This window comes from Scyliorhinus torazame, chromosome 5 (genome assembly GCF_047496885.1).
Source record: "Scyliorhinus torazame isolate Kashiwa2021f chromosome 5, sScyTor2.1, whole genome shotgun sequence".
Classification (NCBI taxonomy): domain Eukaryota; kingdom Metazoa; phylum Chordata; class Chondrichthyes; order Carcharhiniformes; family Scyliorhinidae; genus Scyliorhinus; species Scyliorhinus torazame.
The window spans coordinates 114,977,388-115,048,583 of record NC_092711.1 but is presented as its reverse complement, the minus strand read 5'-3'; the positions used below and the strand labels follow the sequence as shown (position 1 = coordinate 115,048,583).

Below are 71,196 nucleotides of genomic sequence, written 5' to 3'. Positions count from 1 at the left end.
GGTCTTATGGTCTAAGCCTGCAGCGATATAAAGACTGCAGTCTGCATTCCATTTTCATCATTACAGCTTCAACTTGATCTGTACCTAATTTCTGTGTATGTGTCAGTGAGTGTGAAAGAGACGGGAGACTGAGATGTTCAAACATGCAGGGAAATAGTGTGATGATAAACAACCTTCTATCCGTTAAAAATCACCAGTGAGCCTGCTGCTGAAATGTGTTTTAAAGAAAGAAAAATTAATCTGAGGGTAAGAAAATATCACACAAACATCCTGATAATGGCTGGAAAGTCCCCGAAATGTAATCAAACGCTTTTAATCCCCTTCAGGTAGCTATATAGAGGCTGCAGCATCTCACACTGAATGTAAACGTGACCCACAGACACCTCCAGGCTACAAACAGGAGGTTCAGCCTGGGCGTGGGTGAAACTTTTTTAAAACCTGTTGCAATTAATTGTTCAGGCGGGCACTAGGACCCGGCTGGGAACAGAAACCTGCAGGCCCCGCCCACTAGGTGTTGCATCGCCAAGATGCCAGCGCATGCGTCCTGCTTCCCCAAGATGGCGTCTGTGAATCAGGGCCTGGTCCCGGGAGAGAGCTGACCGGCGGTGATGTGACCTGAGGATCACCGCACCTCAGGCAAGGGGCCAGGTTGGGAAGGCGGTGCCTTCAGGAATAACTGGGAAGGTGATGTTTGGTCAGTTGCTGCAGTCTGTGTAGTGAAGGTGCTGTCACAGTGGTGTGAGGTGAGGAAGTACAGGATTATCGCCCAGCAATGATCAATTAAGGGGAATGTAAATCCAGCTCAGGCTGCTTTCAGATTGGAAAGGGAGCGAAGGTGTGTCCTTAGCGCTGGTGAATGTTGTGGCTTTGGCAGTTTCTCTATAAAGTCATTCCCTCCCTCCTTCTACCACCTCTATCTTTACAGTCATAGTGTCTTTCAGCACGGAAAGAGGCCCTTCGACCCATTCATGATCTTTATTATTAGTGTCACAAGTAGGCTTACATGAACACTGCAATGAAGTTACTATAAAAATCCCCTCGTCGCCAGACTGCGGCGCCTGTTCGAGTACACAGAGTGAGAATTCAGAATGTCCAATTCACCTAACAAGCTCGTCTTTCGGGACTTGTGGGAGGAAACCTGAGCACCCGGAGGAAACCCGCGCAGACACGGGGAGAACGTGCAGACTCTGCACAGACAGTGAACCAAGCTCGGAATCAAACCCATGTGCCTGGTGCTGTGAAGCAATAGTGCTAACCACTATGCTACCGTGCCGCCCATAAGATTATTAAATTACTAGCTCTGGATGAATTGAGTCCCAGGATGCTGTGGGAGAAGATTGCTGGGGCTCTGACCCAAAGGTTTAATCCCTCTCTGGCCACGGGGGTGTTGCCAGGGGACTTGAGAACAGCTAATGTGGTCCTACTATTTAAGAAAGATTGTAGAATGGGTGGCATGTGGTGCAGTCAATAGCACTGGGACTGTGGCGCTGAGGACCCAGGTTAGAATCCCGGCTCTGGGTCACTGTCTGTGGAGTTTGCACATTCTCCCCATGTCTGTGTGGGTTTCACCCCCACAACATAAAGATGTGCAGGTTAGGTGGATTGGCCATGCTAAATTGGCCGTTAATTGGAAAAAAATAATTGGGTACTCTAAATTTAAAAAAAAAAAAGAAAGGTTGTAGAGATAAGCCAGGGAACTGCAGACTAGTGAGTTTCATGTCAGTGGCAGGGAAACTATTGGAGAAAATTCTGATGCACTCTTATCTCCACTTGGAGAGGTTTGATCAGGAATAGTCAGCATGACACTATCAGAGGTCATGCCTAACAAATTTGATTGAATTTTTTGAGCATGTGACCAGGTGTGTGGATGTGGGCAGTGCAGTTGACGTAGTTTACATGGATTTCAATAAAGCATTTGACAAGATCCCACATGGGAGACTTGCGAATGACTCAAAGATTGGCCGGGTGGTTAACAGTGAGGTTGAGTGTCTTGGGTAACAGGAAGATATAGACGGTATGGTCAAATGGGCAGAAAAGTGGCAAAATGGATTTAGAATCATAGAATTTACAGTACAGAAGGAGGCCATTCGGCCCATCAAGTCTGCACCGGCTCTTGGAAAGAGCACCCTACCCAGGCCCACATCTCTACCCTATCCCCATAACCCAGTAACCCCACCCAACACTAAGGGTAATTTTGGACACTGAGGGCAATTTAGCATGGCCTATCCACCTAACCTGCACATCTTTGGATTGTGGGAGGAAACCGGAACACCCGAAGGAAACCCACGCGCACACGGGGAGAACGTGCAGACTCCGCACAGACAGTGACCCAAGCTGGGAATCGAACCTGGGACTCTCGCACTGTGAAGCAATTGTGCTAACCACTATGCTACCGTGCTGCCCCTATTTGAAACCTAAACAGTGAGGTGACACACTTTGGAAGGCGTAATGTGACACGGAAGTATTCAATGAACAGCATGGCACTGGGAAGTTCTGAGCAACAAAGGGACCTTGGCGTGTTTGTCCAGAGATCTCTGAACGTGGAAGGGCAGGTTAATAGGGTGGTGAAAAAGGCATATGGGACATTACTGTGAGCATTTCTGCTCGTCACATTATAGGAAGGATGTGATTGGAGACAGTGCAGAGGAGGTTGCATGGGATGGAACATTTAAATTATGAAGAGAGGTTGGATGAACAAACAAAGAGCACAGAAACATTCAGCACAGGAACAGGCTATTCGGCCTTCCCAAGGATGCACCGACCATGCTGCCCATCTAACCTAAAACCTTCTACTCTTCCGGGGTCCATATCCCTCTATTCCTAACCTATTCATGTATTTGTCAAGACGTCCCTTAAATGTCACTATCGTACCTGCTTCCACCAGCACCTCTGGCAAGTGAGTTCCAGGCATCCACTACCCTCTGTGTAAAAACAACTTCCCTCATGCATCTCCTCTGAACTTTGCCCCTCACACCTTAAACCTGTGTCTCCCAGTAATTGACTCTTCCACCCTGGAAAAATGTTTCTGACTACCTTCTCTGTCCATGCTCCTCATAATTTTGGAGACTTCTTTCAGGTCGCCCCTCAATCTCCGTCATTCCAGTAAGAACAAACCAAGTTTCTCCGACCTATCCTTGTAGCTAATGCGCTCCATACCAGGCAACATCCTTGGAAATCTTTTCTGTATCCTCTCCAAAGCCTCCACATCTTTCTGGTTGTGTGGCGACCAGAATTGAACACTATATTCCAAGTGTGGCCTAATAAAAGTTCTATAAATCTGCAACATGACTAGCCAATTTTGAAACTCAATTCCTCGGCCAAAGAAGGCAAGCATGCCGTATGTCTTCTTGACTACCTTCTCCACCTGCGATGCCACTTTCAGTGACCTGTGGACCTGTACACCTAGATCCCTCTGCCTGTCAATACTCTTAAGGGTTCTGCCATTTAGTGTATATTTCCCTCCTGTATTAGATCTTCCAAAATGCATTACCTCACATTTGGCTCCATGTGCCATCTCTCTGCCCAAGTCTCCAACTGATCTATATCCTTCAGAATCCTCTGACAGTCCACATCGCGACCCGCAATTCCACCAACTTTGTGTCATCTGCAATCTTACTAATCAAACCAATTACGTTTTCCTCCAAATCATTTATATATACTACAAAAAGCACAGGTCCCAGCACTGATCCCTACTGAACACCACTAGTCATAGCCATCCATTCAGAAAAGCACCCTTCTGCTGCTACCCTCTGTCTTCTATGACCGAGCCAATGCTATACCTATCTTATCAGCTCTTCTCAAATCCTGTGTGACTTCACCTTCTGTACTGCCAAGGGGCTTACTACCTTCGTCAATCATCTCTGTCACTTCCTCGAAAAACCCGATCAAGTTAGTGAGACACGACCTCCCCTTCACAAACCATGCTGCCTCTCGCTAATACGTCCACTTGCTTTGAAATGGGCGCAAATCCTGTCTTGAAGAATCCTCTCCAATAATTTCCCTACCACTGATGTAAAGTTCACCAGCTTGTAGTTTCCTGGATTATCCTGTATTTTCCTTTCAATTTTCTGAGTTATCCTATAGGCTTGGGTTTTTTCCATTGGAGCCGAGAAGACTGGTGGAGGAGGGGGGGGATGGGGGGGGGGGGATGGGGGGGGGGTGCTGATTGAGGTGTACAAGATTAATAGGATCTTGGACAGGATGGATAGGGAGCAGCTGTTCCCCTCAGTTGAAGGTGTCACAAGGGGATGCAAGCTCATGGTGAGGGGCAGGTGGTTTAAAGGGTCTTGAGGAAAAACCTTTTTACCCAGAGGATGGTGACGGTTTGGAACGCACTGCTTGGGAGGGTGGTAGAGGTGGGTTATAAAGTACCTGGGTTAACACTTGGCAGGTCATAACATTCAAGGCTATGGGCCAAGTGCTGGCAAATGGAATCAGGTCGGTCAGGTGTTTTGCGAGTGTCGGTGCAGACTCAATGGGAGGAAGGGCCTCTTTACTGTTGCTGATGATACAAAGTTAGATGGCATGATGGACAGCCTAGATGATGGCATAAAATTGCTAGGTGAATGGGCAAAATTGTGGCAAATGGAATTCCATGTAATCGAGTGTGAGGTTATCTGTTTTGAACCAAAAAAGAATAGAACAGAGGGCTTTCTAAATGGAAAGAGGTTAAGTTCAGTGGATGGCAAAGAGTCTGGAGGGTTCAGGTGCATAGATCCCTAAACTGCCAGGAACAAGTGCAGAAAATAATCAAAAAGGCGAATGGAATGCTGGCATTTACATAGAATCAGAGAATATACAGAGCAGAAGGAGGCCATTCGGACCATCGAGTCTGCACCGGCCCTTGGAAAGAGCACCCTGCCTCAGCCGACACCTCCATCCTATCCCCACCTAACCTTTTGGATACTAAGGGGTAATTTAGCATGGCCAATCCAGCTAACCTGCCCGTCTTTGGACAGTGGGAGGAAACCGGAGCACCCGGAGGAAACCCATGCAGACACTGGGAGAAAGACACAAGAGAGTCACCCGAGGCCGGAATTGAACCTGGGACCCTGGAGTTGTGAGGCAGCAGTGCTAACCACTGTGCAACCATGCCGCCCATCTGGAGGATTGGAATATAAAGACACCGAGGTTGTGCTGCAGCTATACAAGACCCCACTTGGACACCACACCTTAGGAAGGATATTTTGGCCTTGGAGAGAGTGCAACACAGGTTTACTAAGATGATATGCCAAGACACATGGAATACAGGGGTTAAATTTTGAGGAGAGATTACACAAATTTGGCCTGTTTTTGCTAGAATTGAGAAGATTAAGGTGTGATCTGATTGAAGTATTTAAGATATTAACAGGGAAAGACAGGGGCGATGAAGATAAACTATTTATACTGGTTGGAGATTCTAAAACTGGGATCATTGTCTAAAAATCAGGGCTCGACCGTTCAGGAGAGATGTTGGGAAGAACGTCTTCACACTCAGGGTGGGAGAGGTTTGGAACTCTCTCCCACAAACAGCAGGTGAAGCTGGATCAGTTGTTAAGTTTAAATCTGAGGTAGAGTTTTGTTAAGCAAAGATATTCAGGGATATGGAGTTGGGTCACAGACCACCCATGATCTCACTAAATGGCAGGACAGACTCGAGGGGCTGAATGGCCTACTCCTGTCCCTATGTGTATTTCTGTGATTCTGAAATTCAGACAACACCATGACAGGGTAAGAATCCGGATTAGAACCTGAGTTTGTCCGAGCTGCAAACCATCCCTCCAGATCCTGGCCCTTCATGGAATTAATGAAGGCCAAGGCAATAGTTGGATTATTGAACGACTTGACGGAGTTGTTGGATATCATTTTTCGGGTTGCAGGATAAAGCCTGAAGTAATTCACACCCCACAGGCTGGAGCTGTCTTTGAACTTCATCGAAGCCTCGTCGCTTCGTTTGTGTTGCTGCCGAAAAGGCCTGGAAGAAGTAAATCCTCACTCTTTCCTGGAGCCAGATGCCACCTCGCCGTTCCCTCTCCAGGACATTCTCACAAGTTGTGGAAGTGAATGATTACAGGCCTGGGATGAAAACTATCCCTCAGCCTCAAAGACCGATGCACCCTTTCTAATTTGGAACACTCAGGCTTCCCATCCAGCTTGAGAAAACGTGGCAGTCGATCCTCGCAGAACCTCACGGGAGCCTTACCCTCCACACTGAATGGACAGAAAAAAACATCATTTATGGGCAGCACGGTAGCACAGTGGTTAGCACAGTTGCTTCACAGCTCCAGGGTCCCAGGTTTGATTCCCGGCTTGGATCACTGTCTGTGCGGAGTCTGCACATTCTCCCCGTGTCAGCGTGGGTTTCCTCCGGTTTCCTCCCGCAGTCCAAAGATGTGCAGGTTAGGTATCCACCGAGGTGGCCACGATAAATTGCCCTTAGTGTACAAATGAAAGGTTAGGTGGGGTTACCGGGATGGGGGGGGGGGGGGGGGGGAGGTATGGGCCTGACTGGGGTGTTGTTTTTAAGGCGCAGACTCGATGGGCCGATTGGCCTCCTTCTGCACTCTAAATTCTATGATGACCATCTGACAGGCCAATGACTCAGATGTTCTTTCTCTGACCTTCAGTTCTCCAAGTTCTCCAGGACCTCCGCCAGCCACTCGGCTGGTTTTCAAAGGATTGAATTCTTGCCTCCGTCAAGGAGGCATCTTGCTGAATGTTCAGGATTCTCTCCTCCAGATCATCGAACCTCTTCATGGCGTTTTGCAGGTGGTCCTCATGAGCTCACAGATATTGAGTCAGCACACTCCGCCTCTGGTCAATAACACGGATAATGTCGACAGTTATAATTTTTGCCGCCTCCCAGAGAGCCCCTTAGAGAGTGTGGTCGAGAGTCCTCCTGAGGGTCAGGCCGCCATGTTGAAAAGGCGGCTCCATTCCCGCTGAATCCACCTGCGCTGTTTTATTCATGATTTCTTCACTTTTTCCAGCATAATCCTACCAGACCGAACCCTGAAGTCTTCCAGGGACATGATAACAAATATGAATTCAAGGATTAGGTAGATGAGTGCCAGGCAATCAGGATAAGTGTCAGATTATAAGTTAGTGGCACCAGAACCTGCGGAAAAGCAGCTACTCCCACACCCGTATCACATGCCTGACACCTCCCCACCCCCAGATAGATTTCTGATTGATGAGGATGGCGAGTGTTATGCGGAACTGGCAGGTAAATGGACAGAAAGCTGAGATGAAAAATGAAAATGAAAATCGCTTATTGTCACAAGTAGGCTTCAATGAAGTTACTGTGAAAAGCCCCTAGTCGCCACATTCCGGCGCCTGTTCGGGGAGGCTGGTACGGGAATCGAACCATGCTGCTGGCCTGCCTTGGTCTGCTTTAAAAGCCAGCGATTTAGCCCAGTGTGCTAAACCAGCCCCTTTACTCAACGATGTGGTGAAGATTTGGAATTCTCTCCCCCCAAGGATTCTGGAGCCTCAGTAATCCAAGTATTTTCAAGACACAGATTGAGAGGTTTCTGGATATTGTAGACGTCAAAGGATATGGGGGATAGTGTCGGAAAACGGTGCTGAGGTAGATCAGCCAACGATCCCATTGGATGGTTCAGGTTCGATGGGCCGAATGGCCGACTGCAGCTAAAACTGTTGTGATCTCCTGGACAGGAAGCTGTGAGCATGGATCTGTCAATCAGCCTGAATCAGCACCTTCAGGAGAATTAGGAGGGTCAATATGAGATACAGCAGAGTGAGAATGGAGGGAGTGTGTGGGATGGAGATTTACAGCTTTCGGGGAATAAGAGAGAGGAAAAAATGTGCCATAGAAACTAGAATTGTCTGTTCTGAGTTTCTATCCTGTACTGACAGTGACAAATTTTGTAAATTGTTTTTACAGGATATTAGACGAGGAAGAATTACAGACAGAAATCTCAAACGTCACATCTCGATCTGACAGTCACTCCCTTCCTTGGAACCTGGATATCATCGGCCTTTGAATCTAGGAGAAATGTTTCCCTGAACTGTCAGCTAAATATTTCAACCATCAGTGTGACTGGAAAAGCACCAAGACCCACACAACACACACCCGAGTGAGAGTGTTCCAGTGAACTGACTGTGGAAGGATCAGTGTGACTGGAAAAGCACCGAGACCCACACAACACACACTCGAGTGAGAGTGTTCCAGTGAACTGATTGTGGAAAGAGCTTTAACCAGTTACACAGCCTGAAAAACATCACAATATTCAGAGCGGGGAGGAACCGTACCTGTGTTGTGGACGAGGCTTCCACTGATTGTTCAGCCTGGAGAGATGTGAGGAGACCCAAAACATGGAGAAACCGTGGAAATGTGGGGACTGTGGGAAGGGATACAGATTCCCATCTGAGCTGGAGGTTCATCGACGCAATCACACTGGGGAGAGGCCGTTCACTTGCTCAAAGTGTGGGAAGGGATTTACTCAGTTATCCACCCTGCAGAAACACCAGCGAGTTCACACTGGGGAGAGGCCATTCACTTGCTCAAAGTGTGGGAAGGGATTTACTCAGTTATCCACCCTGCGGACACACCAGCGAGTTCACACTGGGGAGAGGCCATTCACTTGCTCAAAGTGTGGGAAGGGATTTACTCAGTTATCCACCCTGCGGACACACCAGCGAGTTCACACTGGGGAGAGACCATTCACCTGCTCTCAGTGTGGGAAAGGATTTGCACATTTATCCACCCTGCAGAAACACCAGCGAGTTCACACAGGGGAGCGGCCATTCACCTGCTCTCAGTGTGGGAAAGGATTTACTCAGTTATCCACCCTGGAGACACACCAGCGAGTTCACACTGGGGAGAGGCCATTCGCCTGCTCACAGTGTGGGAAAGGATTTACTCGGTTATCTACCCTGCGGACACACCAGCGAGTTCACACTGGCCAGAGGCCATTCACCTGCTCTCAGTGTGGGAAAGGATTTACTCGGTTACCTACCCTGCGGACACACCAGCAAGTTCACACTGGCCAGAGGCCATTCACCTGCTCTCAGTGTGGGAAAGGATTTGCACATTTATCCACCCTGCAGAATCACCAGCGAGTTCACACTGGGGAGAGGCCATTCACCTGCTCTCGGTGTGGGAAGGGATTCACTCAGTTATCCGCCCTGCGGACACACCAGCGAATTCACACTGGGGAGAGGCCATTCACCTGCTCTCGGTGTGGGAAGGGATTCACTCAGTTATCCACCCTGCGGACACACAAGCGAGTTCACACTGGAGAGAGGCCATTCACCTGCTCTCCGTGTGGGAAGGGATTTACTCAGTTATCTCACCTGCGGACACACCAGCGAGTTCACTCTGGGGAGAGGCCATTCACCTGCTCTCAGTGTGGGAAGGGATTCTCTTGGTTATCTCACCTGCAGACACACCAGCGAGTTCACATTGGGGAGAGGCCGTCCACCTCTCAGTGTGAGACGGGATTGCATGTTTAATCGCACCTGCAGTGACACCGACAATTTCACAATCGATTACAGGGGTTGGATTCTGCTGTTATTGTTTCTGCTCTACATCCAGGAGTGCATTTTGTTCATTCTGACAGGTGGTCAGTGAGGGTGGTCGGAGGGTGATGGAAACCAACTATTTTCTAACATACCTGATAGGTAAAAGAAGGCTATTTAGTATAAATATTAAGCCCCAGTTTTAATACCCATTTTAAAGTAAGGATTTCAGCACTCATAATCTCAGGTCATCTCAAAACACACAGCTTCAACTAACTTCAACAGAGACACAAAACAGCCTGACTTATGCATAATTTCATTGTAGATTAAAACAGCACTTTTACTGAGCTGAGAGGAGAAAGCCATTGTTCTAACAAATACATGTTCAAGACAGTGTGGCATTAAAACACAAGCTGTACCAGTTATCACTCCAAGGACAGGGCAGGCACCATAGCAACATTAAGGCGCTATTGTCCACAATGTGGATAATAGCGAAGTCAGCAGAAGTCCAGTTTGAACTGGACTTGATAATAACCATAGAATCGCATTCCATAACATACACAAATATTCAGACATGAAACATTTAGAACGAATGATGCACATTGAGGATTGACAGCTAACCGCCGAATCAAATACATTTGATTTTAATCCAAACCAATTAGAACTACATAGAGGTGTAGATAGATGGCTAAAGGCTGATATGATTTCCTATAACCGTGATGGTCCGTGCGGCCATCTTTATTCATGAATCACCTATACTTTGATCTAAACTATTCGCTGTCTCTATTTTTCATACTTTCACCTTTCCAGTCTAACTCTTGAAGTAAATGCAAGCTGGTTTGCCGTAAGCAAGAAACCATTTATGTATTATTTTGAAAGTTAAATTCTGTACAAGTTGCTTCTCTTTAAGTCCTTTTGCTAGCCGGACTTATCAGAGAATAAGATTTAAGTGACTCCTAATTGTAATCAAATAGAGGCAATAAAAGATTCTTATTTGCATCCGAGAGGTTTTAACTCAAATTTCTACTGAGTTTTAGTGTCGCAAGCTCCTCACTAAATCCTCATAGTAGATCTCTACAGAGGGTTTCTTTCTGCTGCACTGGCTGGTCTCACCACTTTGCCTGCAGTGGGCTGTTGATCTTTGAGCCTTGTTGCTAATACCTGGCATCAAATTGCACAAGGATCACACAGTGAAAGGATGTTTGGAAGTTTGAAGATATTTAGTTTCCATTTCTGTTTCAAACCCCCCAAAGCGTGCCACGTTGCCATGGAGATGGGCCCTGGTGGTTACATGGTTCCTTTGTTTAAGTTATCTGGATGTCCCTCACAAGGAAAGTATCAGAGTGTGAGGGGCAAGTTGTCTGAGGTGGACTGGGAAACTGATTGGTACAGGGAATACCTCATGTTTAAGGAATTATTACATCTTTATCAGAGGGTCGGTTAGCTCAGTTGGCAGGACGGCTGGTTCATGATGCAGAGCAAGGCCAGCAGTGAGGATTCAACTCTCATACTGGCTGAGTTTATTCATGAAGGCCCCGCCTTCTCAACCAGGCCCCTCGCCTGAGGTGTGCTGACCCTCAGGTTAAATCACCACCAGTCAGCTCTCTCTCTGTCAAAGGGGAGCAGCCTATGGTCCTCTACGATTTTTGTGACTTTTACTTTGCATATATACAACCAATATAGATTCCTTTAAGGAACAAAAATCCAACAGGAAAAGTGATGCAACCTCAGCTAACATGAAAAGTTAAAAGATTCCATTAGATCGATTGGAATTCAGCAAAGGAGGACCAAGAAACTGATGAGAGCAAACTGGGGAGAAACATAAAAACCAACTGGAAAAGCTTCTACAGGAATGTGAAAAGGAAAAGATTAGCAAAGACCAATGTGGGTCCATTCCAGGCAGAGACAGGAGAGTTTGTAATGGGGAGTAAGGAAATGGCAGAGAAACTAAACAATGTGTGTCTGTCTTCACAGAGGAAGGTACAGAAATTGTCCCCAAAACACCAGAGAACCAAGGGACTGGCAGAGATTAGTATTGGTGGAAAAGTCATACTGGAGAAATTAATGGGATTGAAAGTGAATAAATCCCCAAAAGCTGATGATCTACATCCCAGAGTGTTGAACGAGGTGGCTGCAGGGATCTCTATTCCTCATTCTAAATTCTCCTGACTCTATCTGTAATGGACAAACATTTGTCTGAGCTAAACGTTTCCTTTTTACGTAGCCACAGAAGCTTTTACAGTCCATTTTTATGTATTTTGCCAGTTCACATTCTATTCTATTCTCCCTTTTTTTCCTTGGTGTCTTGGTCGAAGAACGGAAGTAGATTCTCAGGAATGAATCATCATTTGGACAGGTTCTGAGACAATTAAGTTTCGACTTCCAAGACAGAGCAACTATACTCGTGGAGTGTGATTTTAGATTGCGTAAAAGGGCAAAGTTCTAGTTTATAGTTTAATGTGTAGGTTTCCGAGTTAAAGTAGCTTCTAGTTTGTTTGTTTGTTGTATTAAAAGTCATAAAACTTGGAAGTCCCGTCGTGTGATCCTTTAATTTATTGACTGGGAATTTGACTTTTTATATGAAGTTGCTGACCTTTATGTAGGTCCTAATCCACAAGTTTTATCTTCCTATTTGAGCCTCGGGCACCTTTCTGTCTCTATTGCTCATGTCAATGACAGCCAGGTGATGGAGCTGAGGGCTGAATTTAGCTGAGAATAACGGGGCCTGCACCCCAGTTGGGGAACTGCCATGGGCATCGCTAATCGAGACAGGAAGGTGCTGGAGGACTGAGTGGGAATTGGACATCCAACTAATCAGGTTTCCGGGGGCGGGGGGGGCGGGGGGGCGGGCGGTGACAGGGCTGATGATGATGTGACCTCCAGGGTTCAGTGACCCTGTGTCCAAAGGGGGGGGGGGGGTGGTCACGGGAACAGGGTACAGAGGAGCCGAAGGGAAATCATTTGGGACCAGAACATTGTGAACATCCTGTTACTCTGGTTGTCTTTGATCCTCAAGTAATTTTCTGTTAGTTTTTTTTTAACCATGTCCTGTTTCGTCAATAAACTTTTAACAGGAAAATATTTGAATTTGTTGGACTTTTCCTGATTAAATATGTTCACTTTCAGGAAAGTGGGTGAGAGAGGTTGACAGGCTCTTTAACAGAAAGTGAGTCCCTCTAAGGTAATTGGCAATGGAGCCAGAGGGGTAGAGGAGATTTGATTTTTCTTTTGATACAGTGTTTGAAAATGGCGTTCAGGGAATCAATCGTGATTGACTAATTTATCAAGATGCTTGAGGAAGTAACACGGGATGTCAATCAAGGGGTACCTGTAGATGTGCTTTATCTGGATTTCCAGAAGGGAATTCCAAAGGTGCCACATCAAAGGTTAATACACAAAATATGAACTCATGGTGTGGGATCAACATATCAGCATGGATAGAAGATTGGTTAGCGAACAGGAAGCAGCCAGTAGGTATAAATGGGTCATTTCTGGGTGGGTAAGATGTGACAAGTGGAATGTCACCACGATCAGTGCTCGGAACCATTTACAATCTATATGAATGTGTTGGATGATGGGATTGAATGTCTGGTGGCTAAATTTTCTGATGACTCAAAGACAGGTCGGACAGTAATTTGTGACGTGGAATTAAGGACTCTGCAAAGGACTACAAATAGGTTAAGTGAGTGGGCAAAAAACCTGACAGATGGAGCATAACTTGGGAAAATGTGAATTGTCTGCTTTGTCAGGAAGTATTAAATAAAACAATATTTATTTATTTATTTATTTTTTAACAATACAGCGCAGTACAGGCCCTTCGGCCCACGATGTTGCACCGAAACAAAAGCCATCTAACCTACACTGTGCCATTATCATCCATATGTTTATCCAATAAACTTTTAAATGCCCTCAATGTTGGCGAGTTCACTACTGTAGCAGGTAAGGCATTCCACGGCCTCACTACTCTTTGCGTAAAGAACCTACCTCTGACCTCTGTCCTATATCTATTACCCCTCAGTTTAAAGCTATGTCCCCTCGTGCCAGCCATATCCATCCGCGGGAGAAGGCTCTCACTGTCCACCCTATCCAACCCCCTGATCATTTTGTATGCCTCTATTAAGTCTCCTCTTAACCTTCTTCTCTCCAACAAAAACAACCTCAAGTCCATCAGCCTTTCCTCATCAGATTTCCCCTCCATACCAGGCAACATCCTGGTAAATCTCCTCTGCACCCTCTCCAAAGCCTCCACGTCCTTCCTATAATGCGGTGACCAGAACTGTACGCAATACTCCAAATGCGGCCGTACCAGACAGGTATCGACATTTAAATGGAGAGAGATTGCAGAACTTGAGTTCTGGGTTATGAAGTAAAAAAAAACCTCACCACTATTAGAATTCCCCCTGGACCAAAAAGGGTCAATCAGGCATTCTAAATGGTGAACAGGGATTCTCACTCCGACTCCTATGCAGACTTAGGTGGGTGTTATTCGGGTCAAACTAGTGTTTCAACTTATCCCCTGGTATAACCCATATCTTCATAGAAGATTTGATCTATTTCCCACTTAGTAGCTTCGATCCTGGGTCCCGCGTTGCTAAGTAAGTAAAGTAGACTTTGTAATAACCACTGTGGACTTCCGGTTGCGGCGATGCGGAGCTAAGCCGCACGTTTCGGCAGCTCCCACGACAATGGACTTTCGGGCTCTCCAGGGGAGCCCCAACGGAGCTTTCTTTTGAATCAATCCCGTGTGGGAAGGTGCAGTAAGGGCCCCCTTACAATATATGGCAGAGATCAGCGGTGGACGACGAGAAAAGAGGTCCTGGAGCAGAGACCAAAACGAGGGGAAAAAAGCAAGATGGTGGAGAGCGAGCAGCGTGGGGACCAGACCAGCAGGAGTTCCTCAAGCGATGTGTGGAGGAGCTGAAAAAGGAGGCGCTGGCGCCAATGCTGTTGGCGATCGAGGGGCTGAGGGAGACCCAGAAGACCCAGGCGGTAGAGCTTCGTGAGGTGAATGATGAAGTGAATACCAACGAGGACGAGATCCTGGGCCTGGCGGTAAAAATGGAGGTGCACGAGGCGGTGCACAGGAGGTGGGCCGAGAGAATTGAGGTCCTGGAGAACAGGTCGAGGAGGAAGAACCTCCGGATTCTGGGTCTTCCCGAAGGAGTGGAGGGAGCTGATGCCGGGGCATACGTGAGTATGATGCTCCATTCGCTGATGGGGGCGGAGGCCTCTCCGAGCCTCCTGGAGCTGGAAGGGGCCCACCGGGTCCTGGTGAGGAGACCCAAGGCTGATAAGCCGCCAAGGGCGATAGTGGCAATGTTCCATCGCTTCGCGGACAAAGAAAGTGTGCTGAGATGGGCCAAGAAGGGGCGGAGCAGTAGATGGGAGAACCCGGTGATCCGAGTTTACCAGGATTGGAGCGCGGAGGTGGCAAGGAGGAGAGCTGGCTTCAACCAGGCCATGGCGGTGCTGCATAAAAAAAGAGTCAGGTTCGGCCTGCGCGACTGTGGGTCACTTATCAGGACCGACACCATTATTTTGAAATGCCAGAAGAGCCTTGGACCTTTATTCAGACGGAAAAACTGGACTCGAACTGAGGGGATGTGGTTGCGGGGGGAGATGTCGGTTGTATATGGGGTTGTAAATATGCGCAAAGAATACTTCATGGGTGGGATGATGGATGGGGATGTGGCTGGAGTTCTGGTTAAAATTCCTTTTTTCTTTTCTGTAGACGAGATGATGATGATGGGGAATGTGGGCGTCAGTGCTGGAGGGAGGTGAGACTCGGGGATGAGGGAACTGGGATAAGGGCCGCAACAGGAGCGGAGCCACAGGGGGCAGGGATGATTCAGGAAAGCGCAGGCTTTTTTCCGCGCCAAAAGCGGGGGGGGGGGGATGGAGGAAGGTAAGGAGGAGGAGAGACTCGCACACAGGGGAGATCAACGGGAAGGCGGGGGAAGCCGGGGTCAGCAGAAGTCAGCTGACTCACGGATGTAATATGGGGGGAGCAAAAGAGCTAGATGTAGATCTAGTGGGGGGGGGGGGAGTGTTTTCTTTAGGGTTGCTGCTGCACTGTCCGAGGGGGAACTGAAAATGGAAGAGGTGGTCGGGACGGGGGTTCCCCGCCTGGGAGACTGGAGGGTGCGGGAGGCGCGAGCACGGGACTGGCCTAAGATAGGTGATGGCTAGTGGGGGGGGGGTTAACCCCCCAATCCGGCTGATCACGTGGAATGTGAGAGGCCTAAATGGGCCGGTTAAGTGGGCCCGAGTGTTCGCGCACCTAAAGGGACTGAAGGCAGACGTGGTCATGCTTCAGGAGACACATCTGAAGGTGGCAGATCAGGTCAGGTTAAGGAAGAGATGGGTAGGACAGGTGTTCCATTCGGGGCTGGATGAGAAAAATAGAGGGGTGGCAATACTGGTTGGAAAGCGGGTGTCGTTTGAGGCCAAGAACATAGTAGCGGACAAGGGAGGCCGATACGTGATGGTGAGTGGTAGGTTGCAGGGGACGGAGGTGGTACTGGTGAATGTATATGCCCCGAACTGGGACGATGCTGGATTCATGAAACGGATGTTGGGGCGTATTCCAGACCTGGAGGTAGGGAGCTTGATAATGGGGGGGGGGGGGGGGGGATTTTAATACGGTGCTGGAGCCAGCATTACATCGCTCTAGATCTAGGATGGGGTGCTTAGGGGGTTCATGGACCAGAAAGGGGGAGTAGATCCGTGGAGATTTGCCAGGCCTTTGGCCAGAGAATTTTCTTTTTTCTCCCACGTCCATAAGGCCTACTCCCGGATAGATTTTTTTGTTCTGGGCAGGGCATTGATCCCGAAAGTGGAGGGAACGGAGTATTCGGCCAGAGCCATTTCAGACCATGCTCCGCATTGGGTGGAGCTAGAGCTGGGGGAGGAGAGGGACCAACGCCCGCTGTGGAGGTTGGATGTGGGACTGCTGGCAGACGAGGGAGGGTGCGGGGGTGTATCGAAAGGTATCTGGAGGCCAACGACAATGGGGAGGTGTAGGTGGGAGTAGTATGGGAGGCGCTGAAGGCGGTGGTCAGGGGAGAGTTCATCTCCATCAGGGCTCACAGGGTGAAGAGAGAGGGCAGGGAAAGGGAGAGGTTAGTGGGGGAGATTTTAAGGGTGGACAGGAGCTATGCAGAGGCTCCAGATGAGGGACTGCTCAGGGAGAGACGAAGTCTCCAAACAGAGTTTGACCTGTTGACCACAGGGAAGGCAGAGGCAGAGTGGAGGAAGGCACAGGGGGCGATATATGAATATGGGGAGAAGGCGAGTCGGATGCTGGCACATCAGCTCCGTAAGAGGATGGCAGCGAGGGAAATAGGTGGAATCAAAGATGGCAGGGGAACTACGGTGCGGAGTGCGGGGAAAGTGAATGAGGCGTTTAAGGCCTTTTACGAGGAGCTGTATAGGTCCCAGCCCCAGGGGGAAAAGAGGGGATGCGGCGATTCTTGGACCAATTGAGGTTCCCAAGGGTGGAGGAGCAGGAGGTGGCTGGTTTGGGGGCGCCAATTGGGGTGGAGGAGCTGGTTAAAGGACTAGGGAGCATGCAGGCAGGGAAGGCCCTGGGGCCGGATGGGTTCCCGGTGGAGTTTTATAGGAAGTATGTAGACCTGTTAGCCCTGTTGCTGGTAAGGACCTTCAATGAAGCCAGGGAGGGGGGGACCCTGCCCCCGACAATGTCGGAGGCGACGATTTCTTTGATTTTGAAGCGGGATAAGGACCCACTGCAATGTGGGTCGTATAGACCGATCTCGCTCCTTAACGTACATGCTAAGTTGCTGGCAAAAAGGTTGGCCTTGAGGACTGTGTCCCAGGGGTGATTCACGAGGACCAGACAGGATTCGTAAAGGGTAGACAGTTAAACACTAATGTGCGAAGGCTCCTAAATGTGATAATGATGCCATCGGTGGAGGGAGAAGCGGAGATAGTGACAGCCATGGACGTGGAGAAGGCCTTTGATCGGGTAGAGTGGGAGTATCTCTGGGAAGTGTTGAGGAGGTTTGGGTTCGGGGGAGGATTTATTAGTTGGGTTAAGCTCCTGTATAAAGCCGCGGTGATGAGTGTGGTCACGAACCGGCGGAGGTCGGAGTATTTCCGGCTGTATCGACGGACGAGGCAGGGGTGCCCCCTGTCCCCTCTGCTGTTCACATTAGCAATTGAACCTTTGGCCATGGCGTCAAGGGAGTCGGGGAAATGGAAGGGGGTGGTTCGAGGGGGAGAGGAACATCGAGTGTCGCTGTATGCAGACGACCTGTTGCTGTATGTGACAGATCCAGTGGAGGGGATGGTTGAGGTAATGCAGATCCTACGGGAGTTTGGAGACTTTTCGGGCTATAAGCTCAATGTGGGAAAGAGTGAGCTCTTTGTGATCCATCCAGCGAACCAGGGAAGAGGGATAGACGACCTACCGTTGAGGAGGACGGAAAGGAGCTTTCGATACTTGGGGATTCAGGTAGCTAGGAGCTGGAGGGCACTGCACAAACTTAATTTGACGCGGTTGGTGGAACAGATGGAGGAGGATTTTAAAAGGTGGGACATGTAGCCACTCTCGCTGGTGGGTAGGGTACAGTCGGTTAAAATGGTGGTCCTCCCGAGGTTTCTTTTTGCATTCCAATGCCTCCCAATTGTGATTACTAAGGCCTTTTTTAAGAGGGTAAGCAGGAGCATTACGGGATTTGTGTGGGAGAGCAAGACCCCGCGGGTAAGGAGGGGGTTCTTGGAGCATAGCAGAGATAGAGGAGGGTTGGCGTTGCTCAACTTGGGTGGTTATTATTGGGCAGCCAACGTGGCAATGATCCGTAAGTGGGTGATGGAGGGAGAGGGGGCGGCGTGGAAGAGGTTGGAGATGGCGTCCTGCAAAGGAATGAGCCTGGGGGCGCTGGTGATGGCACCGCTGCTGATCTCGCCGACAAGGTACACCACGAGCCCGGTGGTGGCGGCAACGCTAAAGATCTGGGGGCAGTGGAGACGACACAGGGGTGCGACGGGAGCCTCGGTGTGGTCCCCGATCAGAGACAACCATCGGTTTGTCCCAGGAAGGATGGACGGGGGGTTTCAGAGCTGGCATCGGGCAGGGATTAGAAGAATGGGGGACCTGTTCATTGACGGGACATTTGCGAGCTTAGGGGCGCTGGAGGAGAAGTTTGGGTTACCCCCCGGGAAACGCTTTGAGGTAAATGCAAGTGAGGGCGTTTGTGAGGCGGCAGGTGAGGGAATTTCCCCTACTCCCGGCACAGGGGATTCAAGATAGGGTGATTTCGGGAGTATGGGTCGCAGAGGGCAAGGTGTCGGCGATATACCAGGAGATGAAAGAAGTGGGGGAGGCTTTGGTAGAGGAGCTGAAGGGTAAATGGGAGGAGGAGTTGGGGAGGGGCTATGGGCTGATGCCCTAAGTAGGGTTAATTCCTCTTCCTCGTGTGCCAGGCTTAGCCTGATACAATTTAAGGTAGTTCACAGAGCGCATATGACGGTGGCGAGGCTGAGTAGGTTCTTAGAGGTGGAGGACAGATGCCGGAGGTGCTCAGGAAGTCCGGTGAACCATGTCCATATGTTTTGGCCATGCCCGGCACTGGAGGGGTTCTGGAGGGGAGTTGCGGGAACAGTATCTCAGGTGGTGAAAGTCCGGGTCAAGCCAAGCTGGGGGCTAGCACTATTTGGAGTAGTGGACGAGTCAGGAGTGCAGGAGGCGAAAGAGGCCGGCATTCTGGCCTTTGCATCCCTAGTAGCCCGGCGAAGGATCTTGCGATTGTGGAAGGAGGCGAAGCCCTCCAGCGTAGAGGCCTGGATAAATGATATGGCTGGGTTTATCAAGTTGGAAAGGATAAAGTTTGCCTTGAGAGGGTCTGCGCAGGGTTTCTACAGGCGGTGGCAACCATTCCTAGACCATCTTGCGGATCTCTTTCTTTTCTTTGTTACGGGGGGGGGGGGGGGGGGGGCGGGGGGTGGGGGGTGGGTTTGTTTGTAAGGTGGAAAATATTGTTGAAAAATTCTTAATAAAAATATTTTTTTTTTTTTTTAAAGTAATAACCACTGTTTCAGGTTACAACTTTTGAGTTAGTTTATTATTATTTTTTCTTTTAAAAGATAAAATCACTTTTTACAGAAAGGTAAAAAAGATCTTTTCTTTGGATCCTCCGGGTCAGTTGTTAGACCTTCAGGTCTGCCTTGGCAATCTTTCTTCTTTAACTTTTGGTTTTCTCCTGATGGATTTGCTGTGCTGCTCGGTTTCTGTGTTCTATCCGTTCCATGTACCGAGGGCAGCTGTGAGAGCTGACTCTGCTGGCTGCTGAATTATTAGGGTTTATGTAGCCCTTTGCGCAGCCTTAGTTTCTATATGACCTTTATTGAAATGTAACTGTCCCTTGCCGACTGTAGCTAATGCGAGCTCCCAGTCTTTGAACCATCTTATTCTGCTTGACAGGTAATGCATTTGTTTTTTGTTTAAAAAAAAATATTTTATTAAGGTATTTGAAAATTGTTATAACAGGAACATAAACAATGACATTAACATGGTAAAATAAACAATTCCCCCCCCCCCCCCAGCCCAATCTTCACACACCTCAACCATACAACAACAATCCGTCAACCCCCCCCCACCCCCCCCCCCCTCACCCAGGAATACTGCATCTGCTGACATTTTAATTTTCCCCGAGAAAGTCGCTGAACGGCTGCCACTTCCGGGAGAACCCTAACATTGACCTTCTTAAGGAAAACTTTATTTTCTCGAGACTGAGAAACCCGTCCATGTCACTAACCCAGGTCTCTACACGCGGGAGCTTCGAGTCCCTCCACATTACAAGATCCGTCTCTGGGCTACCAGGGAAGCAAAGGCCAAGACGTTGGCCTCTTTTGCCCCCTGAACCCCCGGATCTTCCAACACTCCACAGATCGCTATCTCCAGAATGGGCACCACCCGTGTTTTTCGCACCGTGGACATTGCCTTCGCAAAATCCTGCCAAAACCCTCTAAGCTTCGGGCATGCCCAAAACATGTGGACATGATTTGCTGGGCTTCCCGCGCACCTCGCACACCTATCCGCTACCTCGAAAAACTTACTCATCATAACCGCTGTCATATGTGCGCGGTGGACTACCTTAAATTGTATCAGGCTAAGCCTGGCGCATGATGAGGAGGTATTAACCCTGCTTAGGGCATCCGCCCATAGTCCCACCTCCATCTCTCCTCCTAGCTCGCCCTTCCACTTTCCCTTAGCTCCTCCACCGGAGTTTCCTCCGCCTCCAAAAGCTCCTGGTAAATATCCGATACCTTCCCCTCTCCCACCCAGGTACTGGAAACTACTCTGTCCTGTATCCCCCGTGGCGATAACAGCGGAAAGGCCGGCACCTGTTTTCTCAGGAAGTCTCACACCTGCAAATACCTAAAACCATTCCCTGCTGGAAATTTAAATGTATCCTCCAAAGCTTTCAAGCTGGGAAAGCTCCCGTCTATAAATAGATCCCCCATCCTTCCAATTGCTGCCCTCTGCCAACTCCGGAACCCGCCATCAAGCCTAACCGGTACAAACCTGTGGTTATTACAAATCGGGGTCCAAATCGATGCTCCCTCCACTTTCTTATATCTCCTCCATTGCCCCCAGATCCTCAGAGCTGCCACTACACCGGACTTGTGGAGTATCGGGCCGGCGGGAATGGCAGAGGTACCGTTACCAATGCTCCCAAACTGGTGGCTTTGCATGACGCCGCATCCATCCGCACTCATGCCGACCCCTCCCCCACTACCCACTTCCTAATCATGGCAATATTAGCCGCCCAGTAGTAATTGCAGAAGTTCGGCAGCGCCAACCCACCCTCCCCCCGACTGTGTTCCAGCAACACTTTATTCACTCGCGGGTTTTACTCACCCACACAAAGCCCTAAATAACCTTATTTACCCGCTTGAAAAAGGCCTTAGGATGAAGGTGGAGAGGCACTGAAAGACAAACAGAAATCTGGGGAGGACCGTCAGTTTCATGGTCTGTACCCACCCCGCCAGGGATAGCGGGAGCATGTCCCATCTCTTAAAGTCCCCTTCCATTTGTTCTACCAACCGGATAGGTTTAATTTGTGCAGTGTCTCCCATTTCCGGGCCACCTGGATTCCCAGATATCGAAAGCTCTTCCTACCATTCTAAGCGGCAGCTCTCCCAGTCTCTTCTGTCCTCTTGCCTGGATCGCAAACAACTTGCTTTTCCCCATGTTCAATTTATACCCCCAAAAATTGCTAAATTCCCCTAAGATTTGCATTACTTTCCCCATCCCCTCCAACGGGTCCGAAATTTACAAGAGCAGGTCATCTGCGTAGAGCAAGACCCGGTGCCCCCCCCCCCCCCCCCCGCCCTCCCGCCCTCCCGAACCAACCCTTTCCAGTTCCTCGAGGCTCTTAACGCCATGGCCAATGGCTCTATGGCCAGAGCAAACAGTAACAAGGAGAGGGGGCACCCTTGCCTCGTCCCTTGGTGTAGTTCAAAATACCGCGACCTCAGCCGGTTCGTACGCACTCTCGCTACTGGTGCCTCATAGAGCAACCGCACCCAGTTAATAAAGCCCTCACCGAACCCAAACCTTCCCAGCGCCTCCCACAGGTAATTCCACTCCACCCGAGCAAAAGCCTTCTCCGCATTCATCGCTACCTCCACCTCCGCCTCCTCTCCTTCTGAGGGCATCATAACATTTAGAAGCCTGCGAACATTGGCTTTGGGTTGCCTGCCCTTAACAAATCTGGTTTCCCCCTATCACCCCCGAGACACAGTCCCCTATCCTTGTGGCCAGTATCTTAGCCAGCAGTTTGGCATCCACATTCAGTAGAGAAATCGGCCTGTATGGGCAGCACGGTAGCATTGTGGATAGCACAATTGCTTCACAGCTCCAGGGTCCTAGGTTCGATTCCGGCTTGGGTCGCTGTCTGTGCGGAGTCTGCACGTCCTCCCCATGTGTGCGTGGGTTTCCTCCGGGTGCTCCGGTTTCCTCCCACAGTCCAAAGATGTGCAGGTTAGGTGGATTAGCCATGATAAATTGCCCTCAGTGTCCAAAATTGCCCTTAGTGTTGGGTGGGGTTACTGGGTTATGGGGATAGGGTGGAAGTGTTGACCTTGGGTAGGGTGCTCTTTCAAAGAGCCGGTGCAGACTCGATGGGCTGAATGGCCTCCTTCTGCACTGTAAATTCTATGAAATTCTAAGACCCGCATTGGTCTGGATCTTTCTCCTGTTTCAGGATCAATGAAATTAGAACATAGAACATAGAACAATACAGCGCCGTACAGGCCCTTCGGCCCACGATGTTGCACCGAAACAAAAGCCATCTAACCTACACTATACCATTATCATCCATATGTTTATCCAATAAACTTTTAAATGCCCTCAATGTTGGCGAGTTCACTACTGTAGCAGGTAGGGCATTCCACGGCCTCACTACTCTTTGCGTAAAGAACCTACCCCTGACCTCTGTCCTATATCTATTACCCCTCAGTTTAAGGCTATGTCCCCTCGTGCTAGCCATTTCCATCCGCGGGAGAAGGCTCTCACTGTCCACCCTATCTATCCCTCTGATCATTATGCCTCTATTAAGTCTCCTCTTAACCTTCTTCTCTCTAACGAAAACAACCTCAAGTCCATCAGCCTTTCCTCATAAGATTTTCCCTCCATACCAGGCAACATCCTGGTAAATCTCCTCTGCACCCGTTCCAAAGCCTCCACGTCCTTCCTATAATGCGGTGACCAGAACTGTACGCAATACTCCAAATGCGGCCGTACCAGAGTTCTGTACAGCTGCAACATGACCTCCTGACTCCGGAACTCAATCCCTCTACCAATAAAGGCCAACACTCCATAGGCCTTCTTCACCACCCTATCAACTTGGGTGGCAACTTTCAGGGATCTATGTACATGGACACCTAGATCCCTCTGCTCATCCACACTTTCAAGAACTTTTCCATTAGCCAAATATTCCACATTCCTGTTTTTCCTTCCAAAGTGAATCACCTCACACTTCTCTACATTAAACTCCATTTGCCACCTCTCAGCCCAGCACTGCAGCTTATCTATATCCCTCTGTAACCTGCTACTTCCTTCCACACTATCGACAACACCACCGACTTTAGTATCGTCTGCAAATTTACTCACCCACCCTTCTGCGCCTTCCTCTAGGTCATTGATAAAAATGACAAACAGCAACGGCCCCAGAACAGATCCTTGTGGTACTCCACTTGTGACAGAACTCCATTCTGAACATTTCCCATCAACCACCACCCTCTGTCTTCTTTCAGCTAGCCAATTTCTGATCCACATCTCTAAATCACCCTCAATCCCCAGCCTCCGTATTTTCTGCAATAGCCTACCGTGGGGAACCTTATCAAACGCTTTGCTGAAATCCATATACACCACATCAACTGCTCTACCCTCGTCTACCTGTTCAGTCACCTTCTCAAAGAACTCGATAAGGTTTGTGAGGCATGACCTACCCTTCACAAAGCCATGCTGACTATCCCTGATCATATTATTCCTATCTAGATGATTATAAATCTTGTCTCTTATAATCCCCTCCAAGACTTTACCCACTACAGACGTGAGGCTCACCGGTCTATAGTTGCCGGAGTTGTCTCTGCTCCCCTTTTTGAACAAAGGGACCCCATTTGCTATCCTCCAGTCCTCTGGCACTATTCCTGTATCCAATGATGACATAAAAATCAAAGCCAATGGTCCAGCAATCTCTTCCCTGGCCTCCCAGAGAATCCTAGGATAAATCCCATCAGGTCCCGGGGACTTATCTATTTTCAGCCTGTCCAGAATTGCCAACACCTCTTCCCTACGTACCTCAATGCCATCTAATCTATTTACCTGGAGCTCAGCATTCTCCTCCACAACATTATCTTTTTCCTGAGTGAATACTGACGAAAAATATTCATTTAGTATCTCGCCTATCTCTTCAGACTCTACACACAACTTCCCATCCCTGTCCTTGACTGGTCCTACTCTGTCCCTAGTCATTCGCTTATTCCTGACATACCTATAGAAAGCTTTTGGGTTTTCCTTGATCCTTCCTGCCAAATACTTCTCATGTCCCCTCCTTGCTCGTCTTAGCTCTCTCTTTAGATCCTTCCTCGCTACCTTGTAACTATCCATCGCCTCAACTGAAACTTCACACCTCATCTTCACATAGGCCTCCTTCTTCCTCTTAACAAGAGATTCCACTTCTTTGGTAAACCACGGTTCCCTCGCTCGGCACCTTCCTCCCTGCCTGACCGGTACATACTTATCAATAACACGCAGTAGCTGATCCTTGAACAAGCTCCACTTATCCAGTGTGTCCAAAACTTGCAGCCTACTTCTCCACCTTATCCCCCCCAAGTCACGTCTAATGGCATCATAATTTCCCTTCCCCCAGCTATAACTCTTGCCCTGCGGTGTATACTTATCCCTTTCCATCCTTAACGTAAACGTCACCGAATTGTGGTCACTGTCCCCAAAGTGCTCACCTACCTCCAAATCCAACACCTGGCCTGGTTCATTACCCAAAACCAAATCCAATGTGGCCTCGCCTCTTGTTGGCCTGTCAACAAACTGTGTCAGGAAACCCTCCTGCACACACTGTACAAAAAACGACCCATCTAATGTACTCGAACTATATCTTTTCCAGTCAATATTTGGAAAGTTAAAGTCTCCCATAATAACTACCCTATTACTTTCGCTCTTATCCAGGATCATCCTCGCCATCCTTTCCTCTACATCCCTAGAACTATTTGGAGGCCTATAGAAAACTCCCAACAGGGTGACCTTTCCTGTTTCTAACCTCAGCCCATACTACCTCGGAAGATGAGTCCCCATCTAGCATCCTCTCTGCCACCGTAATACTGCTCTTGACTAGCAGCGCCACACCTCCCCCTCTTTTGCCTCCTTCTCTGAGCTTACTAAAACACCTAAACCCCGGAACCTGCAACATCCATTCCTGTCCCTGCTCTATCCATGTCTCCGAAATGGCCACAACATCGAAGTCCCAGGTACCAACCCATGCTGCCAGTTCCCCTACCTTATTTCGTATACTCCTGGCATTGAAGTAGACACACTTCAAACCACCTACCTGAACACTGGCCCCCTCCTGCGACGTCAAATCTGAGCTCCTGACCTCTATACTCTCATTCTCCCTTACCCTAAAACTACAATCCAGGTTCCCATGCCCCTGCTGCATTAGTTTAAACCCCCCCAAAGAGCACTAACAAATCTCCCCCCCAGGATATTTGTGCCCCGCAGGTTCAGATGTAGACCATCCTGTCTGTAGAGGTCCCACCTTCCCCAGAAAGAGCCCCAGTTATCCAGAAATCTGAATCCCTCCCGCCTGCACCATCCCTGTAGCCACGTGTTTAATTGCTCTCTCTCCCTATTCCTCATCTCACTATCACGTGGCACGGGCAACAACCCAGAGATAACAACTCTGTTTATTCTAGTTCTGAGCTTCCATCCTAGCTCCCTGAAAGCCTGCCTGACATCCTTATCCCCTTTCCTACCTATGTCGTTAGTGCCAATGTGGACCACGACTTGGGGCTGCTCCCCCTCCCCCTTAAGGACCCGGAAAACACGATCCGAGACATCACGTACCCTTGCACCTGGGAGGCAACATATCAAACGTGAGTCTCTCACGCTTCCACAAAATTTCCTATCTGTGCCCCTGACTATAGAGTCCCCAATTACTAATGCTCTGCTCCTCTCCCCCCTTCCCTTCTGAGCAACAGGGACAGACTCTGTGCCAGAGGTCCGTACCCCATGGCTTACCCCTGGTAAGTCGTCCCCCCCCAGAAGTATCCAAAGCGGTATACTTGTTTCTCAGGGGAACGACCGCAGGGGATCCCTGCACTGACTGTTTTTTCCCCGTCCCTCTTACAGTTACCCATCTATCTCCAATCTTTGGTGTAACTAATTCCCTGAAGCTGCTATCTATGACCCCCTCTGCCTCCCGAATGATCCGAAATTCTTCCAACTCCAGCTCCAGTTCCCTAACTCGGTCTTGGAGGAGCTGGAGATGGCAGCACTTCCTGCAGGTAAAATCAGCAGGGACACTAACGGCATCCCTCACCTCAAACATCCTGCAGGAGGAACATTGCACTCCCTTCCCTGCCATTCCTCTAACTTTCTACCAAGATCTGGCTAACAACTAAATTAAAAAAATTTTATATATAAAAAAAAAATATTATTAATAACAATAATAAAATATGGTACTTACCTCACACCAAAGGGTTTTATTATTAGGTTAGAGGAGGAGGGCGGGTGGGAGACACTACACGTGTAGTGTCTCGGGTTTCCTCTCCACCAGAATTTATTGGTGAGGGTCTTCCCAGAAGTCCGTGGGTCGACTTCCTGTTCCCACCTTAAACACTAGAATTTTTAAAAAAAATTATTTAAAGGAGAAACTTACCTCCCAGAAATCACTTCCGCACTGCCCCGCTGAAATGGACTAGCCTGCTCCGCTCCTGCTGAAATCGACTTGGCCTGCAAGGTAAGCTAGTTGTTAATCTGTACTCACCTCACCACAGACAGCGACCTTTTAAATGGTCCCCTTTGCCTCGCAGCCCCCGCGCTTTTTCAAAATTCCCGCGCTGATTCTAAGGTCCCAGCTCTCACTCCCGAACTCAACAGCTGACCTGCAAGGTAAGTAAGTTAATCTGTACTCACCTCACCACAGACAGCGACCTTTTAAATGGTCCCCTTTGCCTCGCAGCCCCCGCGCTTTTTCAAAATTCCCGCGCTGATTCTAAGGTCCCAGCTCTCACTCCCGAACTCAACAGCTGACCTGCAAGGTAAGTAAGTTAATCTGTACTCACCTCACCACAGACAGCGACCTTTTAAATGGTCCCCTCTGCCTCGCAGCCCCCGCGCTTTTTCAAAATTCCCGCGCTGATTCTAAGGTCCCAGCTCTCACTCCCGAACTCAACAGCTGACCTGCAAGGTAAGTAAGTTAATCTGTTGCAAGGTTAATTGATGCAACATTGTTGGGGGGAGGACTCCCTTCTCTCTTGCTTCATTAAATATCCTCACCAGCAGTAGGCTCAATATCTCTGAAAACATCTCATAGAATTCCACCGGGTAGCCGTCAGGCCCTGGGGCCTTGCCCGACTGCATGCCCTCCAGCCTCTTGATTATTTCCTCAATCTCAATTGGGGCTCCCAGCCCCTCCACCAGGTCCTCCTGCACCCTCGGGACCCTCAACTGATCCAGAAATTGCCTCATCCCCTCCACCCCAACCGGAGGTTCCGACTCATATAATTTACTGTAAAAGTCCTTAAACACCTCGTTCACCCCCGCTGGGTCTAGGACAGTATTACCATGTCTACTCTTTACTTTACGTATCTCCCTAGCCGCCTCTCTTTTCCTGAGCTGGTGTGCCAACATTCTGCTTGCCTTTTGCCCGTACTCATAGATCGCCCCCCTTGCCTTCCTGAACTGTTCCACTGCTTTCCCGATGGTCAACAACCGAAACTCCACCTGCAACCTCCGCCGCTCCTTCAGTAGCCCCGCGTCCGGGGCCTCCGAGTATCTCCTGTATACCTGGAGTATCTCCTCCACTAATCTATCCCTCTCAGCCCGTTCTGCCTTTTTACTGTGGGCCCGTATCGAGATTAATTCCCCTCTGACTACTGCCTTCAAAGCTTCCCAGACCGTCGCTGCAGAGACCTCCCCCTTATCATTTGTTTCCAGGTAGTTCTGGATGGACTTGTTAACCCGCCCACAGATCGCTTCGTCCGCTAGCAGCCCCACATCCAGTCTCCACAGTTTGCCCTCTCTCCACACTAACCCGTAGATCCACCCAGTGCGGGGCATGATCCGACACTGCAATTGCCGAATACTCAATATCCTTCGGTATTAGCGCCCTGCTCAGAACAAAAAAGTTGATGCGAGAGTATACCTTTTGGCCATGTGAAAAAAGGAAAACTCCTTCGTCCTCGGCCGTCCAAACCTCCATGGGTCTACTCCCCCCATTTGTTCCATAAAACCCTTTAATTCCTTTGCCGCAGCCGGCCTCCTCCCTGTCCTGGATTTTGACCGGTCCAATTCCGGATCAATGACTGATCCCATGATCAGGTTATGTGACACTAAGTCTGGGATCTTACCTAACACCCGCCTCATAACTTCCACGTCGTCCCATTCGGAGCATATATGTTCACAAGTACCACTCGCACCCCCTCCAGCTTCCCACTCACCATTATGTCCCTACCCCCCTTGTCTGACACGATTCTTCCTGCCTTGAATGCCACTCGTTTGCTGATCAAGATCGCTACCCCCCTGGTCATTGAGTCCAGTCCTGAGTGGAACACTTGGCATACCCACCCCTTCCTCAATCTCGTCTGGTCTGTAACCTTTAAGTGTGTTCCTTGTAGCATTGCCACGTCCGCCTTCAGTTCCCTCAAATGCGCAAACACGCGAGCCCTCTTGACCGGCCCATTCAGTCCTCTCACGTTCCATGTGATCAGCCTGGACGGGGGACTTCCAACCTCCTTTCCCCCCCCCCTCTCCGCACCCCCTAGCCATCACCCTTTTTAGGCTAGCCTCGAGCTCGCGCTCTCCACTTCCTCAAGTCCCCACTCGGGCTGTCGCGTTCCCGACCTCCCATTTATCCCCTAGTAACAGTTCCTCCCTGTTAGTAAAGCACCTCCCCTCTAGCAACAACACTAGAAACCCAATGCTCCAAGTCAAGCTCCTGCTTAACACCTGCTCACCCCCCACTGCGTTTCTAAGAGTCAGCTGACCCATGCTGACTCGATAGCTCCCGCCCCTGGCACCTAGCAGTCTGTCTCCCTATTGTACTCTCCTCTCTCTCTCTCCCCCCCTCACATGAATAAACATTTTAAAAGCATCACATTCCCCAGTAAACAAACAATAGAAAAAACAGTGAAGAAACGGTCACTGTAGAAAAATTGTCACCCAAAAAGCAGAACTAAATTCAAAGCCCATCCCCCCCTCTAACAAGGTCCCTGCAAGACAGATAACGTTTAACCATCCACACAGCCCATTATTTTACATAGAGATACTTACATTTATACAATCCAGCACCACAAATCACTGCCACAGTTCTTCTCCAAGGCTTAAGTGTCTTTTAATTCGCCTCCAGCTTAATTTCTTTAATAAAGGTTCATATTTCGTCTGGCGTTTCAAAGTAGAAGTCCCGTTCCTTATGTGTGACCCACAGACGGGCAGGGTACAGCATCCCTAACTTCACCCCCTTCTTAAAGAGGGTCGTTTTTGCACGATTAAACCCAGCTCGCCTCTTGGCCAAATCCGCTCCCAGGTTCTGATAGATGCGCAACTCACAGTTCTCCCACTTGCTGCTCCGTTCTTTCTTGGCCCATCGCAAAACGTGTTCCTTCTCCATGAAACGGTGAAAACGTACCACCATGGCCCTCAGCGGCTCGTTCGCTCTGGGCTTCCTCGCGAGGGCTCTGTGCGCTCTGTCCTATTCCAGGGTCCGAGGGAATGACCCAGCTCCCATCAACTTCTCCAACATGTCCGTCACATCTGATCCCTCACTGCCTTCAGGAAAGCCAACAATTCTGAGATTAAGCCTCCTGGACCTATTCTCCAGGTCCTCCAGCTTCTCCTGCATTCTTTTCTGCTGGTCGTTCATCATCCCCACCTTGCTTTCCAGCACGGTTATATACTCCTCGTGCTTGGACAACTTTTGTTCCACCTCCTGGATCGCTCTCCCGTGGGTTTCCTGATTCTGAACCACTTGATCAATCGAAGCATTAATCGGGTTCAGCGTGTCCTTCTTCAGCTTGGCGAAGCAATCCTCAAAAAACTTCACCAGCTGCTCCGTCGATCACTGTGCCGCCTCCCCGCGGCCCTTGCCCTCCACCATGCTGTCCCGTGTCACCAGCTCTTCTTGCGTCTCCCTTATAAGACTTTGTCGTCTCACGCGGCCACTTCTGGTCAATTCTCCACACACCGGAGGAGGATTTCTCCTTACTGTCTCACTTTTCACTGATTTATCCCATAAAATCAAAAGAAAAACAGGGGGAAAAGGTCCAAAAGTCTGTTACAGGCAGGAGCTATCAAATGTGCGACCTCCTCCTCCATGGCTGCCACTGGAAGTGTAATGCATTTCTTTGGCAGGTACTAAATTTGTTTGTTGCTTCGTCAGCAGCTTGTCTGATATCTGTCTCTAGTGATGTTTTTTCAGTCTCGATACTGGGTAAGAACTCGTGTTGATCGAGGCAGTTCGCCTCTGCACTTTTAAGGGTCAGCTGGTGTCAGCGGCAGGTCGCCCCCTGTAACTCTAACCTTATCCGGCTTGGTTATTTGCTAAAAAGGTTTTAACGTCAAAAATGTGAAAATTATGGTATAAACGTTCCACCTTGTGTGTTTCTTTATCTGGAAAGCAGTTGTTTCATTTTTAACTAGCGTCAGCAAGGTTTCATGCCTAACATTTATCCCCCAATTTAAACCTAAGATCCTGGCTGTTCCTTTTTTAACTGTTCAGTAAAATAATGCACTTCTAAGGAAGTGTGAAATACTGTTCCCTTTTATATAACTTAAGAATTTAAATTGATCGAATGTCTTTTTAACTTGAAAAACAGGATGAGTTGTCCCTAGCTGTGTTCTTTAATGCCTGTGAAGCTATCTGTATTTCAAACAAGCTGCTGCTGTTATCCCTTTGTGGGACTTATCCTTTACTTTTTAAAATCTCAAGTTTTTCTGGACTCCCATGGTTCAAATGACACATTTTCCCATTTTAATTTACAGGGTACTTTTTAAAGGATGTGACACAACCCGCCTCTCCCACCCTCCCAGGCAGTGCATTCCAGACCGTCACCACCCTCTGGGCAAAAAAGCTTTTCCTCAAATCCACCCTAAACCCCCTGCCCCTCGCTTTGAACTTGTGACCTCTCGTAACTGACCCTTCAACTAAGGAGAACAGCTATTCCCTATCCACTCTGTCCATGCCCCACATAATCTTGTGCACTCGATCAAGTTGCCTCTCAGTCTTCTCTGCTCCAGCGAAAACACCCCAAGCCTATCCAACCTCTCTTCCTAACTTAAATGTTCCATCCCAGGCAACATCTTGTGAATCACCTCTGCACCCTCTCCAGTGCAATCACATCCTTCCTATAATGTGGCGACCACAATTGCTCACAGTACTCCAGCTGTGGCCTCACCAAAGTTCTATACAACTCCAACACGACCTAATAATAATAATAATCGCTTATGGTCACGAGTAGGCTTCAATGAAATTACTGTGAAAAGCCCCTCTCTGACCTCTCTGCTTTTGTAATCTACGCCTCGACTGATAAAAGCAAGTGTCCCATATGCCATTATCACCAACCTGTTAACCTGCCCTTCAGCCTTCAGTCATCTCTAAACAAACACGTCAAAGTCTCTTTGTTTCTCGGAACTTCCCAGTGTCAGGCCATTCACTGAATACTTCCTTGTCATATTACTCCTTCCAATGTGTATCATCTCGAACTTTACCAGGTTAAATTCCATCTGCCAATTTTTACCATTTTTACCATCCCATCTATATCTTCCTATAACCCAACACACTCAACCTCACTAGTAACCACCCGGCTAATCTTTGTGTCATCCAAACGTACTGATCCTAAACCCCCCACCACATAGTCACCGATGTCATTTATATCCATGACAAACCCATCACAGGTTCCTGTGGTACGCCACTGGACTCCGGCCTCCAGTCACCAGGAAACCGTGTACAAGGAAGGCCCAAAATGGCCTGGGTGGATAATATCAGAATGTGGACTGACCTCTCGATGGGACAGGCAGTGAGAGTAGTGGAGAAATCAGTGGAGAAAGATTGATCAGATTGCCAACACTCGGAATGAGGATGTAAGACAAGACGCCTCTAGTCGTTGGAAAAACAATATTTACTATCCAGGTTAAAATTAATTTACTATTTCTGCTTTTGCAGATCATTTTAGTGGAGACATGCACTCCCAGGCTGAAAGAACATCGACTGGAAGCAAAATTGTAAAACCGGCCAGTCCAGCAGAAACAGCCCCTTGTCCACTTCACCAACAGTCAGAGTGAACATAGTTCAGCCCTGGATGTGATGGGTGGCATGCCAGCACAGTGGTTAGCACGTTGCTTCACAGTGGCAGGGACCAGGATTCGATTACCAGCTTGGGTCACTGTCTGTGGAGTTTGCATGTTCTCCCCGTGTCTACATGGGTTTCTTCCAGTTTCCTCCCACAAGTCCCGAAAGACATGTTTCTTAGGTGAATTGGACATTCTGAATTATCGCTCTGTGTACCCGAACAGGCGCCGGAGTGTGGCAACTTGGGGCTTTTCACAGTAACTTCATTGCAATGTTAATGTAAGCTTACTTGTGACAATAATAAAGATTATTATTAACAACAGCAGAATCCAGCCCCTGTAATCACTTGTGAACTCGCTGGTGTCTCAGCAGGTGGGAGGAATCAATGATTCCCCTCTCACACTGGGAGCAGCTGAACGGCTTCTGCCCAGAGTGAACTCGCTGGTGCTTCAGAAAATTTGAAAATCAAGTGAATCCCTTTCCACACACAGAACAGGTGAACGGTTTCTCCCCAGTGTGAACCCGCTGGTGTGTCAGCAGGGTGGATGAATGAGTGAATCTCTTCTCACACATGGAGCAGGTGAACGGCCTCTCCCCAGTGTGAACTCGCTGGTGTGTCAGCAGGGTGGATGAATGAGTAAATCTCTTCTGACACATGGAGCAGGCGAACGGCCTCTCCCCTGTGTGAACCCGCTGGTGTGTCAGCAGATGGAATGAATCACGGAATCGCTTCCCACACTCCGAGCAGGTGAAAGGCTTCAGTCCAGAACAAACTCGCTGGTGTTTCTGCAGATTCGAAGACTGAGTGAATCTCTTCCCACACACAGAGCAGCTGAATGGTCTCTCTCCGCTGTGAACTCGCTGGTGGGTGAGCAGGATGAATAAATCACGGAATCCCTTCTTACACCCTGAACAGGTGAACGGTTTCTCCCCAGTGTGAACTCACCGGTGTGTCAGCAAGGTGGAGGAATCTTTAAATCCCTTCCCACAGTCACAGCAAATGAACGGTCTCTCCCCAGTGTGAACTCACTGGTGTCTCAGCAGAGTGGATGAATTAGTGAATCCCTTCCCACATTGAGAACAGATGAACAGCCTCTCTCTGCTGTGAACCCGCTGGTGTGTCAGCAGAGTGGCTGACTGAGCAAATCCATTCCCACACTTGGAGCAGATGAACGGCCTCTCTCCTGTGTGACTGCGTCGATGTGTTTCCAGCTCAGATGGGGTTCTGAATCTCTTCCCACAGACCCCACATTTCCACGGTTTCTCCAAGGTGCCGGTGTCCTTATCTCTCCAGGCTGGACAATCAGTTGAAGCCTCATCCACACACAGAGCATGTGTGCGGTTTCTCCCCTTTGTGAATGGTGTTATAATTTTCATCCTGTGTAACTGGTTAAAGCTCTTTCCACAGTCAGTTCACTGGAACACTCTCACTCGGCTGTGTGTTGTGTGGGTCTCGGAGCTTTCCCAGTCACACTGATGTTAAAATGCCTGATGGTTTTCACGTCCAAATGAATCGAGTGACTGTCAGATCTTGATGTGACGTTTGTTCTGAGATTTCTGTCCCCAAATCCTCCCCTTCTCATATTCTATAAAAGGAGTTTACAAATGACATCACTGTAAATACAGAAGAGAAATTCAGAACAGACAATTCTAGGTTCTCTGGAACATTCTTTCCACTCTCATTCCCCAAAACTCCGTCTCCCACATTCTCACTTATCTACACCTCCCAATTCTCCTCAATGTGCTAATTCATGTTGATCAATAGATCAATACACACCGCTTCATGTCCTCGACACAGAGACCATAACATAGAAAATAAGAGCAGGCCATTCGGCCCATCAAGCCTGCTCTTCCATTCAATAAGGTCATAGTAGATCTGATTGTTTTGTTAGCTCCACTATCCTGCGTGTCACCCACACGGTAGCATTGTGGATAGTACAATTGCTTCACAGCTCCGGGGTCCCAGGTTTGATTCCTGGCTTGGGTCACTGTCTGTGCGGAGTCTGCACATCCTCCCCGTGTGTGCGTGGGTTTCCTCCGGGCGCTCCGGTTTCCTCCCACAGTCCAAAGATGTGCAGTTAAGGTGGATTGGCTATGATAAATTGCCCTTAGTGTCCAAAATTGGCCTTAGTGTTGGGTGGGGTTACTGGGTTATGGGGATAGGGTGGAGGTGTTGACCTTGGGTAGGGTGCTCTTTCCAAGAGCTGGTGCAGACTCGATGGGCCGAATGGCCTCCTTCTGCACTGTAAATTCTATGAAAACCCTCGACTCCCTTTTCGATCAAAACTCTAACTGGGCCTTGTATATATTTAATGATGCAGCCTCCACTGCTCTCTGGGGAAGAGAATTGCAAAGACTAACCACCCTCTGAGGGAAGACATTTCTCATCATCAATGGGGGACCATTTAATCTGACAATCTGCCCACTCCCTCTTGAATCCCCCATGAGGGGAAACATCCTCTCTTCATCTGTCAAGATAACACAGAATCTGACGAGCTTTCATCAAATAATTTTAGAGTACCCAATTTTTTTTTCCCAATTAAGGGGCATTTTGGCATGAGCAATCCACCTACCCTGCACATCTGTTGGGTTGTGGGGGCGAAACCCACGCAAACACGGGGAGAATGGACACTTATTTATTGAACAGATATCCGGAATATTAAACTCCGGCCCAGTTACAGGAGTTACTAACAGCAACAAAAACAAATGAAGGATGTGATTAACACCAGAATCTAACCTCCACAGTCACTTGTGAACTCGCTGTTGTGTCAGTAAGTGAGATAATCGAGCAAATCTCTTCCCACACACAGAGCAGGTGAACGGCCTCTCCACAGTGTGAACTTTCTGATGTGTTTGCAGGTTCGATGACTGAGTAAAGCCCTTCCCACACACAGAGCAGGTGAATATCTTCTCCCCTGTGAGAATCCGTTGGTGTGTCACCAGGTCAGACGATGAAATTAATCCCTTCCCACACACAGAGCAGATGTACGGCCTCTCCCCGCTGTGAACTCGCTGGTGTTGAATGAGGTGAGACGACCGTCTGAATCTCTTCTCACACTGAAAACACCCAAACGGTCTCTCGTCCGTGTGAACAAAGTGGTGTTTAATTAGATCTGGTGAAATTTTAAAGCATTTCTCACAGTTAGAACATTTAAAAGGTCTCTCATCAGTGTGAACGCGCAGGTGTAACTGAAGGCTGGACATCAGAGTGAATCCATTCCCACACACGGAGCAGGTGAATGGTCTCTCCCTGGTGTGACTGCGTCGATGAGCTTCCAGCTGGGATGGGCAAAGGAATCCCTTCCTACAGTCCCCACATTTCCACGGTTTCTTCGTTGTGCAGACGTCCTTGTGTCTCTTCAGGTTGGACATACAGTTCCTCGTTCACACACACAATACATGTATGGTTTCTCCTGAATGATGTGATTTTTTTCAGGCTGTGTAACTGGTTAAAGCTCTTTACAGTCAGTTCTCTGGATCAATCTCACTGGTGGGGGTGGGGGGGGGGGGGTCTCGCTGCTTTTCCAGTCATACTGATGTTTGAAATCTTTTCCCATAACAGAACAAAGATTTTGCCTCCCACATTCAAAGCGTGATGATATTCAGGTCCCAATGAATCGAGTGAGACCGACAGATGTTGATGTGATGTTTGGTTGGAGTTTCCACCTACAAAACATCTCCTAATATCCTGTAAACAGAGTTTACAAAAGCCATCACTGTCAGTACAGGATAGAAATTCAGAACAGACAATTCTAGTTTCTCTGGAACATTCTTCTCTTGATCCCCCAAACATGTTGTCCAATCAAACTAAAAGAGCCCGAAATAGGCAACACAGCTTTACCAAGAGCAAAGGAAATCTTCCTTGTGAAACCAGAGTGTTTTTACCAGTGTTTATGAGACACTCTGTACCCTGAGGTACCCACTGATGGTGGAGGTTATGAACCGTACTGGTGGACACGGCATGCTCCTTCCCCAGACCCACCCAGACACAGACATGACCATGGACGAGAGGCCGGCAGCCCTTATGAGGGAAGATAAGGAAGTGGCTCTGAGGCCACAATCAGTTCAGCCATGGTCTTATTCAATTGTGGAGCAGGCTCGATGAGCTGATTGGCCTACTTTGCTCTTATTTCTTATATTCAGCCGGTGTCACCCTCACCACCATGCGACTGACTCAACCAAGTCCAACAAATTGCTGTTTGAGTCAGGCCCCAAAGAAGATCCTCTGACTTACCTAGTCCCTTTCACACTGGGCAGCCAAAGATTAGGAGCATGCGGCTGAAGTGTAACCAAACATTGAGGAACAGACCCTTCAGGTAGCTATACCAGAGCTGCAACCTTTCACACTGAATATATAATTGGCCCATGGACTCGTTGAGGCCAAAGACATCACCTGCAGCCTGCTGAATAGACTGGGAGGGGGGGCTGCTCATGGAGCAGTGTCCCTGCCTCTGAGCCAGAAGCTCCGGATTCGGCTCCTACCCCAGGACTTGATGACCAAGGATGGTGTGTTCATAATCCGGTCAAATAGGTTGAGTGTGTCAACCTACAAATACTTCCAAACATGCCAATGTTTGGGTTAGGTGGACTGGCCATGCTCAATTGCCCTTTGTGTCCAAAACATGTTAAGTAGGGGTTACTGTGTTACGGGGATAGAGGAGATACATGGGCTTCAGTAGGGTGCTCTTTGTGATGGCCGGTGCAGACTCGATGGGCCGAATGGCCTCCTTCTGCACTGTAAATTCTATGATGATTCTGGAATGTCTGACGGTAAGAGTGGGAGAAACTCCTGGTCAGCCACGCTTGCTGTTATGTGGGGCACCACTCAAGGTATAAGCACGATATAACGAACTAGCAACCAGTTCCAGGAGTTATTAGCTGTGGAAACCGATGAAAGTCCGCCTTAGTGCACAACCGGGAGTGGGAAGACAATTGGAAGTTTGGCGGTTTAGGCACGAGGACCCAGGTGCGAACAAAGACGCTGAAGCTCCGCCCACCAAGAAACCAGCGCATGCGCTCTCGCCCCGGTGAATCAAGATGGCGGCCGGTCACCTTGCCCTTTTTCCGGGATAAGACCCAGAACTGCAAACGAGGGACCCGCAGATTCGTATTCGGGTCTTGAGGCCTTCAGCAGGTGTTTATATACCCTCCCCGTCCAGGCACCGGCTCCCTCCCCGTCCATCCACGGATCCAAAATTCCTCTGCGTTTCCGCTTCTTCACCAGTTTGGAGATCCGACTGACAAGAGACTCAGCATCGCCAGCAGTGCGCCTGCTCCAACACTGGGCGGTATTGCGCCTGCGCACTACGCTCCTGTGGTGTGAATAGAGGGCATTCCCCACCGCGGGGCATACTGGGCAAAGTACCCGCCATTGAAAGTTTAATTCAGTGACCAATGAATGTTTTTATTTTCATGGGGTGCGCTGCGGCAGAAATCAATGAAATTAGAAACAAATTATACAGACCACCTAGATAAAATTCTCATGATTGAGTGGATCCTGAACTGTGGAGGGATCTAAACAAGACACTGGGAATCTTAAAGTACGAAGGCACCAGAATTTGATTCCTATTAAAGACGAAGAATGTTATCTTAACTATTGTCAGGGCAGAAAAGTAAAACATTTTCCAAATAAATATCGAAAATAGATACAAAATGAGGAATTATTAAGCTCCACTTGTTTCTAAAAAAATGAAAGATCTAATAAAATATATATATTTTTAGATATCTTTCTATACCCTTTTCTCTCACGGATTCATCTGATTTCATTTTGAGATTATCTCTGTTTGCCCTCAGTGGTTTCCTGTTAGTTCCAGATTCTCACCAGTCTCTGAGTAAAGAAATATCAAGTGGAAACATTCTCTCCATATCTACCCCGTCCAATCCATTGATCATTTTAAAGATCTCCATCAGCTCACTGTTAACTCTTCCTTTTTCTAATGAAATAGACCCCAATATGTTCATTTAAAAAAATAAATGTAGAATACCCAATTCTTTTTTCCAATTAAGGGATAGTTTAGCATGGCCAATCCACCTAACCTGCACATCTTTGGGTTGTGCGGATGAGGTCCACACAGACAAGGGGAGAATGTGCAAACTCCACACAGACAGTGACCTGGGGTCATGATCGAATCTGGGTCCTCAGCCCTGGAGGCAGCAGTGCTAACCACTGTGCCAGCATACAGTCCCAATCTGTTCAATCTATCCCAGCAGCTGTAATTGTTTTAGTTTACAAAATTCCTCAGTCAGTCCAGGATAGAAATTCAGGAGGAGACAGCCATTTTTCTTGGTTTGTATTTGCTGTGTAAATCCTCCGCTTCTAACCCCCTGTAGAAGGAGTTTCCAAACTCCAACACTGTCAGTCCAGGAGAGAAATTCACAACATTCTCTCCTCCTGCTCTGGGTTTGGCACTGGGACATTTCCTCCCGAGAGCTCTTGGGGCAACTGGGAAAGTGGTAGCTTCCCATTCGGGGTTTGAAGTATACACAACATGTTTCCGGGGTCTCTCCGCTGGATCAATTGGTTCCTCTGCCCCACAATCCCCCTATTTACCCATTGTGGACTTGAGAGAGAAGCATATGTCTCTAGTCTTGACTGACACGGTACCGTACATGCTCAAAACACTGCTCAAAACATGCTCAAAAATCCACATGGTGGCCCGACCGGGCCTACTTCAAGATCCGACCCCAGGAGCGCCCAGTGTGGGAACAGACCATGGGACCCAGCCCAACCTGCCTCAGGAAACCCCTGCCCACGACCCAGGACCCCCCAAATGGCGGCGACCCCACGCAAGGGCCGGAACGTGCTGCAAGGTATTCCCGTGCCCGCAGAACGCCGGGACCCATCCAGATCACAAACATGCCCCCCTCGCAACCCCTCTACCTCAACCAGTGCCCGGGACCCTGCCAGATGTGACCCCAGATACGTAAACAGCGCCCTGATCCCCGCCAGCGCCCTGGACCCCGCCAGACGCAACCACCTACCTTCCACAAGGTCAGACTTCTCCCATCGGATCCCAGGATCATCCAGCAGCAGCCGCCGACCGAGAAAGCGAGGGAAACACGGCGGTCTGCAGGTTAGACTGAAGCAACGCGGTTTCAGGACCCCTCTCCCCAGCATACACCTGGCAAACGTCCAAGCGAACGAAAACAAGCTGGATGAACTTAACGCCAGACTTACCTCTCAGAGGGAAGTAAGAGACTGCTGTGAGCTCTGTTTCACAGAGACTTGGCTCACCCCCGCCTCACCAGACTGTGCCATACAACCTGAAGGCTTCTCAATTCACCAGGCGGACCGCACGGCATCATCAGGCAAAGCGAAGGTTGGGAGGGTTTGCCTCCTCATCAACTCCTCCTGGTGCTTGGATGTGGCGACTCTGGTGACCTACTGCTCCCCAGACCTGGAATACCTGACCGTGAAGTGCCGCCCATATTATCTTCCACGTGAGTTCACTTCAGCCATTATCACAGCTGTCTACATCCCACCCCAGGCAGAAGTGAGGAAGGCACTGGACGAACTATACACAGTAATAAACAACTACGAAACAGAACACCCGGAGGCCTTGTTCATCTTGGCCGGAGACTTCAACAAGGCCAACCTCAAGAGTGTACTGCCAAAATTCCACCAGCACATCTCCTGTCCCACCAGGGGCGACAACACTATTGACTACTGCTACTCAAAAATCAAGGGCGCCTACCATTCCATCCCCCGACCGCACTTTGGGAAATCAGACCATAAGACGGTGCTCCTTCTCCCGGCATACAAGCAGAAACTCAAGCGGGAGAATCCAGCTAAGAAGGTTGTGCAGTGCTGGTCCGAGGAGACAGAAGAGCTCTTACGTGACTGCTTAGAGACAGTGGACTGGTCCATATTTAAGAACTCAGAGACCAACTTAAATGAACATGCCACCACCATCACAGACTTCATCAGCAAATGTGTGGATGACTGCGTGCCAAAGAAAGCAGTACATGCGTTCCCCAACCGGAAACCATGGCTCAATCGCGAGATTGACTCCCTACCGAAGGACAGATCTGAGGTGTTCAAGGCAGCCGACCCTGACCTATACAAGAAATCCAGGTACGAGCTCCGCAAAGCCATCCGAAATGCCAAGAGAGAATATCAAACCAAGCTAGAGTCACAGACAGATTCTCGGCGGTTGTGCCAAGGACTAAGCAACATAACGGGCTACAAAGCGAAGCCGAACAGTATCTCTGGCAGCAGTGCACCCCTCCCCGATGAACTCAATGTATTCTATGCTCGGTTCGAGCAGGTAACCAACAATCCACTGGCGAATGCCCCACCAGCCCATAATTCACCCATACCCACCATCACAGCTTCCGAAGTCAGATTGGCCTTCCTGAAAGTGAACCCTCGGAAGGCGACAGGCCCGGACGGGATCCCTGGTCGTGCACTCAGAGCCTGCGCGGCCCAGCTGGCAGAGGTATTCGCGGACATCTTTAACCTGTCCCTACTCCACTCAGAGGTCCCCACCTGCTTCAAGAAGACCACCATCATACCGGTACCAAAGAAGAACCAGGCAACGTGCCTCAATGACTACCGACCAGTGGCCCTGACGTCAGTCGTAATGAAGTGCTTCGAGAGGTTGATCATGAAGCGCATCACCTCTATACTCCCAGAACGCCTTGATCCACTGCAATTCGCATACCACTCCAACCGGTCCACATCAGACACCATTTCCCTGCCCCAACACTCATCCCTAGAGCATCTCGAAAACAAGGACTCCTACATTAGATTCCTATTTATTGACTACAGCACTGCCTTCAACACCATAATCCCAGCCAAGCTCATACCAAAGCTCCAAAACCTAGGACTTAGCTCCCCACTCTGCAACTGGATCCTCAATTTTCTGACCAACAGACCACAATCAGTAAAAATGAACAACACCTCCTCCACAATAGTCCTCAACACCGGCGCCCCGCAAGGCTGCATACTTAGCCCCCTACTCTACTCCCTGTACACACACGACTGCGTGGCAAAACTTGGTTCCAACTCCATCTACAAGTTTGCTGGCGATACGACCATAGTGGGCTGGATCTCGAATAACGACGAGTCCGAATGCAGGAGGGAGATAGAGAATCTAGTGGAGTGGTGTAGCGACAACAATCGCTCCCTCAATGCCAGCAAAACTAAAGAGCTGGTAATTGACTTCAGGAAGCAAAGTACTGTACACACCCCTGTCAGCATCAACGGGGCCGAGGTGGAGATGGTTAGCAGTTTCAAATTCCTAGGGGTGCACATCTCCAAAAATCTGTCCTGGTCCACCCACGTCGACGCTACCACCAAGAAAGCACAACAGCGCCTATACTTCCTCAGTAAACTAAGGAAATTCGGCCTGTCCCCATTAACTCTTCCCAACTTTTACAGATGCACCATAGAAAGCATCCTATCGGGCTGCATCACAGCCTGGTATGGCAACTGCTCGGCCCAGGACTGCAAGAAACTTCAGAGAGTCGTGAACACCGCCCAGTCCATCACACGAACCTGCCTCCCATCCATTGACTCCATCTACACCTCCCGCTGCCTGGGGAAAGCGGGCAGCATAATCAAAGATCCGTTCCACCCGGCTTACTCACTCTTCCAACTTCTTCCATCGGGCAGGAGATACAGAAGTCTGAGAACATGCACGAACAGACTCAAAAACAGCTTCTTCCCCACTGTCACCAGACTCCTAAATGACCCTCTTATGGACTGACCTCATTTACACTACACCCTGTGTGCTTCATCCGATGCCAGTGCTTATGCAGTTACATTGTATATGTTGTGTTGCCCTATTATGTATTTTCTTTTTTTCCTTTTTCTCTCATGTACTTAATGATCTGTTGAGCTGCTCGCAGAAAACTACTTTTCACTGTACCTCGGTACACGTGACAATAAACAAATCCAATCCAGTCCAATCCACTGGGTGGAAGCACGTCTGCACACTGCTCTGCTATGGTATGGATGGGGGACACTTCCCACCAGGGCAGGTTCAATTCAGGCATTCAAGAAGGAATTCGATGATCATTTGAAAATAAACATTGTGCAGTCATGTGGAGAAGGCAGGAGAAATGGCACTAATTGAAATGCTATTTCCAAGAGTCAGACATGACTGGCTGAATGCCCTCCTTCTCTGCTCTGATAATTTTGTGATTCTGGGTAGTTTTTTGTGTTATTTCAACTAATCCCAGAACAGCACTCTGGCAGAAATCCAATAGACTGGGGTTCGACAATTGATTGCTGATTTTATATCTGGGGCCTTAGGCTGCAATTCCACACGGATCTCAAAACATCATTTACCATGCAGTAATATTGACATTTAATGGCGGTGCTATCACCCATCATTCCCCGCGGCCCAGACTGCTCCCGATTTTCACTACTGGAAACACTGCGCAGCCGCGTTATTGGAGCATGCGCAGTGTAGTTAAATATGGTCGCCCGCGATGATGTCGGAGCAACATCAGGTAAGAAAGGAGTGGAGCCGGAAGGTGGACGTGGAAGAATAGAGTCTGTTGTGGGCGGGAAGAGTCGTATCTCCAAACTGGTGAAGAATCCTGTACAGGCCGCATAATAACCCAGTGACTGCACATTTACACAGAACGGGCAACAGATGCAAAGCTGAGGCTGATGAAAGGCCGGAGGTAACGGCCGCCATCTTGAGTAAAGGCAGCGGGTAGCAGTGCGCATGCGCGGTGCTCCCTGTCCTGTCGGCAGGAGGAGAGAATGTTGTGAATTTCTCTCCTGGACTGACGGATGGATTCTGGAAACTGCTTTTAAAATGAAAATCGCTTATTTTCACAAGTAGGCTTCAAATGAAGTTACTGTGCAAAGCCCCTAGTCGCCACATTCTGGCGCCTGTTCGGGGAGGCTGGTGCGGGGGTTTACAGGGTTTAGAAGGGGAGGATTTTCTCACAACAAACTCAAACCAAGAGAAAACGTTTTTTCTTCTAAATTCTATTCTGGACCGACAGTGATGATTTTGCATATTGAATCTCTGCACCCCATCACCACCACCACCACCAATCTCGAATGGAATGCCAAGACATTAATGACCTGTCTGAAATTCATTCTGTAAATGGTACATTACTTACCTAGAACATTCCATAAAGCTCCCTATCCACGATTCTAGGCGGCCAGTGTGTCGGTGCAGAATCAGCCTCTGCTGCGAGCATCTGGTGCTGCTGACAAAGTGAACACTGGGGAAGGGAGGTTGGAAAGTGCTGGTGAACAGAAGGGGGGGGCCTGGAAACTGTGGGAAAACGTGTGGGGTGGGCTGGAAACCATGGGTGAACACAAGGTTGGAAGGCGGCCTGGAAACGGGGTGAACATAGGTGGGGGGAAGGAGCTGGTAACTGGATGGATTGGATTTTGTCTATTGTCACGTGTACCGAGGTACAGTGAAAAGTATTTTTCTGCGAGCAGCTCAACAGATCATTAAGTACATGGGAAAAAAAAGAAACTACATAATAGGGCAACACAAGGTACACAATGTAACTACATAAACACTGGCATCGGGTGAAGCATACAGGGGTGTAGTGTTAATCAGGTCAGTCAATAAGAGGGTCGTTTAGGAGTCTGGTAACTGCAGGTGAATGCAAGCCTGGGGAGCCTGGAAACTGCAGGTTACCATTGTGTGTGTGTGTATGTGGTGGTGTGGGGGGGGGAAGTGGAGAGGGGGGGGGGAAGTGGAGAGTGGGGGGGGTTGGGGGGGGGGAAGTGGAGAGGGGGGGTTGGGGGGGGGAAGTGGAGAGGGGGAAGTGGAGAGGGGGGGGTTGGGGGGGGGGCAAGTGGAGAGGTGGGAAGACATTTAAAAACAAAATGAAATACAGAGGGTTCAGAAAACTGGGTGAACATGAGAGGCAGGTTGCTGAAACCAGGCGTGGAGAGTGGGAAGTCTGGAAACTGCTGTCAAATGAAGTGGGGGCCAAGGGAAACCTCAGGTTTCCCCCAGCCCACCCTCTAGGATCTTGTTCAGGCTCTGGGTAAAACAATTTCTTCCTCAAATCCTCCCCCATTTCTTATCAAACCATAAATCTGTTCTCCAAGCCCTCGACCCATCAGCTAATGTAAACTGCTTTTCTTTTGTCACCTAAACCTGTCATCAATTTGTACAGCTCCATGAACCCACTCCTCAACCTCCTTTACACCAAGGAGAACAACCCCAACTTCTACAAGTTGTCGCTAAATTCCCTCATCCCTGCAACTATTCTGGTAAATTTCTTCGGCACCTCATCCTTCTTCATGTCCCCCTCCCCGTGTCTCAAATCAGACAATACAATCCTGTACTATACACATTTTTAATCTACAATATACACATCCATAGTCTAGCAGCTTGCATGAAGCTTGTCAGGTCTCTATATCCTGGATAGGAAGTGGTGAGTATGGACCTGTTGATCAGCATGAATTGGCATCTTTGGAGAATTTGGAGGGTGTATTTTCCACAGAGCGAGAGGGAAATGAAATGAAATGAAAATCGCTCATTGTCACAAGTAGGCTTCAAATGAAGTTACTGTGAAAAGCCCCTAGTCGCCGGATTCCGGCGCCTGTTTGGGGAGGCTGGTACAGGAATTGGACCGTGCTGCTAGCCTGCCTTCAAAGCCAACGATTTAGCCCAGTGTGCTAAACAGCAGAGTGAGTGAGATGGAGATTTACAGCTTTGAGGAAAAAGTGATTAAAGAATGTTCCGTAGAATCCTGAATTGTCTGTTTTGAATTTCTGTCTTGCACTGACATTGCTGACTTTTGTGAATTCCTTTTTCAGAATATCTGAAAGTGAGAATAACCAGACAGAAATCTCAAACCAAACATCACGTCAAGATCTGGTAGAGTCGCTCAATTCATCAGGACCTGAATCTCATTGGCCTCAGGCTCTAGAAGGGGTAACGTTTTTTTGTTCTGTCTTTTTTGAAATATTTTGTGACTGAAAAAGCCCTGCGACACACCGGAGAGAGTGTTTCAGTAAACTGTCTGTGGAAAGAGCTTTAACCAGGAATACAGCCTGAGAAATGTCACACCATTCGCAGTAAGGAAAGACTATACACTGGTTCTGTGTGTGGACGAGGCTTCAACTGATCATTCAACCTGGAGAGACACGAGGACACCGGCACCATGGAGAAACCGTGGAAATGTGGGGACTGTGGAAAGGAATGCCGTTCCCCATCTGAGCTGGAGATTCATCGGCGTATTCACACTGGGGAGAGGCCATTCACCTGTGAGTGTGGGAAGGGATTCACTCATTTAAACAACTTGCGGACACACCAGCGAGTTCACAGTGGAGAGAAGGCATTCACCTGCTTTGTCTGTCAGAAGGGGTTCACTCACTCATGGAATCTGTTGACACATCAGCGACTTCACACTGGAGAGAGGCCATTCACCTGCTCTGAGTGTGGGAAGGGATTCAGTCGGACATGCAGTCTGCAGACACACCAGCGAGTTCACACTGGGGAGAGACCATTCATTTGCTCTGAGTGTGACAAGAGATTCACTCAGTTACCTCACCTGCTGACACACCAGCGAGTTCACACTGGGGAGAGGCCATTCACCTGCTCAGTGTGTGGGAAGGGATTCATTGAATCATTCACCCTGCAGATGCACCAGCGAGTTCACACCGGGGAGAGGCCATTCATCTGCACTGAGTGTGGGAAGGGATTCACTCAGTCATCTAACCTGCTGACACATCAACGGGTTCACACCGGGGAGAGGCCATTCATCTGCTCCTTGTGTGGGAAAGGATTCACTCAGTTATCCCATCTGCAGACACACCAGCGAGTTCACAAGTGATTACAGAGAATGGATTGGGCAATTATTGCTGCTGTCAATCACATAAATTACTCAATCACAAAAGGATATTTGGGAGGGAAAAGGTATTTGGCTTGCATTTCTGTTTGGAACACCAAGTTGCCTTAGAGATGGACTGTGGTGGTTAGAAAGATTGTTTGTTTAATTTAGCTGGGTGTTTCTACAAAGTTTTGAGGGGAAAGTTGGTTGAGGTAGATTGGGAAGCTACATTAAAAGCTATGACAGAAGACAAGCAATACCTAGCATTTAAGGGATTAATACATAATTTACAACAAGTGTACATTCCTTTAAAGAACAAAAATCCAACAGGAATAGAGATGTAACCGTGACTAACCAGAGAAGTGAAAGTTTGCATTAATCAAAGGAAGAGGCTCAGGAGGGGCTGTTTAGCACAGGGCTAAATCGCTGGCTTTGAAAGCAGACCAAGGCAGGCCAGCAGCACGGTTCAATTCCCGTACCAGCCTCCCCGAACAGGCGCCGGAATGTGGCGACTAGGGGCTTTTCACAGTAACTTCATTTGAAGCCTACTTGTGACAATAAGCGATTTTCATTTCATTTCATTTTCATAAAGCAACCAAAAAAGCAGCAAGACCGAGGATTAGTATTTAGCAAAAGAGAACCAAGATACTGATGAAGAAAGAGGAAACCGAAATGAGAAAAAACTAGTGAGAAACATAAAATCTGAGTGTAAAAGGTTTGATCGATATGTGAAAAAGAGAAACATGTGTGTTCATTCCAGACAGAATTAATAATGGTGAATGAGGCAGCAAAAATAAACAATCATTTCTGTAGAAAAGCCATATGTGACTCAAAATGTTTACTGTGTTCCTCTTTCCACATATACTGTCTGACCTGCTGAATTTATCGAACATTTCCTGTTTTTATTTAGTGTTAAACAAATGTGTGTCTGTCTTAACCCAGGAATTTACAGAAATCATCCCAATGATACTCGAGAACCAAGTGCATGAGGAACATAAAGAGATTAGTATTAGGAAACAGTAGTACGAGAAACATTAATGGGATTGAACATTGATAAATGCCCTGGCCCTGAGGATCTACATCCCAGAGTGTTGAAAGAGGCGGCTGTAGAGATGGTGCATCCATTGGTCATCAACTTCCAAAATTCTATGGATTCTGGAATAGTTCCTCCAGTTGGAAGGTGGAAAATGTTCACTCACTATTGAAGGACGGAAGGAGAGAGAAAATGGGGAACTGCAGACCTGTTAGCCTGATGTCAGTCTATTCGAAAGGATGTGAAAACGGCACACTTGGAAAATAGCAGAGTCAGTGTGGATTTATCAAAGGGAAGCTGTCTATATCAGTGATTTGGATGTTGTGACATGGTACCACAGTGGTTAGCACTGTTGCTTCACAGCGACAGAGCCCCAGGTTTGATTCCCTCCTTGGGTCACTGTCTGTGTGAAGTCTGCACGTTCTCCCCGTGTCTGTGTGGGATTTCTCCGGGTGCGCAGGTTTCCTCCCATAAGTCCCGAAAGGCATGCTGTTAGGTAATGTGGATATTCTAAATTCTCCCGCTGTGTACCCGAACAGGCTTCGGAATGTGGCAATGAGGGGATTTTCACAGTAACTTCATTGCAGTGTTAATGTAAGTCTACTTGTGACAATAATAAAGATTATTATTGAGGATCAGTTGTAATGTTTCCAAGTTTGCTGCTGACCTAAAACTCTGGAATTGTGTGTTGTGAGGAGGGTCAGATTTTTAGATACTAAAAGCATCGAGGTGATGTGGAGACAGTGCAGGAAAATAACCTGGAGGTAGATCAGCCATGATCTAGTTGAATGGCAGAGCAGGCTCAAAGAATCATACAATCCCTACATTGCAGAAGGAGGCCATTCAGCCCATTGAGTCTGCACCAACCCTCCAAAACAACACCCTATCGAGGCCCAAGCTCCAGCCCAATACCCGCAACCCTACCAAAACATTTGGACTCTCCCAGAGGCAATGTAACACAGCCAATCCACCTTACCGGCACACCTTTGGACTCGAGCGGGCAAAAGGTCTGCTCCTACCCTCCTGTTTCCTCTGCTACTCAAAGGCAGTTTTTAAAAAGTTCATTTACGGGATGTGGGCATTGCTGGTTAGGCCAGCATTTATTGCCTGTCCCTAGTTGCCCTTCAGAAGGTGCTGATGAGTTGTCTTCTTGAACAGCTGCAGTACTTGACGTTAGGTACACCCACTGTGCTGTCAGGGAGGGAGTTCCAGGATGTTGTGACAGTGAAAGAATGGCGATATATTTCCATATCAGGGTGCTGAGTGACTTGGAGGGGAACCTCCAGATGGTGGAGTACCTGGTTTCTGCTGCTTTTGTCTTTCCAGATGGTAGTGGTTGTGGGTTTGGAAGGTGTTGCCTAAGGAATCTTGGTGAGTTACTGCAGTGCATCTTGTAGATGGTTGAAGGAAATCAGCTATTTCCGATAGGTAAAAGACCACTTTAATGCAAATATTGAAGCTCAGATTTAATACCCATTTTAAAATAAGGATTTCAGTATTCATAACCTTCGGTCATGACAAAACACAGAACTTAAACAGAGGTACAAAGCCTGACACATCCACAAACTAATTGAAGATAAAAGCAACATTTTTACTGACAATATGAACTGACTATTGTTCGAATGAACAAATTTCAAAGTAAGTTTCATATTAAGAAATGAGCTGTACCAGTAATTAAGATCAAGGTCGAAATAAGCAATATGAATCCACCATTGTTCAGAATATGGATAAAATGAAAGTCAGCATGTAGCCACTTGAATTGGCCAACTCCCGATTTAAAATGGCGAACGGTAAAGGCTGAAGGGAAATCCAGCCAACACAGACAGAAACCAGCAGGTGCAGGCTTACTGTGTATTTAACTCTGCAAAAGCCCAGACAGCATCGATACCAGCGACCATCAGCATAATAATGTAGCAGCCATCTACATACTAATGAGCAATCCCCGGGAACAATAGCAACATTTGGGACACACAAAACTAAGCCAGACTCCCCGGCGCCAGCAGGAGCCAACACAAAAGATGTTAACGAACACCGCAAGACCGCCCATCGATTAGGGAACCGCTCCAGTATTGGAGAAATTGAACCAAGCCATTGGAACAAAGTCCAATCACCTAGAACCAGGTACAGGGTCTGCTCCGAAAGGCAGGAAGCCCCTGGGGACTATAAAGTTAAGCCCCCAAGTTCAACTCGCTCTCTTCCTGCCCGGGTCACCCAGCAACGCGAACCAACCTTGACCGTGACCGGTGCAGTGACCGCCGAAAGACCGTAAGTCTTAATTCAACGCTCACTATGAGATAGGCTTTCCTAGCTACCAATCCGTACCAACTTCGAATCCCGCAGACTCAGAACCCGAACGAAAGGCCATTTGTTCCCCTGACCTGGTGGGCCAGTCCGAAGTTAAGTATAGGCCTGTTAGTTGTAGAAGTAGCTTAGACGTAGAATTTGTGCATGAATAGCGATTACTGTGTATAATAAATGTGCTTTGATTTGAATCTTACTAATCGGTGTATTGAGTTATTGATCATTACTTGGCCTTGAACCTCTTGGCGGTATTATAAAGATACCTGGCGACTCGAGAGCAAAGGTAATAAAACAGCAATTGAACCAACCGAAAAGTTAGCAACAAGCAAAAAACCAGTAAGAACCAGACTCGATTACTGCACAAAATCACATTCCATAGCACACACAAATATTCAAACATGAAACAATTAAAACTTATGTTGCACATTGAGGATTGTCAGTTAACTATACAATCCAATGTATTTGAAACTCACCCAAATCAATTCGGACGATATCGAGATATGGACAGATGGCCTCAGACTGATAACATTTTCCTTAAACATGAGAGTTCAGACAGCCATTTTCTACCCAGGATCACTCTGTACTTTGATCTAACTACTTGCTATCCTTATTTTCGTACTTTCACTTTTCCACTCCAACTCTTGAAGTTCACGCAAGCTGTTTTGCTTTAAGCAAGAAACCATTTCTGTATTATTTATGAACGTTAAAATTGTTTTATCAATTACTTCTCTTTAAGTCTTTTCCTGGCAAGGCTTTATTGAGAACAGATTTAAGTTTCTCAACTGTAATCAGTAGAGGCAATAAAAGATTCTTACTTGCATCCGAGAAGTGTAATTCAAATTTCTACCGAGTTTTAAAGTGTATGCGAGACTGCACTTGAACCGCATGGTAGATCTCTACAATGGTACACAAGGCTGCCACTGTTCATCGATGATGGAGGGATTGAATGTTTGTGGAAGGAGGAGGAATCAAGCGGGCTGCTTTGTCCTGGATTGAGTTGAGCTTCTGGAGTATGTATTGGAGCTTCATTCATCCAGGCAAGTGGAGAGAATACTATTACACACTTGACTTGTGCCTTGTGGATGATTGATAAGCTTTGGGGGGGGGGGGGGGGGGTCAGGAAGTGAGTTACTCGCCGTAGGATTCCTAGCCTTTGACCTGCCCTGGTAGCTGCAGTATTGATGTGACTAGTCCAGTTCAGTTTCTGATCAATGGCACCTCCCAGGATGTTGATTGTGGGGGATTCAGCAATTGTAATGCCATTGAATGTCATTACAATTGAAGGGTCGACTTCTGGGTGCGGCGATGACCAGCTAAGTCGCACGTTTCGGCAGCTTCCGGTGGAACGGGCTTTTGGGCTCTTAATAGGAGCCCCATCGGCAATTTTAACGGCAAATAACACTGTGCGGTAATCCAGAAGGGAATCCCCCCTGGACACGGATGGAAAAAAGAGAGGAAAGTAGCCGGATTGCGGTGGATCCTCAAGAGCAGCGGCCAGGAAGGCAGGCACAAAGCAAGATGGCGTCGGAAGGAGGCAGTTTAATATGGGGCCCTGAACAACAAGAGTTCCTGCGGCGTTGTGTAGATGAACTCAAAAAGGAGATGAAGAAGGAGCTGTTGGCCCCGATATTACAAGCGATTGAGGGGCTAAAGGAGGAGCAAAAGACCCAGGAACAGGAGCTTCGGGTCGTGAAGGCAAAGGCTGCTGAGAATGAGGACGACATACAGGGCCTGGTGGTGAAAACGGAGATCCACGAGGCACAACACAAAAGATGTGTGGAAAGGCTGGAGGTGCTGGAGAACAATGCGAGGAGGAAGAACTTAAGGATTCTTGGTCTTCCCGAAGGTGCAGAAGGGGCGGACGTCGGGGCATATGTGAGCACGATGCTGCATTCGTTAATGGGATCGGAGGCCCCGACGGGTCCGCTGGAGGTGGAGGGAGCATATCGGGTTATGGCGCGAAGACCGAGGGCTGGAGAAATTCCTCGAGCAATAGTTGTGAGATTTCTCCGATACAAGGACAGAGAGATGGTCCTCAGATGGGCCAAGAAAACTCGGAACAGTAGGTGGGAGAATGCGGTGATCCGCGTGTATCAAGATTGGAGTGCGGAGGTGGCGAGAAGGAGGGCAAGCTTTAATCGGGCCAAGGCGGTGTTGCATAAAAGGAAGGTCAAATTCGGAATGTTGCAACCGGCAAGACTATGGGTCACACATCTAGGTAAACACCACTATTTCGAAACGGCAGACGAGGCGTGGACATTTATTGTCGAGGTGAAGCTGGAGTGAGCGGGACAGAAAAAGAACGTTTGGGACAAAAGTGGGAGGGTGAATTTTTGGGATGAAGGGGGAAGAGAGGACTTCCCAGATTGTTAAACCTGCGACCCTGTAACTTTTCTCTCTTCCCCATGTCGTGGGGGAGGTGGGGGGAGGGAGGATGAGGAGCTGTGGGTGCCGGCCATTGGGGGCGGGGCCAAAAGGGGAAGCGCGGACTTTGTTCCCGCACTATGGTAATCATGGCGGGAACAGGGAAGCAGGAAGGAGGGGGCCTCGCACAGTGTGAGCCGAGGTCACGGGGGGAAGCCGAGGTCGGCCAGAGTTTGCTGACTTCTGGGAGCAACATGGGGGGGTGCAATTACGCTAGCTTGGGACCTAGCCGGGGGGGGGGTTAACTGGGTTGCTGCTGTTGGGGAGAAGGGGGAGCTGGTATGGGAGGGGGGGTCGGGGCGGGGGGGCGCTGCCTGGGGGGGATACAGCTACGTGGGAACCGGGTGAGGAGACGGATTGAAAAAGGAAATGGCTAGTCGTCAAGGGGGGGGGGGGTAAAGAGCCCCCCAACCCGGTTGATCACGTGGAATGTGAGAGGGCTGAACGGGCCGATTAAGAGGGCACGGGTACTCGCACACCTAAAGAAGCTTAAGGCAGATGTGGTTATGCTTCACGAGACGCATCTGAAGCTGACAGACCAGGTTAGACTTCGCAAAGGATGGGTGGGGCAGGTGTTTCATTCAGGGCTAGATGCAAAAAACAGGGGGGTGGGCATACTAGTGGGGAAGCGGGTAATGTTTGAGGCAAAGACTATAGTGGCGGATAGTGGGGGCAGATACGTGATGGTGAGTGGCAAACTGCAAGGGGAGGCGGTGGTATTAGTGAACGTGTATGCCCCAAACTGGGATGATGCCAATTTTATGAGGCGTATGTTAGGACGCATCCCGGACCTAGAGGCGGGAAAGTTGGTAATGGGTGGAGACTTTAATACGGTGCTGACCCAGGGCTGGACAGATCGAGGTCCAGGACCGGAAGGAGGCCGGCTGCAGCTAGGGTGCTTAGGGATTTTATGGTGCCCCAAGGGAATGCATTTCGGTATATGCAATTGAGGGCTTTTGCAAGGCAACAGGTGAGGGAATTCCCGCAGCTCCCGATGCAGGAAGTGCAGGATAGAGTGATCACAGAGACATGGGTGGGGGACGGTAAGGTGGCGGACATATACAGGGAGATGAGGGATGAGGGGGAGATCATGGTAGATGAGCTGAAAGGGAAATGGGAAGAAGAACTGGGGGAGGAGATTGAGGAGGGGCTGTGGGCTGATGCCCTACGTAGGGTAAACTCATCGTCCTCGTGTGCCAGGCTAAGCCTGATACAATTTAAGGTGCTATACAGGACGCATATGACTGGAGCACGGCTCAGTAAATTCTTTGGGGTAGAGGATAGGTGTGCGAGATGCTCGAGAGGCCCAGCGAATCACACCCACATGTTCTGGTCATGCCCGGCACTACAGGGGTTCTGGGTGGGGGTGACAAAGGTGCTTTCGAATGTGGTGGGGGTCCGGGTCGAACCAAGCTGGGGGTTGGCTATATTCGGGATTGCACAAGAGCCGGGAGTGCAGGAGGCGAGAGAGGCTGACGCGTTGGCCTTTGCGTCCCTTGTAGCCCTGCGCAGGATATTGTTAATGTGGAAGGAAGCCAAACCCCCGGGGGTGGAGACCTGGATAAACGATATGGCAGGGTTCATAAAGTTAGAACGGATTAAGTTCGTGTTCAGGGGTTCGGCTCAAGGGTTCACCAGGCGGTGGCAACCGTTCGTCGACTACCTCACAGAAAGATAGAGGGAATGGAAAAGAAGTAGATAACAGCAGCAACCCAGGGGGGAGGGGGGGGGGGGAGGAATCGGACGGACTCTCAGGAATGTTATTGTATATGTATAGGTATTTGGTATATGTAATTGTATATTGGATTGTTGGATTGTATTTTTGGAGAGTATTTATTTTGGACAAGGCAGTTGCCAATTAGTTTTGTTTTTTGTTTTGGTTTATATATTACTTATTTATTTGTTTAAAACTGGCCACGGTTATTTATATTGCTTTATTGTTGTGTAAAAGAAACACTACGTATTGTTATGTTTGGCCAAAAAATTTGAATAAAATATATATTTTTTAAAACAATTGAAGGGCCGATGGTTATATCCTCTCTTGTAGGAGATGATCAGTGCCTGACACCTGTGTGGCACAAATGTAACTTGCCACTTGTCAGCACGAGTCTGGATATTGTCCAGGTCTTGCTGCATTTGGACAAGGGCTGCTTCATTATCGAAGGAGTCACAAATGGTGCTGAATATTGTGCAGTCTTCCGCAAACATCCTCACTTCTGATCTTATGATGAAAGCAGATCATTGATGAAGCAGCTGAAGATGGTTGGGCCGTGGACACTACCCTGAGGAACTCCTGCAGTGATGTCCTGGAGCTGGTGGTTAGCCTCCAACCATCACAACCATCTTCCTTTGTGCCGGGTACGACTCCAACCAGCAGAGAGTTTTCATCCAGATTCCCATTGACTCCAGATGAGCTGGGGCTCCTTGATGCCATACTCGGTCAAGTGCTGCCTTGATGTCAAGGGCAGTCACTCTCACCTCACCTCTGGCATTCAGCGCTTTTGTCCATGTTTGAACCAAGGCTGTAATGACTGCAGGAAGACATCAATAGACTGATCAGCGGGCCAGAAAAGTAGCAAACTGAGGTAAATCCAGAGAAGTGTGGGGTAATAAATACATTTGGGGGAAGACAAACACGAGGGAAGGAATATGAATGGTATGATAGTGAGGTGTTGAGGGACAGAGGGGCGTGAGAGTGCAAGTCCACAGATCCCTGAAGGTGACAGAAGAGGTAGATACGATGATTGTAAAGGCAGAGAGATACTTTGTTATTCACTGGGACAAAGAGTTCTAGAGCAGGGAATATTCCCAGCAATTTCTATTGGAAGAAAGACCTGAAACCCCTCTCTCCACAGATGCTGCCAGAGCTGCTGAGTATTTCCAGCATTTTCGGTTTTTATTATAAGATCAGGGAGGTTATACTGGAACTGTCCAAAACACTAGTTAAACCACAGCTGCATTACTGAGTACAGTTCTGGTCACCACATTACAGGAAGGATGTGTTCATAGCAGAGAGGATGCAGAGGAGATTGACCAGGATGTTGTCGCAAATGGAGAATTTTAACAATGAGGAAAGATTGGAGAGGCCGAGGTTGTTTTCTGTGGAACAGAGAACGCTGAGGAGAGATTAACTGACGTGTTTAATATTATGAGGGGCCCGGATAGAATGGACAAGAAGGATTTATTTCATGAACAGATCAATAACCAAGGGGTTTAGATTTAAAGTAATTAGCAGAGGATTGGGAGTGGAAGGGGGGTAATGGATTTCTGTGTCTATTCGGAACCCTGGATGTGTTATCCCTTCTCAGTTCCCAAATAACAGAGGTCAAGTCTGTGCTTTTTGGCAAAGTCCAGTTGAACTTTATTTGTCAGCTGTGCCACTTGTTTTTAATACAAAATTTAGAAAGAATCAACAACTAGCCCTGCAGTAAGCTAGTCAGATTAATTGTCTTTAGCGAATACAGAAGTTGAGTTTTCATTCAAATCATAATACACCAGATAAAATAACTGGGTAATTGTGATTAGCAAAGCGAGCAGCAAAGGTTTCAGAAATATAGATGGAGTGAGCAAGAAGAGAAACAGAGCAACAGAAGCACTTTTCCATTCCGGTGATTCTTAAGAGAATTGTTATCTCAAAGTCGGGCCTCCTTTTTACTGCTGATTGGCTTTAACTAATTTATAATTCATCAATTTGACCAAAGTGTCTATACATCAATTTAAGAGATATATGTATTTGAGTATGTTGGCGGAAGTCTCCCATTCCATTGCTTGCCAATTTTCCAAATTATTGACACCTGCATCTCAACATTAATTAGAAAAAAAACAGCCTTCAGGGCATTATGACCTCAGACTGTCTATTACCATGGAAACGAGACTGCCCGTGCTGGAAAGGCAGCAGCATACAAGGGGTCTTTTAGCTAGTTGGCATCACTGACCTTGCTTGCCTCAAGCAATTTGCAAATGTTAAAATCTAGGTTTAATGAACGAAAACTAAAAAGTGTATGATCTGGATTAACCCTTAATGGGTATCCAGCTATTGTTGCACTCAAATCATGCTTCATATGCTTACTGAGTTCTCATTTAACTATTTTACCATTTTCATCTATAGGTAACTAGAAAGCCCATTTCTATCAGTCTCCCCTTTTGATTCTTCTAAAGATTAATAAGATGAATCAAAATAATGAATAGAAGTTAGGGAAGAAATGTGATAGGATAGAATTAAGCGTGGGGAGGAACTCATTTGCATTGTCTTTAATGGTTCACTTGTTTGAGAACAGCCATCAACACTGGAGCGGGCAAAGCTTTGCAAGCGTTACAAGCATTCTGGACGTATTTTATTCAAAAAAGTGATTATATAGTACAATAACAATTCAGTAATAATGGAAGTTGATTATATGATTGCAGTAATAATTGGGTAATAATGCAGTAATGATAGTTCAATAGTAGGAGACTGGTTCAATGTCTTGGACTGGTGGTGCAGTTGGACCCCTATGAACCACTTTGATTGTTGGGGCATTATGGGTAGCCATACATTGGGCAATGCATCTGATCAGCAAGATCACTACCTAAATGACAAGCCCAAAAATGAAAAATTAGAGAAGTCCCTGAATGATGGAAATTCCTGTGCTCCCCACCCATCCAGAGAGCCATCCCCTAAGAGGGGTGTCAGAGAGTTGTTAAAGTTTCCCAACTTCTTCTGGAATATGTGCTGACAAGCTGTTGATTTCTTCCGAATTACTGGGATGTAGGTGCAACACTCTGCACCAATCAGGGCACAGGTTCCACCTTTTTCAGCTAGCACATTGTCAAGTGCTATCCGATTCTGTAAAGCCACAGTTCGAATGGCTAGCATCTCGGCTGAAATGCTACTGAGGGCTCGGGCAGTGTCATTGGCTATTTCCTCGAAGGCTGCGGCCAATTTAATGTATTCTCCGGTCAATACGATGATGCCATAGGCAGGGATGAGAGCAGAAAAGAATTTCTCAGCCCCTGTGATCTCGCGTTTAGACCTAGTGATGATAGTGGTAGGTTGATATTTCTCAAACTGTGGGATGAAAGGTCCATGTTTTGAGTCTGCGTTTATAGCATCGGCTAGGGAAAGGGAATGGCAGATGAAGGGGACAATGAATCATAAATAGCACGCTCCTCTGCAGCTCACCGGGAGCCAAGGGTATGCAGTATTACTGTAATAGGTGCCATTATAGGTAGAATATTGGGCAACCACTTGTGGGTACCAATAGTCTGTGTAATTTGACCCATCGGTGTGATTAGATATCCCTTTAAAGTCGATGGGGATACCCTTAATGTCCAGAGACCACTACCTTGTGTCATGAGTGCACTCTGTACTGGCACTCACATCCAATAATATTCACATTTACTGTATCCCACATTCCATGCTCTATGATTATAGCTGATTAAACATATTGTCCCAGTATGGTTATGACCAGTTGGGAAGGTTATTTCTGTTTCCGATCAGAGACATGTTGATACCATCCCTTGAAAGTGTTTAATGGGCGGCCTGCAGATCGCCGTCTCTTAACCTCATTGTTTATCATTTCTTTGGTTCTGGTGTCTCCACATTGGGGAAGGGAAGAGTCGCGATTTTGGAAAATGTACCATTGTTCCATTTGGGATAAAGTAAAAGGAACAGGCTGCAGTGGGATACCTGCTTGGGAATTGGTAGGGATAGAAGAACACACCCAGCAATTAGAGACGTTAAAGTCTCTGGCATAGGTATAGGACATGTAAAGGGATGTGTTAACATTGAACTCCTGGGTAAGGCCTGCTGGGCCAAACATGTAACTGCAAATCAATATTATGGCAAACATTTTTACAGATTCTGATTTTGGTAAGCACGCTTCACATATGACGCGTGAATCCTTGATTTCTTTCCTTGGAGTTTCACGGCTGACTGGGTTGAGAGTAATATCTGGTAGGGGCCTTCCCACTTGGCTCCTAATGGTTTGTGCTGAATTTGTTTTATGTAAGCGGATTCGACGGGCACCAAGTCGTGGCCCCCCCTCAGGAGGATCGCCCCACGCCATCGACACCTGACAGCATTTGTTAAGTTTTGACAATAACTAAGTAAAGCATCACTAATCAGATGACAGTCTGTCTTTCTTAAGTCAATAGTTCCTGGCAGGGACATGAGTCTGCCAGTGATGACCTCAAAAGGGCTTAGGTCTGTGGTTCTGTTTGGGGTTGCTCTGATACTGCACAAAACGAGTGCCAAGGCCTGAATCCAATTCCTGCCTTTTTGGTTGTATTGGACAATCGTTCTTTTAAAGTCCGGTTCATGCGTTCCAGTTGTCCTGATGTTTCTGGATGATAAGGGCAGTGTAGATTCCAATCGATGTTCAGTAACCTGCACACCTCCTGGCAAACAGCACCTGTAAAGTGGGTTCCATTGTCTGAGTCAATGCTAGCTGGTACTCCCCATCTGGGAATATAGGCTTTGCATAGGACTTTGGCTGTATGGGCGGCTGTAGCCCTCCTGGCTGGCGCAGCCTCTTCCCACCTAGAGAGGCTATTCACTATTACAAGGACGTCAGTATATCTTTGACATGTAGGGTGATGTAATCGACCTGTATATTCTGGAATGGAACTGCAGGGGCAGGAGCTTTTAGCTGAGGCATTGATGTTATAGGTCGTAAGTTCTTTTGACAGGTTACACAGCGGTTTGATACCAATTGTGCATGTTTTTTGAATCCTTTGCCACACCAACTTTTCTGGAATCGAGCCATCATCTGTCCTGGGGTGAAATGTCCCCATGAATGGATCTGTTGGGCCAGAAATGGCATCAGTGCCTGTGGTGCAACTGTTTATCAGTCTGAACTTGTCTCCAAATATCATCACCATACAACTGGATACCTGAGTCTAACCATGACCATTTCTCTTTGTGCCGAGTCATGTTGCATTTCACGTAGATCTTGTAATAAATCGGTCACTCCCAATTTGTAGATGTGTCTTGGTTCTGCTGAAGAATCCCACTCGGAGGCAGCTTCCTTCGCTACTCTGTCTGCAAGGGTGTTTCCTTGTGCTTCTATAGTGTTGTCTTGAGTATGGGCCTTACACTTTAGAATGGATACTTCTTTTGGCAAAGTTATGGCTTCTAGGAGGTCATCATTTCAGTGGTGGGAATCTAGAACTCGCTGTCTGATAGGGTCATAGAAGTAAAAATCCTGATCACTTTAAAATAAATGCCTTGGATATCCAATTGAAGGACTGGGACATACAGGGCAATCGACTGAGATCTGCAAAATGGGATTAAGCTCCACTTCAGCCAGCACACACACAATGGGCCAAATGGCCTCTATCTGGACCAGAACTTTTGAGGTTTTTACTCTGATAGTTGGAGTTTGTTTCTGATGATAATAACCTCTAAGGGACTGGAGTGTAACATTCTAGATATTGGTGAAATAAATGAGCTGGTTTAAACACGTTGTACATTTTTGTCTTTCCCGCCTGAGTGTTTAACATCACCTGGCTGGAGCTCAGAAAGGACAATCCCACCTCCTAGAATCAGAGAATTTACCTGTTCATTGATGGGACGTTTGCGAGCCTAGGGGCACTGGAGGAGAAGTTTGGGCTACCCCCGGGAAATGCTTTCAGGTACATGCAAGTGAGGGCGTTTGTGAGGCGACAGGTGAGGGAATTCCCGTTGCTCCCGGCACAGGAGATTCAAGATAGTGTGATTTTGGGTGTATGGGTCAGAGAGGGCAAGGTGTCGGCGATATACCAGGAGATGAAAGAAGAGGGGGAGGCGTTGGTAGAGGAGCTGAAGGGTAAATGGGAGGAGGAGTTGGGGGAGGAGATTGAGGAGGGACTATGGGCTGATGCCCTAAGTCGGGTTAATTCCTCTTCCTCGTGTGCCAGGCTTAGCCTGATACAATTTAAGGTGGTTCATCGAGCGCATATGACGGGGGCGAGGCTGAGTAGGTTCTTTGGGGTGGAGGACAGATGTGGGAGGTGCTCAGGAAGTCCGGCAAACCATGTCCATATATTTCGGTCATGCCCGGCACTGGAGGGGTTCTGGAGGGGAGTGGCGGGAACAGTATCTAAGGTGGTGAAAGTCCAGGTCAAGCCAGGCTGGGGGCTAGCACTATTTGGAGTAGTGGACAAGCCGGGAGTGCAGGAGGCGAAAGAGGCCGGCACTCTGGCCTTTGCGTCCCTAGTAGACCGGCGAAGGATCTTGCTAATGTGGAAGGAGGCGAAGCCCCCCAGCGTGGAGGCCAGGATAAATGATATGGCAGGGTTTATCAAGTTGGAGAGGATAACGTTTGCCTTGAGAGGGTCTGCGCAGGGGTTCTACAGGCGGTGGCAACCGTTCCTAGACTATCTCGCGGAGCATTAGATGAAGGCCGGTCAGCAGCAGCAGCAACCCGGGGGGGGAGCGGAGGGGAGGAGGGCGGGCAGGGGGGGGGGGGTAGTGGGGGATATCTTTGGGGGGGGGGGGGGGAGGAGGGAGGGAGGGAGGGGGAAGGGGGGTTTATTTGGGGGGCATTCAAGCAAGAAAATACATGAATGAGCCGGAAAACTGACATGTACAGGAGGAATCCAATGTACAAAGCTCTGTATCATATTGATTTACCATGTTCATGTTTTGCTATGTGAGCTTTCTTTCTTTTTGTTACGGGGGGAGGGTTTGTTTGCAAGGGTGAAAAATGTTGTTAAAAAAATTCTTAATAAATATATTTTAAAAAAGAATCAGAGAATTTCATAGATATCATAGAATTTACAGTGCAGAAGGAGGCCATTCGGCCCATCGAGTCTGCACCGGCTCTTGGAAAGAGCATCCTACCCAATGTCAACACCTCCACCCTATCCCCATAACCCAGGAACCCCACCCAACACTAAGGGCAATTTTGGACACTAAGGGCAATTTATCATGGCTAATCCACCTAACCTGCACATCTTTGGACTGTGGGAGGAAACCGGAGCACCCGGAGGAAACCCACGCAGACACGGGGAGGATGTGCAGACTCCGCACAGACAGTGACCCAGCGGGGAGTCGAACCTGAGACCCTGGAGCTGCGAAGCAATTGTGCTAAACACAGAGGGGACAAGGGAAGATGGGAGAGAAACTAGAGAAAAATGTGAGTTTGGGAAAGGATGAAATTTAGAGACAGTTTGGTCCGGTGGGCTGGTGGAAGGGAGGGAAGCAGCAGAGGCAGCTGATCGGATTTACTCAATCTCAGTCACAAAGAAGCTCCACAAGCTCCTCCCACTTCTTGTTGGAGGTGAGGATGGAAGAGACAGGGGAGAGCGAGAGTACTTCAAAAGGAACTAACTTGTGTCAAAGATATTAAAAAGTTCCAGCACACTACATATTTCACACAAATCTGATTTATTTGACTTTTAGCCAGAATATTAGCCCCTGTAAATGGGCTGGAGTTTGTTATCAGCAGAAAGAGATCCAAATGAACATGGTTCAGTCCTGAATGGGAGTAACAACAAAATCCAATCACTGTCGTTACTTGTGGCCTCGTTGATGTGTCTGCAGGTTGGATGATTGAGTGAATCCCTTCCCACACTCGGAGCAAGTGAATGGCCTCTCTCCAGTGTGAACTCGCTGGTGTGTCTGCAGGGCAGATAACTGAGTGAATCCCTTGCCACACTTGGCGCAGGCGAATGGCCTCTTCCCAGTGTCAACTCGCTGATGCTTCTGCAGGTCAGATGACTGAGTGAATCCCTTCCCACAGGGTGCGCAGGCGAATTGCCTCTCTCCAGTGTGAATTCGCTGATGTACAATGAGGTGAGATGATTGTCTGAACCCAGTCCCGCAGTGAGAGCACCTGAACGGCCTCTCGTCAGTGTGAACACCTTGATGGCTCATCAGTTCCCCAGAACTTTTATAGCACTTCCCGCAGTCTGGACATTGGAACGGTCTCTCATCAGTGTGAACTCGCTGGTGACTCAGCAGGTTGGATGACCGAGTGAATCCCTTCCCACATTTGGAGCAGGTGAATGGTCTCTCCCCAGTGTGAATTCGCTGGTGCATTTTCAGGTTTAATGACCGAGTGAATCCCTTCCCACACTTGGAGCAGGCGAATGGCCTCTCCCCAGTGTGACTTCGCTGATGTACAGCGAGGTCAGATGATCGCCTGAACCCAGTCCCGCAGTGAGAGCACCTAAATGGTCTGTCATCAGTGTGAACACGTTGATGGCGAATCAGTTCCCCAGAACTTTTATAGCACTTCCCGCAATCTGAACACTTAAACGGTCTCTCATCAGTGTGAACTCGCTGGTGACTCAGCAGGTTGGATGAAGTGGTGAATCCCTTCCCACACTGTGAGCAGGTGAATGGTCTCTCCCCAGTGTGAACTCGCTGGTGACTCAGCAGGTTGGCTGAAATAGTAAATCCCTTCCCACACTTGGAGCAGGTGAATGGTTTCTCCCCAGTGTGACTGCGTCGATGAGTTTCCAGCTGGGATGGGGAAGTGAATCCTTTCCCACAGTCTGCACATTTCCACGGTTTCTCCTCAGTGTGACTGCATTTGTGGCTTGTGAGGCCTGACGATTGACTGTATCCTCGTCCACACACACAACACGAGTACGGTTTCTCCCCACTGTGAACAATGCTTTTTCCTTCCATGTTCAATGATATTCCGATGATATTCAGGATATGATAAATTGAGGACTCTGTCAGATCCTGATGTGATGCTTGGTTTGAGTTTCCGGACTTTGATGCCTCCCCTTCGAACACCCTGTTAAATTGATTTAAAACAGAAAATAGGGAGTGAGAGAGAACCCACAAAACACAAAGGCAGATGGTGAAATTGAGCTGAATGAATCTGGTCATTTGTGGGGCTGGCTCTGGGAAAAAGTGACCATGAAAACTGCTGGATTATTATTAAAAACCCAACTGGCCTCTTTGGGAGGAGAGAGAAAGAGGTGAATAGGGATTTTGTATATCTACAAGTCAGATTAAAGAGAATAGATGGCAAAGCAAACTCGATCTTGAGCTTCATAAACAGTAATATTGATACCAAAACTATGCTTCTGGTGGCACAGTGATTAGCACTGTTTCCTCCCACAGTCCAAGAGTGATTTTCAGCACCAGGGACCCGGGTTCAGTTCCGGCCTTGGTGACTGTGTGGAGTTCCTCCCCGTGTCTGCGAGAGTTTCCACCCGGTGCTCAGGTTTCCTCCAACAGTCAAAAGAAGGGCAGGTTTGGTGGGGTTATGGGGTTACAGGGACAGGGTAGGGGTGTGGGCCTAGGCACTGTGCCCTTTCAGAGTTGGTGCAGACTCGATGGGCTGAATGGCCTCCTTCTGCTCTGTAGGAATTCTATGGTTCTAATTCTATTCTATGAATCTTTATAAAGCTCTGGTCACCACTCTTCAGGAAGAATAGGAAGGTTCTTGAGAAGGTGCAGAGGAGATTTACCAGAATGGTTCCAGCAAAGGAGGTTGAGGGGAGATTTGATTCAGGGACACAAGATTATGCCAGATTTGCATCAGGTGGACAAAGAAACTCTGTTTCCATTCACTGATCGTACAAGCAGCCGGGACACAGATTTAAAGTTTTGGGTAAAACCTGGATTGAACGATACAAGATCCTGAGGGGTCTTGACAGGGTGGATGTGGAGAGGATGTTTCCTCTTGTGGGAGAATCGCGAACGAGGCGTCACTGTTGCAAAATAAGGGGTCGCCCATTTCAGATGGAGATGAGGATTTTTTATTCTCTTGAGGGTTGTAAGACTTTGGATCTCACGTCCTTAAAAGGCAGTGGAAGCAGAGTCCTTGAATATTTTTAAGGCAGAGCTGGATAGATTCTTGATGAGCAAGGGGGTGAAAGGTCATCAGGGGTAGGCAGGAATGTGGAGTTGAGGTTAGAATGAGATCAGCTGTAATCTTATTGAATGCTGAGCAGGCTCGAGGGGCCGAGTGGCCTGTTCCGAGTTTGTATGTAAAAGGTACAGGAGATATGAGGTGATATGAGATATATGTTTTTACACAGCGAGCGACAATTACCTGATTCTTGCTGCCTAGGAGGGCGTTTGAAAATAGATACATGAATCATTTGATTTCAAAAGGAAATTGGATAGACATTTGAGGGAAATAAACCTGCGAGGATACAGGGATAGAGCAGGAGAATGGGACTGACTGGATTGCTCCAGATCTAGCAAGGATTCAATGGGCCGAATGCCCTTCTCTGTGCCATCATATCTCTGACTCTTTTGGGTAATCTCGTTTTGTAATTTAACCCTGGACGGTTCAGATATCATTCAGGTAAATCTGTGCTACACTCCCTCCGAGGCCATTCTATCCTTCCTCAGGTTTGTTGTCCAGAACTGAACACAGTTCTCCAGGTTTGGTCTAACCAGGGTTTGTGAATCTCGGGGCTTTTCCAGTCACACTGAGACTAGAAATCTTCCTTCACAGACAGAACAGACAAACCTTATACCTTCCACACCCAGATGCTGCTGAAATTCAGGTTCTGATGAATCGAGTGACTCTGTCAGATCGCGATGTGACGTTTGGTTTGCTTTTCCCATCTGTTAAACCTCCACTTCCATTATCCTGTAAATTTACAGAAACCTCACTGTCAGTTTAGGATAGAAATTCACAACATTCCCTCCTCGCCAACTTTGATTAAATGTATTCCTGGAGGTTTGATCACATGACCTGCCCCCATCCTCCAGCCATTAATCAGTCAACACATCCATCCTTGTGACACACTGCCTTCCTCGGCCAATTGGGAAGAAAAAGGACTTATTACCTTACAGGACAGTTACTGCCCTAATGATTTTCCAGATACTCAGGTAAATGAACCTCGCCAATGCAGGGAGCGGAGTTGGTGTGAACTCGGGGAGAGGAGCTTCGGAACAGTAAACATAAATAACTTACCTCAGGGATTCACGGCCTAGCCGGCAGGGAGCGGAGTTGGTGCGAATCCGGGGAGGAGGAGCTTCAGAACAGGAAATATAAATAACTTACCTCAGGGATTCACGGCCTAGCCGGCAGGGAGCGGAGTTGGTGCGAATCCGAGGAGGAGCAGCTTCGGAACATTTTATTTTTTTAAAATTCAGATTACCCAATTCATTTTTCCAATTAAGTGGCAATTTAGCGTGGCCAATCCACCTACCCTGCACATCTTTTTGGGTTGTGGGAGCAAAACCCACGCAAACACGGGGAGAATGTGCAAACTCCACACGGACAGTGAGCCAGAGCCGGGATCGAACCTGGGACCTCAGCACCGTGAGACTGCAGTGCTACTCACTGCGCCACCGTGCTGCCATCAGTAAGTATAAATAACTTACCTGTTGGGTATCTGGACTGGGGGCAAAAACTGAAATGTGACATCAGAGTAATTAACTAAGTTGGGGAGTAACTAGGAGATTAGTAACTAGGAGATTGCTAAATGTTATCTATATCAGGGGCTGATTGCTGAATGTTATCTATATCAGGGGCTGTTTAGCACAGGGCTAAATCGCTGGCTTTGAAAGCAGACCAAGGCAGGCCAGCAGCACGGTTCAATTCCCGTAACAGCCTCCCCGAACAGGTGCTGGAATGTGGCGATTAGGGGCTTTTCACAGTAACTTCATTTGAAGCCGACTTGTGACAATAAGCGATTATTATTAATATTATCATTATCTTCTTACAGTTTTATGCTGTCATCAATGCTGTCTACGATGCCACCGAACTTTGTATTATCAGCAAAAGTGCAGAAGAGGCACTTCGATCCATCGAGTTTGCACCAACACATCAAAATCTGACCCACCTACCTAATCCCATTTGCCAGCACTTGGCCTATAGCCTTGAATGTTATAATGTGCCAGTCTTCATCCAGGTACTTTTTAAAAGGATGTGAGGCAACCCTCCTCTACCATCCGCCTCAGCGGTGCATTCCAGACCCTCACCACCCTCTGGGTAAAAATGTTTTTCCTCAAGATATGTGTCAATAAATCTAATGTAATCTAACCCCACTCTCTGCTGTCTGTTGGTTAGCCAATCCTCCATCCAAGCTAATATATTACCTCTAAACCCCGTGGGATCTTACCTTGTTTATTATCTTTTGTGTGACACCTTATCAACTGTATTCTGGAAGTCCAAATACATCTACAGGACCCCCATTATCCACCTGGCCTGTCACATCTTCCAAGAACTCCAACAAGTGAGTCAAACACTTCACCAAACCACGCTGACTGATGGATTGCGGTTTGACTTTCCAAATGTCCAGTTACTACTTCTCAATAATGGATTCCAGCAGTTTCCCAACAACAGGCATTAAACTAAATAGTTTCCTACTTTCTGCCTTTTTGAACAGGAGGGGTGCCATTAGACTTTTCCTCTCATGCAGTGACATTGTCACTGGGCCAGTGTCTCCCCCCCCTGGTCTCTATGACGTTGTTTGTGGAGAGAAGCCGGAAGCAGTGGACAGTGAGAATGCAGAATGTTCGGCTCTGGAGCCCCACTGTGATTTGTAAACCCCGCCCCCCGACACTGACCTCTCACCTGACACATCACAATGCACGGAGTGATTGACGGCAGCACCGAACCATTAGGCGAAGAGTGGACAGATCCGGAGGACCGGTTGGGAGCGACTGGTCCTCCAACCAATCAGCGCGAATGAGGCGGCGGGACTGGGCTGAGTGAAGCGCGCGCAATGTGATTAATGGCGAGGCAGCAAAAGGTTCTATCTCGGATCCACAATCCGTGAAGGTGGGAATGGCGGGACGGAGGGAGAGATGAATCAGGAGGGTCGTTAGGCACGCTTCGTGCGCATGTTATATAGACCAAAAATCCGGAAAAATGACCTACCAATACCTGGGGATCTGAGCGGGAGCTGCAGCTTTGTTACAGACAAGATTAAGCAAACGCCATCTTTATTTGGCTCTGGCAGACGTGCGCATGCGCTGTCTCAATATTGGGTTCGCGGCAGTAGTGCGCCTGCGCCCTCGGCATCCTCCTTTGGATCACGAGCAGTAGTGCGCATGCGCCCTCGGCATATGCGGACCCACCATCTTTATTGGGGCACGAGCAGCAGAGCGCAGGCTCAGTCGCCATCATTGTTGGGGGCAACATTTTTGAAACGTTTCTTCATGACAGAATGTCCAGCAAACTGCTTCACTCTGAGTTACAAATTCCTATTTATGGGGCAGATTATATGTCCAGGGCAGTGACAATAATTCGAATTTATATTGTGACTTGAACGGAATAAAACTTTGAAGACTTTCAGAGAAACGTTACAAAATAACAATTGACACTGAGCCACATGAGGAGATATTAGATTTTAAGGAGAATCTTAACGGAGGAAAGTGAAACGGAGAGTTTTAAAGAGGAAATTGTGACCTTGGCAACTCAGTAATGGTGGAGAGATTAAAATCAGGCAGGGAGGAAGGCGTCGAGCGAGGGAACCGTGGTTTACCAGGGAAGTGGAATCTCTTGTTAAGAGGAAGAAGGAGGCCTATGTGAAGATGAAGTGTGAAGTTTCGGTTGGGGCGATGGATAGTTACAAGGTAGCGAGGAAGGATCTAAAGAGAGAGCTAAGACGAGCAAGGAGGGGACATGAGAAGTATTTGGCAGGAAGGATCAAGGAAAACCCAAAAGCTTTCTATAGGTATGTCAGGAATAAGCGAATGACTAGGGAAAGAGTAGGACCAGTCAAGGACAGGGATGGGAAATTGTGTGTGGAGTCTGAAGAGATAGGCGAGATACTAAATGAATATTTTTCGTCAGTATTCACTCAGGAAAAAGATAATGTTGTGGAGGAGAATGCTGAGCCCCAGGCTAATAGAATAGATGGCATTGAGGTACGTAGGGAAGAGGTGTTGGCAATTCTGGACAGGCTGAAAATAGATAAGTCCCCGGGACCTGATGGGATTTATCCTAGGATTCTATGGGAGGCCAGGGAAGAGATTGCTGGACCTTTGGCTTTGATTTTTATGTCATCATTGGCTACAGGAATAGTGCCAGAGGACTGGAGGACAGCAAATGTGGTCCCTTTGTTCAAAAAGGGGAGCAGAGACAACCCCGGCAACTATAGACCGGTGAGCCTCACATCTGTAGTGGGTAAAGTCTTGGAGGGGATTATAAGGGACAAGATTTATAATCATCTAGATAGGAATGATATGATCAGGGATAGTCAGCATGGCTTTGTGAAGGGTAGGTCATGCCTCACAAACCTTATTGAGTTCTTTGAGAAGGTGACTGAACAGGTAGACGAGGGTAGAGCAGTTGATGTGGTGTATATGGATTTCAGCAAAGCGTTTGATAAGGTTCCCCACGGTAGGCTATTGCAAAAAATACGGAGGCTGGGGATTAAGGGTGATTTAGAGATGTGGATCAGAAATTGGCTAGCTGAAAGAAGACAGAGGGTGGTGGTTGATGGGAAATGTTCAGAATGGAGTACAGTCACAAGTGGAGTACCACAAGGATCTGTTCTGGGGCCGTTGCTGTTTGTCATTTTTATCAATGACCTAGAGGAAGGCACAGAAGGGTGGGTGAGTAAATTTGCAGATGATACTAAAGTCGGTGGTGTTGTCGATAGTGTGGAAGGATGTAGCAGGTTACAGAGGGATATAGATAAGCTGCAGAGCTGGGCTGAGAGGTGGCAAATGGAGTTTAATGTAGAGAAGTGTGAGGTGATTCACTTTGGAAGGAATAACAGGAATGCGGAATATTTGGCTAATGGTAAAGTTCTTGAAAGTGTGGCTGAGCAGAGGGATCTAGGTGTCCATGTACATAGATCCCTGAAAGTTGCCACCCAGGTTGATAGGGTTGTGAAGAAGGCCTATGGAGTGTTGGCCTTTATTGGTAGAGGGATTGAGTTCCGGAGTCGGGAGGTCATGTTGCAGCTGTACAGAACTCTGGTCCGGCCGCATTTGGAGTATTGCGTACAGTTCTGGTCACCGCATTATAGGAAGGACGTGGAGGCTTTGGAGCGGGTGCAGAGGAGATTTACCAGGATGTTGCCTGGTATGGAGGGAAAATCTTATGAGGAAAGGCTGATGGACTTGAGGTTGTTTTCGTTGGAGAGAAGAAGGTTAAGAGGAGACTTAATAGAGGCATACAAAATGATCAGGGGGTTAGATAGGGTGGACAGTGAGAGCCTTCTCCCGCGGATGGATATGGCTGGCACGAGGGGACATAACTTTAAACTGAGGGGTAATAGATATAGGACAGAGGTCAGAGGTAGGTACTTTACGCAAAGAGTAGTGAGGCCGTGGAATGCCCTACCTGCTACAGTAGTGAACTCGCCAACATTGAGGGCATTTAAAAGTTTATTGGATAAACATATGGATGATAATGGCATAGTGTAGGTTAGATGGCTTTTGTTTCGGTGCAACATCGTGGGCCGAAGGGCCTGTACTGCGCTGTATTGTTCTATGTTCTATGTTCTAGGACTGCTCAAGTGGCTGGAATTAAATGAGTGCAGAGATCTCAAAGGGGTGTGTGTGGAGGAGATTACAGTGATCAGGATGATCATTACCATGGAGTAAAACAGTGAGAAATTTAAACTTTTTGTGCCTTTTAAAAGGAAACGTTTGTAGATCAGTGGGCACAGGGGCTGGTGTGAGTAAGCACATGGGTAGCAGAGCTTTGGAGGGTGTTTATTGTTGGAGTCTGGCTGCGAGTGCATTGGAATAATTTGGTTGAGAGCTAATAGAAGGTGGTTTCTGCAGCAGATGAACAGAGACTAAGGTGGAGTCGAGCTATGTTCCTGAGGTGGAAGTCGGCAATCTTGGTGATGATGTAGATCTGTGGTCAAGAGCTCATCTGGGCTTCCGGGTGCGGCGATGACCAGCTAAGTCGCACGTTTCGGCACCTCCCATTTTAACAGACTTTTGAGCTCTTATCGGGAGCCCCAACGGCAATTTTCGAAGGCTAAACCCACTGTGAGGCGACATAGAAGGGAGTCCCCCCGGATGTGAATGGACAGAAGAGATAATAGTGGCCAGATTGCGGAGGATCCTCTGGAGCAGCGGCATAGAAGGGAAGTGAGAAGCAAGATGGCGGCGGAGGGAGGCCAGTTGGTATGGGGCCTGGAACAGCAGGAGTTCCTCCGGCGATGTGTGGAGGAGCTCAAGAAGGAGGTGCTGGCACCGATGCTGCAGGCGATTGAGGGGTTTAAGGAGGCTCAGAAGACCCAAGAGATGGAGCTCCGTGGAGTGAAGGCAAAAGCTGCCGAAAATGAGGACGAGATACAGGGCTTGGTGGTGAAGACGGAGACGCACGAGGCACTGCATAAGAGGTGTATGGAGAGACTGGAAGCCCTGGAAAATAGCTCGAGGAGGAAGAATTTAAGAATCTTGGGTCTTCCCGAAGGGGCAGAGGGAGCGGACGTTGGGGCGTATGTGAGCACGATGCTCCATACCTTAATGGGAGCTGAGGCCCCGACGGGCCCCCTGGAAGTGGAGGGAGGCTATCGAGTCCTCGTGAGAAGACCAAAGGCAGGAGAAATACCTTGAGCAATAGTGGTGAGGTTCCACCGATACAAGGACAGGGAGATGGTCCTGAGATGGGCGAAAAAGACACGGAGCAGCAGGTGGGAGAACGCGGTGATCCGCGTGTATCAGGATTGGAGTGCGGAGGTGGCGAGAAGGAGGGCGAGTTTCAATCGGGCCAAGGCGGTGCTCCACAAGAGGAAAGTGAAGTTTGGAATGTTGCAGCCGGCAAGACTGGGTTACACACCAGGGTAAACACCACTACTTTGAGACGGCAGAAGAGGCGTGGGCAGTTATTGAAGAGGAGAAGTTGGACAAGATTGGAGAAAGAGTATTTGAAATGAAGTAGTGAGGTGGTGGCAAGGGACTGTGAATCAGATGGGGGAACATTTTCTTTCCCCTCGAAGGGGGGGTCACGAAGAAATGTGGGCGCCGGTGGGGAAGGGGAGGGGGAAGGAGAGAGGGAGCTGCGCCATCAGGGGTGGGGCCGAGAGGGAAGCGCGTGCTTTGTTCCTGCGCTATGGAAATTGTGGCGGGAAAAGGGGGCGCAGGAAGGAGGGGGCCTCACATAATGGGAGGCTAAGGATAAACGGGGGAAGCCGAGGTCAGCCAGAGTTTGCTGACTTCCGGAAGCAATATGGGAGGAGCAACTAAGCTAGAGAGGGATCTAGCGGGGGGGGGGGGGGGGGGGGCGGGGAACTGGGTTGCTGCTGCTAAGGAGAAGGGGGAGCTGTTATGGGATGGTCGGGACAGGAGGGCGTCGT

At 48.2% G+C, this 71,196-nt stretch overlaps 2 protein-coding genes and 2 long non-coding RNA genes across 11 annotated transcripts; 2 read left to right on the top strand and 2 right to left on the bottom strand.

The window, feature by feature from the left end:
• Window positions 1–545: 545 nt before the first annotated feature.
• On the top strand, window positions 546–11,991 carry LOC140419506 (uncharacterized). Of its 3 annotated transcripts, none has more exons than XM_072503392.1 (2): window positions 546–636; window positions 7,886–11,991. In XM_072503392.1, exon 2 carries the CDS (start codon window positions 8,317–8,319, stop codon window positions 9,454–9,456), a length of 1,140 nt encoding a protein of 379 aa, XP_072359493.1. In that variant the 5' UTR covers window positions 546–636; window positions 7,886–8,316; the 3' UTR covers window positions 9,457–11,991. The 3 variants fall into 3 exon arrangements, with proteins under 3 accessions (XP_072359493.1, XP_072359492.1, XP_072359491.1); XM_072503391.1 differs by having other exon boundaries at window positions 563–684; XM_072503390.1 differs by having other exon boundaries at window positions 563–743.
• Window positions 11,992–32,325: 20,334 nt separating this feature from the next.
• On the bottom strand, window positions 32,326–37,709 carry LOC140419534 (uncharacterized). The gene is made up of 2 exons (XR_011945845.1): window positions 37,566–37,709; window positions 32,326–36,201 (listed from the first exon to the last, which is right to left on the bottom strand). It is a non-coding gene; the product is annotated as an uncharacterized lncRNA (long non-coding RNA).
• A 5,280-nt stretch (window positions 37,710–42,989) lies between these two features.
• On the top strand, window positions 42,990–47,104 carry LOC140419536 (uncharacterized). The gene is made up of 2 exons (XR_011945847.1): window positions 42,990–43,148; window positions 45,268–47,104. It is a non-coding gene; the product is annotated as an uncharacterized lncRNA (long non-coding RNA).
• Window positions 47,105–61,370: 14,266 nt separating this feature from the next.
• Window positions 61,371–66,888, bottom strand: LOC140419504 (uncharacterized). Of its 6 annotated transcripts, none has more exons than XM_072503382.1 (3): window positions 66,807–66,888; window positions 64,443–64,565; window positions 61,371–62,747 (listed from the first exon to the last, which is right to left on the bottom strand). In XM_072503382.1, exons 2-3 carry the CDS (start codon window positions 64,538–64,540, stop codon window positions 61,514–61,516), a joined length of 1,332 nt encoding a protein of 443 aa, XP_072359483.1. In that variant the 5' UTR covers window positions 64,541–64,565; window positions 66,807–66,888; the 3' UTR covers window positions 61,371–61,513. The 6 variants fall into 6 exon arrangements, with proteins under 6 accessions (XP_072359483.1, XP_072359486.1, XP_072359485.1 ...); XM_072503385.1 differs by having other exon boundaries at window positions 64,450–64,565; XM_072503384.1 differs by having other exon boundaries at window positions 66,813–66,888.
• Between the last annotated feature and the right edge of the window lie 4,308 nt (window positions 66,889–71,196).

Coding starts and splice junctions, on each gene's coding strand:
- LOC140419506 (XM_072503392.1), top strand. CDS start 8,317: ATGGAGAAACCGTGGAAATGTGGGGACTGTGGGAAGGGATACAGATTC.
- LOC140419504 (XM_072503382.1), bottom strand. CDS start 64,540: ATGGGAAAAGCAAACCAAACGTCACATCGCGATCTGACAGAGTCACTC. Junction 62,748..64,442: donor CTGGGTGTGGAAGGTATAAG/GTTTGTCTGTTC, acceptor TCAATTTAACAG/GGTGTTCGAAGGGGAGGCAT.